This window comes from Callospermophilus lateralis, unplaced genomic scaffold (assembly GCF_048772815.1).
Source record: "Callospermophilus lateralis isolate mCalLat2 unplaced genomic scaffold, mCalLat2.hap1 Scaffold_65, whole genome shotgun sequence".
Lineage (NCBI taxonomy): Eukaryota > Metazoa > Chordata > Mammalia > Rodentia > Sciuridae > Callospermophilus > Callospermophilus lateralis.
Window position 1 is genome coordinate 3,047,589 of NW_027514826.1, and position 69,423 is coordinate 3,117,011.

Here is a 69,423-nt window from a genome sequence, read left to right on the forward strand (position 1 = left end):
CACTTCTGTCTATAAAATGTCTGTAATTTGTAGATTGGTACTCTATGGAAATATGAAAATGGTTTTATCTGTTGTAGTGAGATTTTAACTGAATGTAACAGGAAAAAAAAAAAACCAGTGTCCCCTTCCCAGCTTTTTCAGAGCATAGCAACTGCTGTGTTGAGAGGAGGTTTATACTTTTCAAATTTAACCATGATCTCAAAATATGGCTTGTGTTTTCAAGGCAAGTTTTGTTTAGTTTTGTTTTCAGGCTGTGTTCACCTCATCTAGCATCCTATCTGGTAGGCTGTATAACTTGGGATCTAGTTATTCTGATTTGTGTACTCCCAGAAAGAAGGGGTATTAGAGAAATAATTCAAAGCCATTATTCTGTTTTTTTCTCCTTTATTCATATCTTTTGGCCCACTTAAATATATAGTTGATTTATCGATCATTTCTGACTCTTTGGAGTTGAGTATAAATTAAATGAATGATGACTAGAACTGAAAAGTTACCCTGAGCCTTATTTACTCATTTATCTACTAAGTGAGAGACTTGAACTCTGGTGTATGAAATAACTGGAGAACGTCTTTTGCATTGGAATATATGTTGTGGGCCCAGGTTAGCTTTTTATTCTTCAGATATACATCTAACAGTAATAATTTGATATCTGCATTTGTGGATTGTATAATTTAATAAAAAGGACTGTGAAGATTGACCAGCTCTGTGTCTGATCCTGTTCCTACAAGCCTGTAGAGGCACACTCAAAAACTTCTGGTAGCAATGTAGGAAATCTTGCAGGCTCTGTGGAGGTGAGTGATACATCTAGATCAGACTCTTCTTAATTAGAGGATTAAAAAGCAGCAGGTGACGATTAAAGAGTGATTAAAAACTGGGAAACAAAATTCTGGTGTGGGAGATAGAAAAGTAGGGACTTGTGTGGGCACAAAGATTGGGCAAGAAAATTATATTGTGAAAAGTGTTAGGGATCATGAGTTCAGCTCCTGAAGAGCTTTCAATCTGCTTTGAGAACTTTTAATGTCTTTGGAAATTGGAGGCTACAATTGGGAAAAATGGTGATTTAAGTATTTCTATAGGAAAATAATTTTTGGTGCCCATATGATAGTATTCTGTCTTCCTTATAGATATTCTCAAAATGAAAAGAATTTCTGAAACAAGAAGAGGTATGGGCTTTTGGTTTTTCTCTTTTCTGCCTGCAATCATGAATGTAACTTATAAGTTCTATAGTTATCGTATAAATCCAATGTAGTAATTGGATTTAGGTTGCTTTGATAGTTGTCATAAGTCTCTATTCATGGAGATTCTTGATGACTGCTGTTGACATTAGAACCACAAGGGTGCCAGGTGTGGTGGTATATACCTGTAATCCCATACGCTTGGGAGGTTGAGGCAGGAGGATTGCAAGTACAAAGCCCGCCTTAGCAACTCAGTGGGACTGTGTCTCTAAATAAAATATAAAAAAGAGAGGGCTGGGGATGAGGCTCAGTGGTTAAGTGTTCCTGGGTTCAGTTCCTGTATCAAAACAAAACAAAAGAAATACCCACGAGGGTAAGACAATTTTTAAAGCTTTACCCCACAAATCCCCTAGTAAGTTTCCCTTGGATGTATATGTGCATGAGGCTTTCTTCTTTTTCTCATGATCCTGAGCTTCTCGATTCTTAAACCTATTGCATAACATACGACTCTTTTTTGTGGGTGTCTGGTGCTGGGGATTAAACCCAGGGCATTGTGCACATGATGCAAGCACTCTATCAACTGAGCAATGTTCCCAACTCAACATGTGATTCTTACAAAAATATGGGAGGTAGGGTCCTACTTACTTCTAAGCTTAATGAATGAATTTTTAGAGATGGTTTGAGTGATTTTTTAAAGTGCTCACTTGTAATTCTTTTTTTTTTTTTTTCATTCTCTCTTTGGCTCAAGTGATCCTAGGCAACTAGGACTACAGGTGTGTGCCACTGTACTCAGTCTTACCTGTAATTCTTTCCTACAGGTTTGGCATAGATGATGGTGGGTTGTAGTCCATATGGACATTCATCTAAATAGGATAATGTGCTCAGGATGTTTTGTTTTGGCAAATAGTGATGAGGGAATTGGGAGCATTGGTTCATTTGCCTTTTATTTTGTATTGAAACAATCAGATGCTGAAGCAGAAAGTAAAGGAGCTGTGTATGTGAATTTAGAAGTCTGAGTATGAGCCCACAGTATGTGTCTGTTACTAGGGGAGGGTGTTTAGAGTGTTTGTGTGTGCATGTGTGTGTGTGTTCATGAGGTTTGTGGTATGTCCTACTTCAGTGGTTTGAGGGAAAATCAGGACCTTTGGGTTGTTATGCTTTCATTTAAGATGGAAGCCTCGTGAAGCTGAGAAACATTTTATTCATACATTAAATGTGCATACAATTTAACTCCTCATCTTTCTTTAACCTCCTTATTAGCCTTTCCCAAGTCAGTTGATGAAAAACACTGTTCTTTCAGTTGCTCAGGCTGACATCTAGGAATCGTTATTGGCTCTCCTGTTCTCACACACCCATATCTCTTCCATCAGGAAGCCTATTGTCTCTCACATTTGCTTCTTACCAGGTCAGTGCTATCACCCTTGGCTAAACCATCATCATCTCTGTTAGATTACTTCAACTCTGATCTGAGCTCCTTGCTTTACTCTTGCTTTCCACACTCCCCCATGCCTCATTTCCCTTTATCTTAGCACACCAGCTAGAGAAGTTCCATAGTAATATAAACCAGCAAATGTTGCATCTTCATTCAGAGCTCTCTGGCACCATATTTACTTCAAAGAATAAGACCTAAAACCCTTATCGCAGCCATTCTAGCAAGTCTGGCTCTCCTCCGGTTTGACACAATTTCTTATCTTCTCCTTCTAGCTCAGTTTATTCTAAGATTTCACTGGTCTTCTAGTTCCTTGAATGTACGAGGTCTGCTCCTGTCTTGGGATCTTTGTATTGCCTGTTCACTGTCTTTGTTTACATAAAATTTTGATTTATTTGGCACTTTCCAGAAGGCCTAGCCTAGTCATCATTTTTGAAATGACACTTCTCTGATAGCACATCTATTCTCGTGCTTTAATTTTTTTCTGTAACCGTTTTTAACAAACCTATCACTGTAGTTTGTCTACCTTTCTCCACTGGAATGTAAGCTACATGAGGACAAGGTTTTGTTCCCTTTTATATTACCAACTCCTGAAATGCTACCTTAATTAAATGTTGAATTTATTCTTAGAAATTCTATTATTAATTTTAATAAACTATTTGGTAAATATTGAAAATTGAATGAAGGACTTGAGTAAATTCAATAGGTTATCTAAATGTGCATGTGCTAGTATATCTTAAATATGGCATTCTAGTGAGAGTGGCAAGGCTAGTGAATTAACAGATTATTAGAAATTGATTAATCAAGTGAAGGAGATGAATTAAGTATTAGATTAAAGAGTGAGGAAAACATATTTTCTATAGGGTTATGGGAAGAGCTTGAGATGATAGCTAACACTGAAATCAGAAGAATGATCTGGAAATTGGTAATTGGGACTTGAGCATTGTGTAATGGGCAGAAAATGGCATTTGTAAAATCAGAAGGATAAAAGATACTCCAGTACAGGAAGAGAAGTGCTTTTGAGGAATGAATTTTTTCTGATATTTATTGGGTGCCAGAATATTATTTCCAGAGTTTTCATTGTTTTGAGGAACTACCATCTCATTTGTGATAAGAGGATATATCAATGAAAAGTTTGAATTAGATGCCCCTCCTCTGCCCTTCTTGTGTAGTACTGTGAGTGTATTTTCATTGTACTTAGTATACATGGTATAGTTTGATGTCTGTTGTGCAAGATTACTCTATGAAGGGAGATTCTGTGCCATGTGTGTTTTTGTTATCTCTGCTACTCACTTGTACAGTACTTTTGTATGGGGCTTAGAAAAAAGCATCTTCACTTCCTCTTTTATCCTTGCATAGTGAATAGATTGTATCACCTGACATCATAGTTCTGATAAATCCACAATGTACTACAATGTCTGGAAGACAGTAGGTGCTCAATAAATGCTTAATGATCCAGAACTATTTATGACAGCTATTTCAGGTAATGTACTTTCAGATATAGGTTTGCCATATGATAACCATTTCTGTTTCTCTATTGATTTACCTAGAGAATTTTAGTTATGGAAATATTTGCTACCAGTTTTTGGTTTATTTCACTTTAAATTAATACCAATCTCTAAATTTTAATACCACTAAATATATTAGAGGAAATTTTTTTGAAATATGAATAACTTCTTCTTTTTTTGGTACTGGGAATTAAAACCAGGGGCACTTTACCACTGAACTCCATTCCCTGTTTTTTTTTTTTTTTTTTTTTTTAAATTTGAGACAGAGTCTTGCTAAGTTGCTGAGGCTGGCCTTAAAATTTTGATGGTTCCACCTAAGCTCTCAGGTCACTGGGAGTATAGGGGTTCCCCATATCTGCTATGAATGACTTTTGATAATGTGAATTCTCTTTTCTAGTGAGTATTTTATTTAATATTTATTTTTTAGGCGTAAATGGACACAGCACAATACCTGTATTTCTATGTGGTGCTGAGGATCCAACCAGGGTCCCGCCCATGCTAGGCGAGCGCTCTCCTGCTGAGTCACAATCCCAGCCCTCTATTGAGGGTTTTAATATGGCTGAGGCACAGCTTCCTCTAGTTTTAAAATCTGTTTTTTCCCTCTCTAGGAAATGTTTACTTTTACAGATTCCTTATGTACTTTAACTTTCTCTTATTAAACAGGTATTTTGGAGCATATATATTACTAGCATGCAGTAATGAGTTAAAACTGATATGGCTCTTAGAATTTACATTTTTGTGAGGCAGATTAGGTGGATAAATGTAAAAATAAAGGTATGGCAAGAGCTACAAGTTAGAGGTAATAGATACACATAATGGGGGGATTTCCCCTAAAAAGAATGGTCTGGCAATGCTTCCTTAAGAGAAGTGGTGGGGGGGGGGGGAAGGGAGAGAAGGGGAAGGAAGGGGGAATTGATTTGTATTGTGGTAGAATCTTTTGTAATACATGGTGTCTCTATATTTTACAAGGTTTTCATTTATGGTTGAAGTAGTATTGCATTTCTTAGGGATTTCTATGTGATGTTATTGCTCAGTGTAGGATTACATCGTAAGAAATTTCTAGACGCTAACATTCATAGAGACTTCTAAATGTTATTATCCAGGCTTTCTTTCTAGCACTTAGGTTTTTTTCTCTAAGAAATGAAAAAAATATGTTAATAAACTTATTATCAGGTCAGGTCTTTATAAGTCAGAGACAATTTATAAAAGGCCAAGATAAATGCAAATAATAGGTTCATAGTTACTAACTTTCATCCCCCAATTTCTGACATAAGGAGTAGCAAATATTCCTGTCGGCTCTGCTCAGATACTGATCCTCTGTGCTTCCTGTTCTTTCTCTATTGCTGTATCGCTATTGGCTATCATATTGAAATAAGTCTTGGGTAAATTTAAGTGATGTGCCAAAAGCCATATGAAGTTGTTTATTCTTTCTCTCTTCCCATTACTAAGAATTTAGAGTTTATGGGTAGTATATTTAACTGAAGTTCATAGCATGTAGTATACCTGATATGTAGTAAGAACCCAAAAACTTTTGAAAAAAATCAAGTATCTATTGTCAAAGATTCAGTTCTCATATCTATTCATATGGTCCTTCAAATCAACATATTTATTCTTTCTCACTTGAGCTTTAATTTTATATCTTCATGAATGTATATCAGTGCTTCCTTTTTTGTACCACTCTACTATCACTTTCTTGTCTCTTTTTGGCCATAACTAGAACTTCCCTTTTTTGTAAGTTACATCATTATTCTTTCAGCTTTTAAACCTTTTTCTTTCTTTTTTGCCCTCTTTGATCACTAAGGTACTATCAATTGTTTATTTGTAATCCCTTCATATCTTTTTCTTTTCTGTCTCTACTGGTCTGTGTATTACTGCCCTGGTTTGTGTGTGTTCTTCTTATGGTTGGCTTACTACCACATTTTCAATTTGCCCTCTTTGCCCACCTGGTTATTCTTTTACTTGGTCATGTGTTGTTACCATTTTTGTCTTTTGAAATGTGTCTTTGAACTTATCTTCCTGATGATAAAGAACTGCAATGCCCATAGGATTACTTCTGTCAGTTTGAGGCTTTTGTATTCAGTTTTTCCCTGTTTGGCTTTGTTCTGTGGTGGTGCCCTTCCCTTCGGCTTCATGTCCATTTGGCTGATTGTCTTCTTTTAACTCCTTTTAACTTGATTTCTCTTGCTCTTGCCCTTTCTATGAATTATAGATTGTCATATTTCTATTTGGTATTCACTCTAAAAATTTGTGCTATTATGGTTAATAGTTACCCATGCCTCATCTACAGATCTTATTAAATTCTCTGCAGTGTATTTGTGTTAGGGGGGTAGCAGAGGATGTAGAGTTTATCTGAGGTAGGATTTCTGCTAAGCCTCTGGTTTTTATCTGTTCCTGGCCACTTGCAGCCCAGTTAATGTCTTCTTAAGCAGTCTTATAAGTATATAATATTTTCACTTTTTTCTTTTTCACTTTACAGTACTAATGGTATAATTGCTCTTCCTCCCCATTCAATTTATATATTGGTGGTCCTCCTTGTTTCATGGCTCATAGTTCCTGTAGCCTCTTCCCAAGTGACTAGACAATAAGAGTACCTTTTGTTAAAATACTTGGACTTTTTGTTTCTGCAACATTTGTGGTCTTATTTATGACAAGCTCTTTCAAACATACCTGAGCTTAGGTAACAACTGAATGAAGGGGCTTATTGATAGGGGAACCAGTCATGTGTTCAGAGAATTGGAACTTACAGCCCCATCTCCCAATCTTCCTGGGAGGAAGAGAGGGAACTGAAGGTTAAATCAATTCCAGTGATGTAATAATTTATGCCTAAATAATGGTTCCATGAGTTTACAGATAGCCAAACACATGAAGGCTTCCAGCAAGGTGGACAAGAAAACATCTGCATGCTGGGAGAGTGGTATACCCCAACTACATGAGGATGGAAGCTCTTCTTGCAAGATTCTTCTAGACCTCATCCTGTGAACTCTCATCTGGTTGATAATTTATCTCCTCCTTTACAGCTGGGCTTGGTGGCACATGCCTGTAATCCCTGCTGCTTGGGAGGCTGAGGCAGGAAGATCACAAGTTCAAAGCCTGCTCTAGCGACTTAGCAAGGCCCCAAAGCAGCCTAGCTAGATAGACCCTTCTCTAAATAAAATAAAAAAAATGGGATAGGGATGTGTCTTGGTGGTTAAGTGCCTCTGGGTTCAATCTCTGGTACCAATCCTTTATAAATAAGTACAATTAAGTGTTTCTCTGAGTATTGTGACTCACTCTAGAAAATTTGTGGACCTTCTGAAGCATAGTTAAAAAGAAATCTCTTTCGAGTTTTCAGTTGTCATCAGAAAGAGGTAAGGGAGTCTTGTTGTCATGAGGCCTTCAACCTGTGGAATCTGAAATATATGTGTCTTGGAGTATGGGGAAAACTCTTCCCTACATTTGGTTACTGAAGTGTTCTATGTTATAAGGTATAATAGGAGAAACAATTTGTTTTTCCGCTCGTGCATTGATAGACCTGTCATTTCTACTAATTGACTTAGCTCAAATAAGAGAAGATTGGGTTAAAAGACCATTGATATATTAAATCAATTTGAAAATAAGCACTTTGAACTGTATTATTCTTGGTCTCTTAAACTTTATAAATTTATTTCAGTATATAATGATTTGGATATTTTGGAGAAGTCAAGGGATAGAACATTAGGGAAGATCTTTTTTTTTTTAAAAAAAGAGTTATTTAAATAAAATCAGTTGATGCATAAGAGAATGAGGATGTGAGCCTTGCTGTAATATGAACAATTTAATTTTTTAAGTATAAACAACTTAATTGGGATATAATTCACATATTATACAGTCTGCCCACTTATAGTATACAAGTAAGAATTTTATGTTGTTGAATAATCACCATAATCAATTTTAGAATATTTTCATCTCTGAACAAAGTAACCTCATACCTATTAGTAGTTACTCCCCATTTTCTTCTTCCCCACTCCCTGGCAACAATTAATCTATTTTCTGTGTCTGTGGATTTGTCTATTCTTAACATCACATCTCATAGCAATGGAATCATACAACATGTAGGATTTTATGATTGTCTTTCACATTTTTTAAGTTTTAATCAGGGTGTAGCATATATCAATACCTTCTTCATTTTAATTGCTGAATAACATTTCATAGTGTGGTAGCTGAATGTTTAAGAGAGGCTCTTTAAGGGAAGAATATTCCTTGGCAAGAGACTTTCTTTTAGTAATACAGTGGGTGTACGTGTGGGGTCTAGAGCTGGACTCCCAGGGTTCAATTCCTAGCTGTATTTTTTCCTATCTAAAGAAGTTATCAAGTTATATTTAGTCTCCCTTTCCCTGTTTTCTCATCTGTAAAATGAGAATAATGCAATTTACCACATATGACTGCTTTGAATTTAATAATTTTCAGTTTCTAAATGTTGTAAGATCCTCAATGGTGTTTGGCATATTGAGTGCTCAATAAATGTTAGTATTTTTATAATTACTCTTATTATTATCAAAAGAATATTATGATTCTTTTGCTTAAATAATTGATTTTTTTATGAAAGAAAGCTTTTGAAATCTTTGATATGGCTATATTATTTTTTAAAAGTCAAATGTCCAAAAGTCTACCTCTGTAAGTGATCTTTTAAGGTTTATTGCCCTTTTTTTTCTCTTCATTCAATAGCAGTGCAGTCTATGTTCACTTGCCTGCAAAAGCTCAAGTTATCTCTAAGGTACAGTCAATTTGGCCCTTGTATTAGTCAGATTTTCATTACTATAACAAAATATCTCAGGCAATTAGCTTATAAAGAGAAAAGTTTATTTTGGCTCACAGTTCTGGAGATTGCAATTAAAGATTGAGTAGCCCAGGGCTTTGGTCCTCTGGCAAGGGCAGTACATGGTAATGGGAGCATATAGTAGAGCAAACTACTTACCTCATGAGCCAGGAAATAGAGGAAAGACAGAAAGGGGTTGGAGTCCCTCAGTTTTCTTTTTGGGGGCACACTTCCATTGGCCTATATACCTCCCACAAGGCCTAATCTCCCAAAAGTTTCACCTCCCAATAGCAACATTCTGGGAACCTTTAGCATGTGGGCCTTTGGGGAATATTCAATATTTAAACTATAGCAGCCCTTTTTTAGTTATTATAACAAAATACCTGAGGCTAGGTAACATATAAAACAAAAAGTTTATTTAGCTTCAGTTTTGGAGGCTGAAAGTCCTAACAATATCATACTAGCTTTTTTTTTTTAAATTTTATTTTTTTATTGGTTATTCAAAACATTACAAAGATTGCAGAATCACATCGGTTACACATCCACATTTTTACATAATACCATAATAGTAACTGTTGTATTCTGCTACTTTTCCTATCCTCTACTATCCCCCCTCCCCTCCCCTCCCATCTTCTCTCTCTACCCCATCTACTGTAATTCATTTCTCTCCTTATTTTTTTTCCCATTCCCCTCACAAACTCTTATATGTAATTTTGTATAACAATGAGGGTCTCCTTCCATTTCCAAGCAATTTCCCTTTTCTCTCCCTTTCCCTCCCACTTCATGACTCTGCTTAATGTTAATCTTTTCCTCCTGCTCTTCCTCCCTGCTCTGTTCTTGGTTGCTCTCATTATATCAAAGAAGACATTTGGCATTTGTTTTTTAGGGATTGGCTAGCTTCACTTAGCATAATCTGCTCTAGTGCCATCCATTTCCCTGCAAATTCCATGATTTTGTCATTTCTTAGTGCTGCGTAGTACTCCATTGTGTATAAATGCCACATTTTTTTTATCCATTCATCTATTGAGGGGCATCGGGGTTGGTTCCACAGTCTAGCTATTGTGAATTGTGCTGCTATGAACATCGATGTGGCAGTATCCCTGTAGTACGCTCTTTTGAGGTCTTCAGGGAATAGTCCGAGAAGGGCAATAGCTGGGTCAAATGGTGGTTCCATTCCCAGCTTTCCCAGGAATCTCCATACTGCTTTCCATTTTGGCCTCACCATTTTGCAGTCCCACCAGCAATGTATAAGAGTACCCTTTTCCCCACATCCTCGCCAGCACTTGTTATTGTTCGACTTCATAATGGCTGCCAATCTTACTGGAGTGAGATGGTATCTTAGGGTGGTTTTGATTTGCATTTCTCTGACTGCTAGAGATGGTGAGCACTTTTTCATGTACTTGTTGATTGATTGTATGTCCTCCTCTGAGAAGTGTCTGTTCAGGTCTTTGGCCCATTTGTTGATTGGGTTATTTGTTTTCTTATTGTTTAATTTTTTGAGTTCTTTGTATACTCTGAATATTAGGGCTCTATCTGAAGTGTGAGGAGTAAAAATTTGTTCCCATGATGTAGGCTCCCTATTTACCTCTCTTATTTTTTCTCTTGCTGAGAAAAAACTTTTTAGTTTAAGTAAGTCCCATTTGTTGATTCTTGTTTTTAACTCTTGTGCTATGGGTGTCCTATTAAGGAATTTGGAGCCCGACCCCACAATATGTAGATCGGAGCCAACCTTTTCATCTATCAGACGCATAGTCTCTGATTTGATATCAAAGTCCTTGATCCATTTTGAGTTAACTTTTGTGCATGGCGAGAGGAGGGGATTCAGTTTCATTTTATTGCATATGGATTTCCAGTTTTCCCAGCACCATTTGTTGAAGATGCTATCCTTCCTCCATTGCATGCTTTTAGCCCCTTTATCGAATATAAGATAGTTGTAATTTTGTGGATTGGTTTCTGTGTCCTCTATTCTATACCATTGGTCCACCCGCCTGTTTTGGTACCACTACCATGCTGTTTTTGTTACTATTGCTTTGTAGTACACTTTGAAATCTGGTATCGCTACACCTTCTGATTCACACTTCCTGCTTAGAATTGCTTTTGCTATTCTGGGTCTTTTATTTTTCCATATGAATTTCATGATTGCTTTATCTATTTCTACAAGAAATGCCGTTGGGATTTTGATTGGCATTGCATTGAACCTATAGAGAACTTTTGGTAATATTGCCATTTTGATGATGTTAGTTCTGCCTATCCATGAACAGGGTATATTTTTCCATCTTCTGAGATATTCTTCTATTTCTCTCTTTAGGGTTCTGTAGTTTTCATTGTATAAATCTTTCACCTCTTTTGTTAGGTTGATTCCCAAGTATTTTATTTTTTTTGAGGATATTGTGAATGGGGTAGATGTCCTCATTTCCAGTTCAGAAGATTTGTCGCAGATATACAGGAATGCCTTTGATTTATGCGTGTTGATTTTATATCCAGCCACTTTGCTGAATTCATTTATTAGCTCTAGTAGTTTCTTTGTAGACCCTTTTGTGTCTTCTAGGTATAGGATCATATCATCCACAAATAGTGATAATTTAAATTCTTCTTTTCCTATTTTTATGCCTTTAATTTCTTTCGTCTGTCTAATTGCTCTGGCCAGTGTTTCGAGAACTATATTGAATAGAAGTGGTGAGAGAGGGCATCCCTTTCTTGTTCCAGATTTTAGAGGGAATGCCTTCAGTTTTTTTCCATTTAGAATGATGCTAGCCTGAGGCTTAGCATATATAGCTTTTATAATTTTGAGGTAAGTTCCTGTTATCCCTAGTTTTTCTAATGTTTTGAACATAAAGGGATGCTGTACTTTGTCGAATGCTTTTTCTGCGTCCACCGAGATGATCATATGGTTCTTATCTTTAAGTCTATTGATGTGGTGAATAACGTTTATTGATTTCCATATATTGAACCAGCCTTGCATCCCAGGGATGAATCCTACTTGATCATGGTGCACAATCTTTTTGATATGTTTTTGTATACGATTTGCCAGAATTTTATTGAGGATTTTTGCATCTAAATTCATTAGGGATATTGGTCTGTAGTTTTCTTTCTTTGAGGTGTCCTTCTCTGGTTTGGGAATCAGGGTGATATTGGCCTCATAGAATGAATTTGGGAGTTCTCCCTCTTTTTCTATCTCCTGAAATAGATTAGGGAGTATTGGTATTACTTTGGTAATTCAGTTGTTCATGCTCAGTTCTTGGTTTCACATATGCTGAAGTTGTGGAAGAGAGAGAAGAAAACAGAAAGAGAGGAAAAAAAAAGTCTCTCAGAACACTGTTTTCCTTGCTTCCAGTAGGTGGTGTTTTCTATTCCTAGTTTGAGCCTCTGTATTCAGGGTGGTGGGTATAGCCAGTGTGAAGGGAAATGAGCTTCCACCTGCATCTTCCCTACTCTAGTCTCTGAGGTAGAAACCAGGTGCCTCTACAGTTGTTGTTTTGTGTTGATAGCTACAATCCCCAAAAGCTTGTGGGAAATATTTTGAGTTATCGCAGCTAAGGGTGGGGGAGTTGGAAACCGGGTACCTGGATCAGCTGCAACTGTGCTGGTAGCCACACCCACTTTGATGGGTTTTAAGGGTTGATGGGCTTCCTGGAGACTAGCGCTCGGGGCGGGACCGGACTTCCTCCTCCGGTCTGTCTGAGCGGCTGGCGCCTTCCTGCTCCGGTCTGGCTGGGCGGCTGTCGCGGCTTCCTGCTCTGGTCTGGCTGGGCGGCTGTCGTGGCTTCCCATACTAGCTTTTGCAAGGCTCTCCCTGGATATTTTATATCACAGCAAATGACATCCTGGTGGAAATGCATGTGAGAAGGAATGTTTATGTGGCATGACAGGAAGCCATCATGTTGGTAGGGTCCAGTTTTGCTCTTTTATAACAACTAGCTCTTGGGAGAACTAACTCAGGGTCTCACAGGAACTATCTTAGACCCTCTCAAGGACAATACCCCCAGTGACTCAATTATTTTCTACTATGTCCCACCTTTTAAAGTTTTTTTTTTTTTTTTTACCTTGTACACTACCACATTGAAGACTAAGCTTCCATGGAGACACACTCAAACCATATTCAAACTGTGGTAGCACTTGACAGAAAAATCAATGACTGTCCATTAAAGTACGCAGTTCAGTGCATGGAATAATGCCAGGTACTCCAGACTCTTAGAAGGATTTTGTATTCCATTTGGGGAAGTAGATAAGGTCTTATCAATGTCTTCTTAGCCATAGCCATAGTAACTTCTTTCGGGTAGGGTAGTGCTAAAACTCTTCATAGGAAGGGATGGATTTGAGCTTAATCTAAGATTTCTCTTGGAAGATACATAAGCAGACAAGTTATAGGAATTTGGGCTGATCAGAAGGTGTATACATATACTGGTACAGTGATGAGTGGTTAGATTGTGAATAAATTCATCCAGTCTCTTAAGTCTTGGCTCTTCCTCTTGAATGGTAGTGATCATTATTTGTGTTCTAATAGCACTCTTCAGTTTATAAAGTATGTATAATATATACATTACTACTTTATTGTTTCAACATTTTAGTGACTTTGAAATTACCCTCTCTAGATACCTAGTCCTGCCCTTAGTGAAGGGTAGAATCTGATCTCCTCTATGCTTTCATTATACTATTTTTTAAAATCAAAACTAGTGGGTTTTTAAATTTTGAAATACTTAAATTTATAGAAAAGTAAGAAAAAAACCTTTATCACAATAGATGATTTGCCTATTCAAATCTAGTTTACAAAAACAACTAAAGGTTTTTCTATCTTCATCCTTCTGTCTCTGCTCACTGGAGACAATTAGTATTTAGTATAAGGTTAGTGTGTGTCATTTCTATCCATATTTTATTCTCTCATTATATATGTACATATCTATAATGACAAATTTTATTTTAAATTTTATGTACATTATGTATGGTTGCTCCTTCATATCCACAGGTTTTGTACTGAGAAAGACCACCAATGTAAACAAAATTACAAGAAAAAATTATGCCTGTACTGAATTTGTACAGACTTTTTCATTATTCCCTAAACAATACTTTATAACCACTATTTAATAGCATTTATATGAGGTATTAAGTATTATAGACAATTTGGAGATGAGGAAGTATATATTTGGATATGCATAGGTTATATGCAGATGCTATACCATTTTATATAAGGAATTTGAACATTCTAGGATTTGGGTGTCCCTAGCCCCTTTTATTTTATTTTGAAACAGTGTCTTGCCAAGTTGCCCAGGCTGACCTTGAACTTCAAATTCTTGAACTTCCTGAGTAGCTGGGATTACAGGGATTGACCACTGCCTCTGACTGGTGGTGTCCACATATTTTTGCAAGTTGCTTCTTTTTACTCACTGGTTTATATTTTATAAATAGACACTACTCTAGGTCCAAGAGATCTGGTGGTGGGTAGTGAAGATAAGATTATCTCCCTACTAACATTTCAGTGGTAAATAAATAAAATTGATACTATGGTATCAGGTTTCTTAGGGTAAATGTTATGAGGGATGGACAGGGTTGGGATAGGGTTTTGTAAAGTGGATTGAAATCTATTTTTGATAAAGTGGTCAGGGAATTTCTCTTTCAGGAGTTGTCATGTGCACAAATGAATTAATTGATAAAATGAGCCATGTTAAGATCTGGGAGAAGAGAATTCCACAGGAGGAAATATCAAGTGCAGAGGCCTTGAAGTAGAAATAACCTTAGAGTCCTTGAGAAATGGAAAGAAGTCAAGTGTAGTTAAGTGTAGAGTTAGCTGGAAGAATGGTTATGAAATGAGATTGGAAGAAGAAGCCCGATGCCAGATCATGTAGGTCCTATAAAATAATATAAGGAGTTTAGATTTTGAGTGTCATAAGAAGCCACTAGATGATTCTTTTGAGCAGGGAAATATTGTGCTTTGATCTACTAATTGAATTAATTTTACACTGAATTCTGTGTTGTAGAGAAGAATGTGGAAACTCTAGATAAAGATCTGCATCTAATGTGGAAAGATCTTAAAGATAAATTTCAACACATTTTTTGCACTTTTTTCAGTATGTAACTACTTATGTAAAGAAAAATATACATTCACATTTGCTTGTTTATGTAATATTTCTTTGGAAGAACATTAAAGGCAAATAAAAGGGATTACCTGTGAGATGGGGAACTGATGATGGAGAGAATGGGGATGAGAAATCAGATCAGAGTTCACTTTTTATGTATCAATAGAATATATTAAAATCATGCAGAAAAGTGTTCCTATAATAAGTACCCAACCAGTTGAATTTTCACAAACTGAAATCTTATATATAACCATCTAGAACTATAAGCACAAACTGTATCAGGATAGTAGAAATCCCTCAGATTCTCTAATAGTTGTTACTCTCACCTTTCCCTTTGTACTACCACCACCATCTTAACCTCTACTAATAGGCATTTTTTTAACTTGGTTTTTGTACCAGTGAGCACTCTTAATTTCATTTTGTTGCTATAATTTGATTTTAGATACTGTTTTTATTTTAGCACTATTTAAATAATGCCTTAATAGGCTCTTGTTGTTAAAAGGTTAAAACAGTAGAGAAGTAAATGGAACAAGTTATACAGGACCTCTTTCTTCTGTCTCTTCCCAGAGATAAGTGCAATGAATAATTTAGTACATAGCCTTCAGATCCTTATTCTCTGTTTATATACATAATTATCTTTTTCCCCATATTTTGAATGATGATGATAATGGATGAATAGTTAACATTTATTAGGTACTTTCTATGCACCCTACATAGTTGTAATTTGTGGAAACAAGGAGAAACACCTTCCCTAAAAGTTATAGTATCTATGTTATTCTAATGGTTGTATACCATTCTTATACTATATCTTATTTAAACTTAGTTAATCATATTGTTTCTATAATCACTGCAACATTTAGAATAAGCTGTGTATTCTGAATTGTGGTTTATAAGTTCCTCTCATGTCTCTCCCTCTTTCATACACACACACACACACACACCCTCTGTGTAGACCCCACTGTGATCTTTTATTCCTCAATAAGATCTCAATCATCCAGTTTTTTTTTTCTTCTCTGTGGTCAGGAAATGCTCTGTTTATGTCTGCTGTTTTTTTTTTTTTGTTAGTGTCTCTTTGCCTTTGGAATTTCTTTTCTTATCTGAGACAAACATTGCCTTTACTTTCTGATCCCAGTTGTATTTTGTCCTACATCCTCGATGTAACTATGACTGAGCTCAGCTCTTCTTATAGCTCCTTTATATATTCCTGTTACAGAAAAATATGCTTTTTCTTGTTATATCTCTAGTTTAATGTAGCCAGGTTTGCTTGCCTGGCAAAAACATCCTACACAGGATCCTAACATTAGAAGTATATCTTTAGTTTCTTGCACCCCTCTCCCATGGTTACAGCTTAGCAGGATGGACAGCCACTGCTGTTAGTCACCACCATCAGCATGCAGAACAATGCCTGGCACTTACAGGCTCTCAGCAAGCATATGCTGAATGAATTAATCTGTTGGTTCTTAAGAAGAAACCTATTTGGTGTGACTTTTTCTTTTTTTTTTTAAGCTCCGTAACGTAATGGCTGATCATAGTACATGGTGCATAATAAGCAACCAGCAATTATTCCTGATGTTTAACTCAGTTTTTTTTTTTGTGAGTGTGTGTTTACCTGGTTTTAACTGAGTGCATGTATTCTTTTCTGGGAAGATATGGTCCATCCTAGAACAATCTTGGCCATAGAATTTGCTAGCATTTGTCAAAGGCTACCGCATTGGTTGATAAAATGGCACAAGAAAGGAAGTTTCTTTTGTTACTGACATTCTTTTTTAAAATGTTTCACTAAGTGCATGTTGTCTGTAGTTGGTTGTATAGTGATGTACAGGGATTTTCACCCACTCTTAGCAGTAGAGTGCCACTGTGTATCACTTGCTCTTGTCATCACCAAGAACTTTTAGTGGGTCAGAATCGTAGTTTGCATGGAGCATCTTCAAAACTATATGCATTAAATATCATAAAAGCCAGTAGAAATTATAAAATATAAACTTCTTTGGGTTGAATCATATATTTAATCTCTCTAAATCTCTTTAGCATTCTTAGTTTTAAAAATAGACATTTTTTACTTTCTGGCAGTTATATGTACTATAACTGATTTGAGAGTTTGGTATGTATTATGACAACTTTTAATATAATCTGCATCTGATAATGTGACGTAAATAATCTCAACTTCTCTGGTAGAGTATCACTGGGTTCAATCCTTATTATCACCAAAAACAAACAAACAAACAAACAAAAACTTTAGGGGATTTTGATCACCTCAGCACATGTCATGTTTAGAATTGACAGCATGTAACATATATGAACTTTGGTGAAGGAAAGAACTTCATAAGCAAATATTAGAGGACTCTTTTAGGCCTTAGTAGCTTTACCAAAGGAAAGAGTCTGTTTTTGTTTTTGTTTTTGATAATATATAGAAAGTGAAGTAGCCTGTTTTTACGCTTAGTTATGGTATGTCATTGTCAGTTGATTAATTATTTGTTCATGCTCTGAAGAAGGAAGTAAGAAGTCACAGAACCTTTTGAGAAGATGTCTTCTTCTAGATTTTTGTTTTTTATTTTACTTTGTAATGCTTTTCTGTTCTTAGTGACAAATAACACATTTTTCAGTTATATTGACTTAAATATATGTAAATTGAATTGGTTTAAATTAGGATCCTTTCCTGCTTTCTCTTTTAGGACTTGTACCAATGAAAGAAGCATATGGCACTTGTGAAGATAAATGTCACTCCTCCTTCTTTAATTGGACCTTCTGCTTAGGACCTGTATGTGACTTTTCACCTGTGATCTGTTCTTTCAGTAGCTACTGACTTTAATTACGGGAAGGTCTCTAAAGATTTGTATCAAATGACGTCAATGGCCAGCTTGTTTTCTTTTACTAGTCCAGCAGTGAAGCGATTGTTGGGCTAGAAACAAGGTGATGAGGAGAAAAAATGGGCAGAAAAGGCAGTCAATGTTTTGGTGAAAAAACTGAAAAAGAAAAAAGGTGCCATGGAAGAACTGGAGAAAGCCTTGAGCAGTCCAGGACAACCAAGCAAATATGTCACTATTCCCAGATCTTTAGATGGATGCCTACAGGTTTCTCACAGGAAAGGTTTACCCCATGTTATATATTGTCATGTTTGGCACTGGCCTGATTTGCAGAGTCATCATGAGCTAAAGCCATTGGATATTTGTGAATTTACTTTTGGATCTAAGCAAAAAGAAGTTTGTATCAACCCTTACCATTATAAGAGAGTGGAGAGTCCAGGTAGGTTTTATTGTCCTGAGAATAATTAAAAACAAAACTAAAAGGGAAAACAAAACAAAACAAAACAAAAACATGTCTCTGGCTGATTTGCATATAATTAATTTATTAATTGAAAGGTTCTATTGACTTTGTGTTGCCTTTTTAAAGACTTAATGTGGGAGGGATATTGGCTTGTTCTAATTCTTTTTTCACTGTAAACACCTATATATACAATTAGATGATCTTCCTTTCTGATGATATGTACTAGATCTTGTTCCTTTTTGTCTATTCAAGAAAATTGTTCCAACGATATCATCAGTCTTCCCAGCATCATATTGTCCTCTACCAGACTATTTCTGATAACATATAATCATGTTATGTTACCACCCATCCTAAAATAAGAGTTAAAAAAGAATTCCTGTCCTGACCTCATTCACACACTCCTATTCCTTATCTATTGCATTTTTTTCTGGTCTTTTTATAGAATTCTCCATTTTCATTATCTGTACACTTTTATTTTTTCTTCTTTCTTGTTACTTTTCCAGTTAGTCTTTCTTCCCTACCATTGAATGTTTCACCATCACTAGTGACTGCCTTTTTACAAATTAAGGTTGTTTCTTGGTGTTACTTCCTTCTCATAGTTTGACATAGTTGGTCTTCTGCCCTCCTACTCAAAACTTTTTCTCTTTGACTTTCAAGACAATATTTTCTCCTGATTCTTCTATCTCATTGTCCTTGTTCAGTCTCTTTGATGCCTTATTCTACTGTTTCTTAGGACTTAGTATTTGAATCTTTTCTCTGTCTTTATTCTATCATAAATGCTGTCATGCATTAAGTACCTCAGGTTTGTTAAATCATCTATAAGCTGATGCTTAAATTTTGAACTCCAGCGTCAACTTCTCCCTTGAGTTTTAGACTTATACATCCAGTTATCTACTTGACATCTCCACTTAAATGTCTAATAAACAATGACTTTTGATTTTTCCCCCTACTAAATCATTTTTTCTCCTGTTTCTCTATTGAAGTGCATGGCAGTATTCATGGAATTACTGTTGTCCAAGCCTAAGTTCATTTTTATTCTTAAGTCCTGTATTTGAGCTATGAGCAAATGCTATTTACTGTACCTTCAAAATATATCTTGATATTATCACATCACACCATCTGTAAGCACTACTTTATAATAGATTGTCATCATCTCTCAACTTAGTACTCTCCTAATTGTTCTCTCTCCTTTCCCCTCAACCCATTATATTTTCTATGTGGCAGCCAGAGTGACATTTAAAACAGCATATGTCAAATCATGTCAGTTCCTACTAAAAACTCTTTAAAGGCTTTCTTTCACACTTAGAACAGGTCTCTTTATGACCTGTCCTCAGACTTCTGTTCCTTGGACTTGTCTACTCCTGTTTCCAAGCATTATATATTGCCTTTTCTGCTAAGGGACTCTCCCCTTGTCATATTTTTGTGGCATTCTTTCTCACTCTATTTAGTACTTGCTGCAAAAGCACCAACACTTGTTGACTGTTAGGTATTTATTTTGTTTACTGACTGACATAAGTAGTGCCTTCCTTAGTCTCATTCATTACTGCATCCCCGGTGTCTAGAGTAACATTTCCAGCACTTAGTAGGTGCTACTCTGTATTTTTTTTCTTGGTAAGGAATTAATTACCTAAACTGATGTTTTAGTTCATTTATTGCTGCTACAACAATACCACAGACTGGGTAAATTATAAACAATAGAAAGTTATGGGGGCTGGGATTGTGGCTCAGTGGTAGAGTGCTTGTCTCGCATATGTGAAGCACTGGGTTCAATCCTCAGCACCACATTAAAAAATAATAAAATAAAGTTATACACACACACACACACACACACACATAAATTTTTTTAAAAAAGTTATTCAGCTCATGGTTCTGGAAACTGGAAAGTCCCATGGTAAGGGGCTGTCTCTGGTGAGGGTCTTCTGATAGCATCATATGATGGCAGAATAGCAAGCTAGCATAAGTGAGGCAGGGGAGAAGACAGAGGGGGCTGTACTTAAAACAGAATCAATTCTCATGATAAATAACTTACTCCTGAATTACCTCTTATCAGCCTTCACCTCCCAACACTGTTAGGGATTAAGTTTCCAACATGTGAATTTTGGGGACATATTAAAACCACAGTAGCTAAGATAGTAGCTGAGTGCATTAGTTATCAATTGCTATACAACAAATTACTGCAGATGTAGTATCTTGACACACTTATTACCTCACAGTTTGTGAATGAGCATCTAGTCATAGTTTAGCTGGCTTTTTGCAAGCCTCTAATGAAAGTATTGGTCAGGCCTGAGGTCTTATCAAAAGTTCAGATGGGGAAGGCTCTGCTTCCATGGTCACTGTAATTGTTAACAGAATTCAGTAGTCCTTGCAAGCTGTTGGGCCCTTGCTGATCATCAACAAGAGATTGCCTTCAGTTGCTTACCACATGTCCATCTGCATAAGTAGTTTCCATTTATGGCAGCTTCTTCCTGAAAGAATGGCATTATGTTTTTATGGAATGTAATCACATACCTCCTGTCACTTTGCCATATTCTTTTGGTTAGAAGCAAATCACAGCATTCCTTACATTCAAGATTTACCCAAGGACATGAATAATCAAAGGCAGGAATCATGGTGGCCATCTCAGAGTCTGTTCACCACACTACAGATAACATAAACCCAGTGTAGTAAAAAGACTGAAAGTAACATTGAACATGGAAACTAGCAAAAAGAATAGAAGTGATTATCCTGTCAGGGAAATTTCAACTTGAGAGCTTTAGAGCTGTTATTTAATATTTGAGATGATCTTCAATTTCTCATGGAGTCCCAGGAATGCTGCAGCCTGAAGTAATTGATGAAGAAAGGAAAATGGGAAGATTTCATAGAGATGTCTGCAAAACACTCAAGTCTACATATTTGCTAATAGTAAGTCTAGTAAGTGTGTTACTTCCATAGCCAGGGTGTGACTGCAACCAGAAGAAGTTTTTGTTTATCTATAAATCCATTTTTCTCAGCTACAATCATTCTATAGAAAGAGCAAACATATACCTCTGATACTTTTAAAAACACTATAGATCACCTATCTTGCTAGATGGAATGTTAAGAAATCTAATTTTTGGAATACATGCCTGTAATCCTAGCCACTCAGAAGGCTGAGGCAGGAAGATTTCAAGTTTGAGGCTAGCTCAGATGAATTTGTGAGATCCTGTCTGGGGAACAAAAAAGATTGGTGATATAGTGTAAAGGCCGAACTGGGTTTAATCCCCAGTATCACCAACAAACAAAAACAACAAAAAAGAAAAACAACAACAACAAAACTTGATTTGGACCCAAGTTCATCCAAACATCTTGGGGGGGTGGGGAGGAAGTGGCACATTGGCCCAGTTTCAAGCACAAGATGATCACTTCATATAACTGTCTTACTAAATTAGTATTAAGTGTTTATGGACTAGGTGGTTTTCAAACCCAATGAGGTTATTTCTTCATAGAATTAGAAAAGGGCACTAACATTTTAGACTCCTGTGAGTGTATAAATTTATAGATAAGGAAACTTAAACTTGAAAGTAAAGTAACATAGAGGATCACCCACTAGCTGGTATGCAGTATATTGCACAAAGGTAAAAAATATGGAAGATAGTTGGGAGGTGTTGCATACTAGTTAAGATTGTGGGTTATGGAGCTAGACTTTCTGGATTTGAATTCTGGTTTTACTCCATACTACCAATATAAATTCAAGCAATTTACATAAATCTTCTGTGAAATTAATCTAGTTAATTATAAAATAGGAATACTACTACTCACCACCCAGAATTATTATGAGGATTAGATGATTGAATGCATGAACAGGTATTTAAATTAAAACATCATGTGATTCAGAATGGATTTCAAATTAAATAGTAATTCTAGAATAATACATTCTGAAAATAGAACATGGGGGAAATGGCAGAGAAAAAATTTCAAAGGAATACTACTGCTCAAGCAATTGTAGTGGCTCATTGACCATGTAATCAGAACAAGTGATTGAAAAAGATTTACACATGAAATCTTAGGAAACCATGGATATAAAAAAAAAAGATTCTGAAAGCTTCCAGAGAGAAAAATTTAGGGCATCTACAAAGGATTGGAAATCAGAACATTGGATGTCTCAGTGCAATTTGGAATTCTAAAGAAAATGAAGCAGTGCCCTCAAAATTCAGAGGGATAAAAGTTATCTGGAATTCTGTCTGCAAACAGAGAAAACTTTTTTTCCAGATATTTTTCTTATATAAAAATTTTTTATCCTTTCTCAGGAAACTAATAAGATGAGGCCCAGGAAATGGGAACAAATCCTACAGGAGGGAAGGTTTATGGGAATCTTGAGTAGCAACCAATCCAGGTTGGAGCAAAAGCGAAGAAAGACTCAAAGGAAAACATGAAATTAATAAATTATTTGATGATTGTGCTGTATGAAAAATAATATTGATAGGCATTTGGCAGACCTGGTGGAATACTGAAATTAGTGATACACACTTAAAATTAAGCAAATAAAGGAGCAAGGCAATACTTAACATTAATAAAAGCACTGTTTGAGTTGAAATCACAGTACACTTGACTCAACAATGTTTAATATGTATCCATATATATATGCATACATATATACTAAATATAAACACTGGATATTTATCACAATTTTTTATGACAGTTGTGGGGAAGGGAAATTGGGAATGGAATAAAACAAGAAAGCTGCCTCATTTGCTACAAGAGCATGTCTACAAATAATGTCTTGACAAATCAGTAATAGCAATATAAGTATGTTATTTAGCAGTGCACAAAATAAATATCAGAAGAAATGGTTTAATATTTAAATTTGTTATTTATGGAAACAGTATGGGAGATGGCTAGAAATTGCTGTTTTGTTAAAATCTGATCGTTTTTATATGTTTATGCTGTAGTCTTTATAAACTCCACATATTATTTGGGAATAATAAAATAGTTTTAAAAATTTATGTATGCACATAATATAAAAGTAGGGGAAGTCAGTGATTTTAGTTATGCCTTTAGTTAAAAAAAAAAAAACACAGCAAATGAACCTTTAGTAGACTGAATTCTTTAGCTTACGAAGTCTTTTTAATTAGATAAGAAAATTTCTTGCTATCATTTAATGCCCTTCTTTCCAATGGTCGTTGCCCCATCATTCTGAAAGGAGAACAACAGTAGAAAAAAAATGTTGTAGTCAATGTTGACTGTATATTTATAGCACAAATTCAGTAAAATGAAAAACCAGTACAAATAGTGAGCATTTGATTTGTTGTATGTATCTCAACTTCAGGGAGGGGGAAGTATGAAGCTAAAAAACAAACCAGTTTTGTTTGTACAAAATGATATCAAAATCAGTGAGATTTTTCTGAATGAAAAATTACATTGACAAATATAGGAAAGTTATTAAAAGAGATGAATTGTCATTTAAGAATATGAAGAATCAGATTTTAGTTTCCTATAAGAAAAAGTAAGTAATCAGGTGTTTGAATGTTGTTTTGATCACATGGGTCTTTAGAGAAAATGAACATTTGAATAAGGTTAAAGTTTTATTTAAAAAAAATCTATTTAAATGTTATATATTTTCCATATGAGAAATTTCACTATTATCATATATACAAGACAGACTTTGAATAGAAGACTTCTACTAGGGGAACATTAATATTTTTAGTAAAGAAAACTTTACCGAAGAACACAAAATTTGAATTTTTTTCAAATTAAGAATGATGAAAATATTCAGATTGGAAACGTGAAGGTTTTTAGGGCATCTCCATAACTTACCTCATCTTTATTCTCTATTCTTACCTCCCATAGGGTTCAGTTCCTAGGCCAAGTGACTTGTGTTTTCCCATCTCCCTCCTCTATGGTTCTCTTCCCCTAGCACTCACATGTGAAATCCTCCTGATTTTTTAAAGATCTGAACAGGTGTTGTCTTTTCTATAATATTCTGATTCCCTGTTAGATGGGAGTGTTCATTTATTGAACTTCTTTTGCATTAATATTCTGTATTATGGATTTTTTAAAACAAGTCTGTGTATCAAAGAATATCAGTGGTATCTTTTCTGGATTTTCTGTCTTCCAGAGTCTCTTATACAGGCTAAATGCAATAGTTATTAAATAGTTATTATGTTAATATAGTTTCAGGTTTCTACAAAACAGTCTTTCCTAAAAGTAAATTGTTTTAAATGGTTTGTAGTTTTACATGAATCCTTTCTGCTAATCCTTTAAGGTGGGTGGGACATTTGCTTTAGTAATTTCTAAATAATGACTTCATTTTTGTCTTTCAGTCTTACCTCCAGTGTTAGTGTCACGTCATAATGAATTCAATTCACAACACAGCCTTCTGGTTGAGTTTAGGAACCTGAGCCACAATGAACCGCATATGCCACAAAATGCCACATTTCCAGATTCTTTCCATCAGCCCAGCAACACTCCTTTTCCCTTATCTCCAAATAGCCCCTATCCCCCTTCCCCTGCTAGCAGTACATATCCTAACTCCCCAGCAAGTTCTGGACCAGGAAGTCCATTTCAACTCCCAGGAAAGACTTTATTGAGAGGAAAAAAGAAAAGTAATAATACTAACAACCCCTGAGTATCAGCATTTGTTCTTACTGCTGATCCTTCTGGTGAACTATGTTATAAAAGAGCTAGTTACATCTGACTGTATATTCTTCAGATAATTGTTTGATTTCAAAAATAGTTTGCCAGGCAGACCTCGTGACCCAGAGAAGGGGCCCACCGGCCTGCCTGCGTGGTAGACAGACCACCCCAACTGGAGGAGGAGCCCAGCCTCCTGCCTGCACAGTAGGCAGACCACGTGGCCTGGAATGGTGGGTACAGCCACCCACCAGCATGGTAGACAGACCACCCCAACTGGAGGAGGGGCCGAGCCACCCACCCATGCAGTCACCTGACAGAGCTCTGGACAAACAAAAGGTCTCCCCAACACCCCCCACCTCATCAAACACCTTATGAGAAAAACTGATGGAACTCATCTTGGAAAATCCCACCAACACTTAAAACCACCAACTGGTGGGCGTGGCTACAAGCTCAGTTCTGCAGCAGATCAGGCACCTTGTTTACATCTCAGAGAATAAGAGTAGAGAGGCCACAGGTGGAAGCTCAAGTCCTCTCACACTGACTACCACCACCACCTTGAACCCAGAGACTCAACCTAGGAATAGAAAATGCCACCAACTGGAAGAAAAGAAAACAGAGTTCTGAGAGACATTTTTTTTTCTTTCTCTTTACTCTTCTCTTTCTCTCTTCATCCATTCATTCAGTCTCCTCTACCCTCCCCCCTCTGGTCCTCGCAACCTCAACAGATGTGAAACCAAGAATTGTGCATGAAAAGGGTCTTTAACAACTGAATCACCAGAATAATATAATATAGAGAAATTGCATATGCCCCACCTCCCTCCCCCCCTTTTCTTTCTTTCTTTTTTCTCTTTTTTCTTTTTCCCGCTCTCTTTTTTCTCTTTTTTTCCTTTTTATTTGTTTTTCTCCTTCTTACTCCCTCTATCCCACTTGCAACCCCCTAAATTTTACTAATTATAAGTAGGGTAATCTTATAAATATAGATAGGAATTTGAATCTACACATTCTTCCATAAGTTACCCATCTATTGGTTAGAGCTTCCCAAAGTTACTAAGTTAGATTAACCCCATACCCTCACTCCTTTACCCCTGAACATAACATCCTACACCTGAAATTCAGTTTTCTTCAAGCTACCTCAAACAGTATGCCTTTCATGTAACTAATGACTATATTTGTAAATGATAATTGAAACCAATATTTGTAGACATAGAGTCTAGCTATAAATGTAGTAATAAGGAAAACGTGTGCTTAGATGATGTAATATTGATATTGGGAACTGTTAACATTGTCTTTCTCCACAAAAGGGAGACTTTGCAACTAGACAAGAGCAGTATAAATATATAGAGGGAAAATCAATAACACAACAGTTTCAGAAAGAAGAAAGAAAGGTGAGCAGTATGAAAAGACAAAGAAAGAAAAGACCACAAGCAATGCAGGTCAACTCAACTTTAGAAGAGGTAATATCTGCAGCAGATGGAATGTCAGATAAAGAATTCAGGATATACATGCTTCAGATGATCTTGAGTCTCAAGGAAGACATTAGACAGCAAAATCAGACAATGAGAGTACTACCAGCAGAGCTGAAAACTTAGAAGATAGAACATCAGACAATGAAGACAAAATATTTCAACTTGAAAAGAACATAGACAGCTCAGCGAGACTGTTTAAGAAACCATGAGCAGAACATCCTAGAAATATGGTATAACATAAAGAGACCAAACTTAAGAGTTATTGGGATAGAGGAAGGTATAGAGGTATAAACCAATGGAATGAGCAATCTGTTCAATGACATAATACGAGAAAACTTCCCAGACTTCAAGAATAAAACAGAATTCCAAATCCTAGAAGCCTATAGGACACCGAATGTGCAAAATCATAAGAGATCTAAACCAAGACACATTATAATGAAGATGTCCAACATACAGAATAAGAAGAAAATCTTAAAAGCCACAAGAGAGAGGAAGCAGACTACATTTAGGGGTAAACCAATCAGGATAACAGCTGACCTTTCAACACAGATTCTGAAAGCAAGAAGATCCTGGAACAACATATTTCAAACGCTGAAAGAAAATGGGTTCCAACCAAGAATCGTGTATCCAGTGAAATTAAGCTTCAGGGTGGAAGATGAAATTAAAACCTTCCACGATAAACAAAAGTTAAAAGAATTTGTAGCTAGAAAACCAGCTCTTCAAAACATCCTTGGCAAAACATTACAGGAAGAGGAAATGAAAAATAACAATGTAAACCAGCAGTGGGAGGTAGTACAGTAAAGGGAAAAAATAACCAAAGAGGAAAAACAAATCATGTTAAGTAACATAAATAACCAAATATGGCAGGAAGTACAAACCATATCTCAATAGTAACCCTAAATGTTAATTGCTTAAACTCACCAATCAAGAGACACAGTCTAGTAGAATGAATCCAAAAAAAAAAAAAAAGATCCAACAATATGCTGCCTATAGGAGACACATTTGATAGGAAAATACATACATAGACTGAGGGTGAAAGGTTGGGAAAAATTATATCAGTCATATGGACCTCAGAAACAAGCAGGAGTGTCCATACTTGTATCAAATAAAATAGACTTCAAGCCAATGTTAATCAGAAGGGATAAAGAAGAACACTACATACTGCTCAAGGGAACCATACACTAACAAGTAATAACAATCATAAATATATATGCCCCAAACAATGGTTCAGCTATGTTCATCAAACAAACTCTTCTCAAGTTCAAGAGTCAAATACACCACAATTCAATAATTATGGGAGACTTCAACACACCTCTCTCACCACTGGACAGATCTTCCAAACAAAAGTTGAATAAAGAAACTATAGAACTTAATAATACAATTAATAACCTAGACTTAATTGGCATATATAGAATATACCACCCAACATCAAGCAGTTACACTTTTTTCTCAGCAGCACATGGATCCTTCGCAAAAATAGACCATATATTATGTCACAGGGCAACTCTTAGGAATCATAAAGGAGTAGAGATAATACCATGCATCCTATGTGATCATAATGGAATGAAACTGGAAATCAATGATAAAAAAAGGAAGGAAAAATCCTGCATCACTTGGAGAATGAATAATATGTTACTGAATGATCAATGGATTACAGAAGACATCAAGGAGGAAATTAAAAAATTCTTAGAGATAAATGAAAACACTGACATAACATATCGGAATCTATGGAACACAATGAAAGCAGTTCTAAGAGGAAAATTCATTGCTTGGATTTCATTCCTTAAAAAAAGAAAAAACCAACAAATAAATGATTTCACACTTCATCTCAAAACCCTAGAAAAAGAAGAGCAAAACAACAGCAAAAGTAGTAGAAGGCAAGAAATAATTAAAAGCAGAGCTGAAATCAATGAAATTGAAACAAAAAAAACAACTGAAAAATTTGACAAAACTAAAAGTTGTTCTTTAAAAATAAATAAGATCAACAGACCTTAGCCATGCTAATGAAGAGAAGAAGAGCGAGAACTCAAATTACTAGCATACAGGATGAAAAAGGCAATATCACAACAGACACTTCAGAAATACAGAAGATAATTAGAAAGTATTTTGAATCCTTATACTCCAATAAAATAGAAGATAGTGAAGGCATTGATAAATTTCTTAAGTCATATGATCTGCTCAGATTTAGTCAGGGGGATATACACAACCTGAACAGACCAATATCAATTGAGGAAATAGAAGAAGCCATCAAAAGACTACCAACTAAGAAAAGCCCAGGACCAGATGGGTATACAGCAGAGTTTTACAAAACCTCCAAAGAAGAACTAATACCAATACTTTTCAAGCTATTCCAGGAAATAGAAATAGAGGGAGAACTTCCAAATTCATTCTACGAGGCAAACATCACCCTGATTCCTAAACCAGACAAAGATACTTCAAAGAAAGAAAACTACAGACCGGCATCTCTAATGAACATAGATGCAAAAATCCTCAATAAAATTCTGGCAAATCGGATACAGAAACATTATCAAAAAGATTGTGCATCATGATCAAGTAAGATTCATTCCTGGGATGCAAGGCTGGTTCAATAAATGTTATTTACCACATCAATAGACTTAAAGATAAGAACCATATGATCATCTTGACAGATGCAGAAAAAGCATTCGACAAAGTACAGCATCCCTTTATGTTCAAAACACTAGAAAAACTAGGGATAACAGGAATGTACCTCAATATTGTAAAAGCTATCTATGCTAAGCCTCAGGCTAACATCATTCTGAACGGAGAAAAATTGATGGCATTCCCTCTAAAATCTGGAACAAGACAAGGATGCCCTCTCTCACCAATTCTGTTCAACATAGTTCTTGAAACACTGGCCAGAGCAATTAGATGAAAGAAATTAAAGGCATAAAAAAAGAAAAAGAAGAACTTAAATTATCACTATTTGTGGATGACATGATTCTATACATAGCAGACCCAAAAGGGTCTACAAAGAAACTACTAGAGCTAATAAATGAATTCAGCAAAGTGGCAGGTTATGAAATCAACATGCATAAATCAAAGGCATTCCTGTATATCTGCGACAAATCTGAAATGGAAATGAGGACAACCACCCCATTCACAATATCCTCAAAATAAATAAATAAATAAAATACTTGGGAATCAACCTAACAAAAGAGGTGAAATATTTATACAATGAAAACTACAGAACCCTAAAGAGAGAAATAGAAGAAGATCTTAGAAGATGGAAATATATACCCTGTTCATGGATAGACAGAACTAACATCATCAAAATGGCGATATTACCAAAAGTTCTCTATAGGTTTAAAACAATGACAATCAAAATCCCAATGTCACTTCTTGTAAAAATAGATAAAGCAATCATGACATTCATATGGAAAAATAAAATACCCAGAATAGCAAAAACAATTCTAAGCAGGAAGAGTGAATCAGGTGGTATAGCGATACTAGACTTGAAACTATACTACAGAGCAATAGTAACAAAAACAGCATGGTACTGGTACCAAAACAGGCAGGTGGACCAATGATACAGAATAGAGGACACAGAGACCAATCCACAAAATTACAACTATCTTATATTTGATAAAGGGGCTAAAAGCATGCAATGGAGGAAGGATAGCATCTTCAACAAATGGTGCTGGGAAAACTGGAAATTTGTATGCAACAAAATGAAACTGAATTCCTTTCTCTCGCCATGCACAAAAGTTAACTCAAAATGGATCAAGGAGCTTGATATCAGATCAGAGACTCTGTGTCTCATAGGAGAAAAACTTGGCTCTGATTTACATATTGTGGGGTCGGGCTGCAAATTCCCTAATAGGACACCCATAGCACAAGAGTTTAAAACAAGAATCAACAAATGGGACTTACTTAAACTAAAAAGTTTTTTCTCAGCAAGAGAAACAATAAGAGAGGTAAATAGGGAGCCTACATCATGGGAACAAATTTTTACTCCTCACACTTCAGATAGAGCCCTAATATCCAGAGTATACAAAGAACTCAAAAAATTAGACAATAAGATAACAAATAACCCAATCAACAAATGGGCCAAGGACCTGAACAGACACTTCTTAGAGGAGAACATACAATCAATCCACAAGTACATGAAAAAATGCTCACCATCTCTAGCAGTCAGAGAATTGAAAATCCAAACCACCCTAAGATACCATCTCACTCCGGTAAGAATGGCAGCCATTATGAAGCCAAACAACAACAAGTGCTGGCGAGGATGTGGGGAAAAGGGTACACTTGTACATTGCTGGTGGGACTGCAAATTGGTGTGGCCAATTTGGGAAGCAGTATGGAGCTTCCTTGGAAAGCTGGGAATGGAACCACCATTTGACCCAGCTATTCCCCTCTTCGGACTATTCCCTAAAGACCTTAAAAGAGCATACTATAGGGATATTGCTATATCGATGTTCATAGCATTGCAATTCACAATATCAAGACTGTGGAACCAACCTAGATGTCCTTCAATAGATGAATGGATAAAAACAACTGTGGCATTTATACACAATGGAGTATTTCTCTGCACTAAAAAATGACAAAATCATGGCATTTGCAGGGAAATGGATAGCATTAGACCAGATTATGCTAAGTGAAGCTAGCCAATCCCTAAAAAATAAGTGCAAAATGTCTTCTTTGATATAAGGAGAGCAACTAAGAACAGAGCAGGGAGGAAGAGCATGAGAAGAAGATTAACATGAAACAGGGATGAGAGGTGGGAGGGAAAGGGAGAGAGAAGGGAAATTGCATGGAAATGCAATTTAAAATAGACATTTCATCAAAGAAAAATTGTTATACAAAATTATTGTACACAATTTTTATACAAAATTACACATAAGAGGAAGTGAGGGGAAAGGGAAAAAACAAGGGAGAGAAATGAATTACAGTAGATGGGGTAGAGAGAGAAGATGGGAGGGGAGGGGAGGGGAGAGGGGATAGTAGAGGTTAGGAAAGGCAACAGAATACAACAGACACTAGTATGGCAATATTTAAAAATGTGGATGTGTAACCGATGTGATTCTGCAATCTGTATATGGGGTAAAAATGGGAGTTCATAACCCACTTGAATCAAATGTATGAAATATGATATGTCAAGAACTATGTAATGTTTTGAAAAACTAATAATAATAAAAACAATAGTTTGGATTTTATTTTGTCAAATACCATGTTTAAAATATGGAAGTAGTAGAGGAATTAAATACCAACTGTTTAACCTGCTGTTAAGAATCTGCTCAAAAACAAACTTTCATACTTTATTTTGCATAGATGTACTACATTTTATGTCTTCACCAGTTAATAGTGTTGATTCAGTGCTGGTTTTAACACTTTCTTAAGATATATCTCTGAGTATTTGATTCTGTGCAAAGAAAGGCAGTTTTTGACCTTTAATTCTATTTTAATATCTTGGATTACCATATTCTGTTGTACATACATGTGGGTTTGTAATAGGTTTACAATTACTAGTATATGTGCTGTCTAATGCCTGCATTTTTGTGCATCTAATGTTCAGTAATGGACCCTACTGGTAATCTTGAAATTTTTTTAATGCTGTAAAGTAATAACTTTGAGCAGGATGAAGATTTTAACTGTTCTTTGGGATTTTAGCTTGTCTCATTTTCTTCCTCTTAGCTGATACACCTCCTCCTGACTATATGCCACCTGATGAACAGATGGGCCAAGATAATTCCCAGCCTATGGATACAAGCAATAATATGCTTCCTCAGATTATGCCCAGTATATCCAGCAGAGGTAAGAGAAGTATATTTTATCTTTTATCAGAAAGTTATGTTCAACCATGTTGATTTTATTGTAGCTGTGTTTTTTCTTTGTTTAATTTTCTTTTTTTAATCAGTAGATCTTTTATTTATTATTATTTATACCAGGTGCTGAGGATTGAACCCAGGGCCTCACACATGCCAGGCAAGTGCTCTATCACTGAGCTACAAATCCAGCCCCTGTAGCTGTTTTATTTTATTTTTGTTTATTGATTTGCAGTGTCAGAGGCCCAGTGAAGGGCCTACCACATGCTAGGTGAGCACTCACCACTGATCTACACCCCCAGTCTTGGCCACTTTGGAAAAAAAAAAAAAAACGGAAGATGTATATTTTTTATACTATAAATTCACCTTAAGTATATGATTGAATGATTTTGGAAAATATATAAATTTTGTACCTCAATGTAGTTTGAGAGCATTTGAAGGGATCCTCACTCATATGAACAGCTCTACATACCATTCCAATCTGTTTTCTGTATGTATAGATTTATCTTTTCTAACCATTTTATATAAATGGTCATGTAATATATAGTCTTTCATCTGGCTTCTTTCACGCAACATAGTATTGTCAAGATACATTCATGTTGTAACATAATAATAGTTTGTTCCTTTTTATGGCTGAACAGTGGGGTTTTTTGTATATATATACCACATTTTACCTATTTCCCAGTCAGTAGGCATTTTATCTGTTTCTTGTTTTTGTTTTGTTTAGTATGCATAATACTCTTAGAAACTTTTGTATAAAAGTCTTTGTGTGGACACCTTTTTTATGTTTCTTGGGAAGATACCCAGGAGTAGAATCACTGTGTCATATAGTAAGTTTAACCATTGAAGGAAAACTGCCAACCTTCTCCAATGTAGCTGTATCATTTTACACCTGCAGCGTTTCAGGGTATCAGTTCTTCGTAATCTGTTAACACTTACTATTATATCTGTCTTTTTGATTATAGTCATTTTAGTGAGTATGAAGTGCACATTGTGGTTTTAATTTTATACTCCTAATGAGTAATGATGTTGAGCATTTTAAAAATTTTTCTTTGATGAAATGTTTATTTTAAATTTTTTGCCCATTGGGTTGTTTATCTTTTTATTAAGTTGTACAAGTTCTTTATATATTCTGGATTTGAATCCTTTATCAGAAAGTGATTTACAAATATTTTATCTCAGTAGATTTTGTTTTCTTAATAATGTTTTCTGAAGCATAGTGTCTTTAAATTTTGATGAAGTCCAGTTTATCAATTTTTTTTCTGGATCATGTTTTTTTTTTGGGGGGGGGATGAATTTTTATTTGGGCTTCTCACAGTGGTTAGAGCCACTCTGTCTTCAGAACAATCACAGCACAGGAAATGCGTCACTGAGACTGCCCAGAAAAATCTGACCAGCTGAATCTTATTGCTTAAAATACACATATTCACAATAACTGACAAATGGTGATGTGCCTCACACAGGAATGTGTTAGCATTTGCAAATCTTCCGACTGTAGCACCAAACCCTCCACCAATCCTTTCCTTCTCATTCATCTGAAAAACCAGACTCAACCTAGTCTCTCTGACCCCCTGACTATTCCTTCAGTTCCCTGTCTCCTTCTCTAAGCAGGAAGCCTCCAGCAGCCGTGGCCAATTGCGGCTTACTAGTTAAGTCCAGCTTGGCCACTGTGCTTCTTCTCAGGCCTTCAGGGTAAGATGCTTCAGTGAAGCCAACAGTCAACACTCAGACCAGCTCCCCGCTGGGGAAAGAAACCTAGAGGGTCAGATTCATCCATTTGATCAGTTAAATGCAGAAGGATTCATTTTGGTAAAACTTGTTCTCCTTGGAGACACTTCAGTGAGTTGTCTGTGATATCGAAAGGAAGGTGGAAGGTAGGCATCTGAGGGCTGCTGTGCTGTGGCACCCCTCTGGCCACACGCCAGTCCGCCTGTGTCCACTGAACTCAGCAAAGGAAGGACTGTGCTGTGGCACCGTGAGTCTGCCAAAGCCTCCTGGCAATTCTGGGCAGGCTGATGTCTGGGCCACGGCAAGGCCAAGCTTGTCACTGAAGAGCCAATCAAGCTTCTGTCTGAATTCCACTTTTGCCTTCTGTCCCAAGTGGTTGTGGACACCCTCTGGGGACTGAGACCGAAGGCAAGGAGTAGCGGAAGGAGGCAGACAGGTTCAGAGCACACTTCCATTAACAGGGACAGAACACAGGCCTCTGAGCGTCCACGGAGCAATGTGCAAATTGCAGTGATGAGCAGAGTGGAACCTCTACCTTGAGCGCAGTATCTCAGGCAAACACAGGGGGGCGCCGTCGACAATGCTGCCAAATACACTAGCGTACACAGTCAGACGTTTTGTTCGGTAAACAGTAAATGCATAAAATAAATTACCTTGAGAGGGCCATGTTTGCTTCAGACGTGTGGTTAACGTGAGCAGGTTGGCTGCCATTCAAAGTATCTTCACAGGAACACGGGGTGTGGGGCTCACACACAAGAGAGACACACACACACTACAGATCATTCAAAGTCATCGTCTACAGACTTCACTTTGTTCGACATGAATTTTGGTTCTGTGGAATCCAAACAGACACTCATTCACCTCACAGCCTTGGATTTGTCTGTGTGTATATATATATATATATATGTATTTTTTTTTTCCTTTTTTACTGTAACATCAATGCCTAGCCTGAATATCATCATTCAAAAGTGGGAGAAGAACCAAACTTTTCATATGAACAGGGATGGATGGGGAATGTTAGTTTCAGCTGATTGCTCTCTCCTGTCAGAGTTTTCCTATCAAAGCTCAACTGGTTGTCCAAAACCAGACGACAGTAATAAGGATCCTGTGGTCCTTCTGGAGGCTGCCTCCACCCTCCCACCTGGGCCACCAAAACTCCTTACATAGGTTACAGAAAAGTGAGTCACCCGACCCCAATGGGCTAGGGACAGGACAGAGCATGAGAACCACAGATAACCAAGGGATTTCTTCCAAGTGGTCAGTTTAAAACAAACAAACACACAACAACAAGAGACTTATTCAGAATCAAAGAAGAAATACTGTGTGAGAACCAGACTACGGGGCTGCCTTTCCCAGGACCCACAGCTTCCTCAGACCCTCTGTTCATATGAGTACAAGGAGATACAAAGTCCTGCAGACCATGTGCTAGGGATGGACAAGGACACTGGTCACCTGTGGGCACAGACCAAAGGGCAGAGATGCAGGAAGCTGCACTTCTCTCCACTCCCAGATTTAGGGCCTACTGCTCAGAGCTAACCTACTCCAAGCCCACACACAAACATCTTCCTCTGGCTCAACTGCAGCCACGTTCGTGGTAGGCCAACCTGGGAAAGCACAAACTTCCCTTGTCCAGAAGAGAATTCCTGCAAGTCCACTGGTAAGGTTATTGTTTCTAGCTGGCTTTTGTTGTTTGTGAAAAAAAAAACAAACAAAGAAAAGGCAGTCTACTCTTCCACACCTGAGCCTGCTGGGAAGGAAGGGGCCCCTCCAGGATGCACAGTGGTACATTTTCTTGTCACCTGGAATTTGAGAGATCAACAAGCCTCCTACCAACCTGTCCACCAGCTCTCATCCTCCCACAGAATCAGCTCAACTCTGGCTGTGCAGACATTGGCAGCCACAGTTGACAATCCCTAGACCTCTGTGGCTTCCTTCTTCAACCAGGGCTAAGAAGGGTTGCTTCTGCTGAACTGAGATACAACAAAGTTCTCTTAAACTAAAACCAGAGCATAAATCCACTACATCATCAAGAATCATCACAGGACACAGTCCCAGTCCCCTTCTTTGGGGGCTTTAAAACATATCTCTCTGACCAAAGCAGGTAGGTGAGATATGACTTGAAAGTGGGGGAAGAAGGGGATGAGGTGGGGATGAGGAATGAGTCATGGAACCAACTTCTCAGCCCTCCACAATACTGTGCTTTTGTGAGGGAGAGGCACCCACACCCCAAACTGTACTTGGAGATGTAGGAAAAAGCAGGAGAGGAGAAGGGAGAAAAAAAGTGGCTGTTCCACTTCCTCTGAAAGTCACTTAATGCTTCTCCCGTGAGTCTCCCTTACCCTGGTTGCTTTGCCAAGTTTCTGGGCACAGGCAGGGCCTACTCTAGCTGGGGGAGCTGCTGCTCTGGGAGTTTGGCGAGTCCTGCTCATTGATGGTGTTGAGCAGCAGGCACGCAGGCGACCGAGGCAGGTGGAAATGTCCAGGCTCTCGAGCCTGCTCCTCAGAGGGCTGGCAGAGCCCTTCCTCCTCATCACCAGGAGGCCTCACGTGGCAACTGTCACAGAAGTCCAGGGGCCCATCCAGAGCATCATCAATGAGTGTGGTGAACTCTTTGAGGTCATCGTCATGATGGCCCCGGTTGCACACACACACCTCAATGCCTGAGTCACCTGTGAAGCGGCGATGTCTGCCAGGTGTCTTGTCTTTGCTATCGGGGAGCACACTGCCATGCTCAGAGCTGGAATCTTTCAGTAGCTCCTCCTTACATTCTGAATCCTTGTCCAGGAAGGCCGCTGGGTCCAGCTCCCCAAGGCCGGCCACTGAGCCACTGGGCTCCATTCCGGGGGCTTTGGTGGCTGCTCGGTCAGCTGGCACGTCAGAGGGCTCAGGATCAGCAATGCTTGGGGGTCTTGTGCTGCTTCTGCTGGGCACAGACAAGGGGCTGCTCTGTGCCCCCTGGGAGCCCCTGGTAGGATCAGCACCCAGAGGGCTGCCACCTCCAGGGCCACACTGAGGAGGCAGCTGCTGCTGCTGCTGTAGTTGGAAGGCACTGTACGGCGGAGGAGGAGTTGGAGGTCGGTTCACCACTTCCTCATAAGGAGGTAGTAAATAGTTTGGCAAAAACCTGAAATAAAATGGCAGCGCTGAGTAATTGTGGGCTTCCCGGTAGGCAATCAGGTTGATTTCATGTTGCCGCTGCTGGGGCTGAAGGCGGTGCTTGGCTCGGCGGTGGTGGCAGACACAGCAGCAGCTCAGGATGATGATGATGGTCCACACTAGCCAGAACCACCAGAGTTCATAGTAGTAGTTGCAGCACTGAGACTGTCCACAGCAGTGTCCTGTGTCACAGATGTAGCTTTGATTGTTGGTACCCACACAGGCTTCCTTATCCTGCTCCCAGGAGTGATGCACCAAGACTAGTGCCACCAGATGTAGCACACGTTGGAACTCCTGGATCATGTTTTTTGATATTGTATCTAAGAAATCATTATCTGTTCTAGGTATATATAGATTTATCTTTATAAAAATTTTTTTGTGTTTATTCTATGTGTTCTATAGTTTTAGCTCTTATATTTAGGTCTTTGATTCATTTGAGTTATGTTTGTGTATGCCATATGGTAAATATCTATATTTTTTGTTCTCTATTGCACTGACATCTTTATTAAAAATAACTTTATAATAAAAATTTACAAATGTAAAGATTTGTTTAGGGCCTCTCAGTTTTGTTCATTGATTGTATATCTGCACCTCTTTGTCTTGATTACTAAAGGTTGATATTGAGGATTTTTCCACATAATTTTTTATTGCAGTAAAATACACATAAAATTTATCATCTTAACCATTTTAAAGTCATATAGTTTGTTGCCATTAATTACATTCATAATGTGCAGTGGTTACTATCTTACATCTTTGTAACTGTTTTCACCTTATGAAACCAAACAAAATTTCTGTACCAATTAAACAATAACTCTACATATCTTCCTTCCCTAGCTCCTGGAAACCACCATTCTATTTTCTTCCTTCTTTCTTCTCTTTTTCTCTCCCTCCCATGAACCCAGGACCTCACTCAAGTTCTCTATCACCCAGCTCCACCATTATATGTTTTGTCTATTTGTCTTTTTATGACTGACTTATTTTACTTAGCATAATATCCTCAGCTTCATCTGTTGTGGTAAGATGAGTAATATTTCACTGTATGTGCACACCACATTTTGTTTATCCAGCATGCACTGATGAACACTTGGGTTGCTTTTAGGTTTTGGATATTAAAGATAACTCTTTGAAACCCACCTTTCAATTCTGCTATTGTGGGGTTTCATAGGTTCTGTGCATTTCAACTAGGTGAAGTTGGTTGACAGTATTGTTCAAGTTTTCCATATCCTTATTTTCTTTCCAGTTATTCAATCATTTATTGAGAATGCGGTATTGAAGTTCCCAACTATTGTTGAATTGTATATTTCTACATTCAATTCTGTTGAGATTAACCTTATGTGTTTTGGGATTCTGTGGTTTGTATAATTCAGCATACAATTCAGTGGTGTTCAGTACATCCACAGTGTTGCTACCACTGTCACTGTCCATTTCCAGAACATTCTCATCATGCCAAGCAGAACTCTGTACCTATTATAAAGCTCCCTATTCTCTCTTCTCTGGCCCCTGATCAATACTCTTTTACTTTTTGTCTCTGTAATGCCTACTTGAGGTATTTAAGTGGAATGATGTATTTAGGAACTTTATGTCTAGCTTATTTCACTTAGTATGGATGGCATTTTCAAGATTTATCTATGTCATAGCATGTATTAGAAATTCATTCCTGCTGGGTGCAGTGGTGCATACCTGTGATCACAGTGGCTTGGGAGGCTGAGGCAGAAGGATTGCTAGTTCAAAGCCAGCCTCAGCAACTTACCCAGGCTCTAGCAACTTAGCAACACCTGGTCATTAAATAAAATATAGAAAGGGAGGGGGATATGGCTCAGTGATTGAGTGTGCGTGGGTTTTAATCCCCAGTAACAAAAAAAAAGAAAAAGAGAGAGAGAGAGAGAGAGAGAGAGAGAGAGAGAGAGAGAAAGAAGAAAGAAAGAAAGAGGGAGGGAGGAATTCCTTCTTAAGGCCAAATTATACTCCACTGTATGTGTGTACACTTTTTGTTTCTATTTTATCTATTGTTCTTTTGGAGTTTTTCTACTTTTTTGGTTGTTGTCAATCATGCTGTTATGTTTGAGTGTCTGCTTATAATCCTCTTGAATATTATATTCTTGAAAATAGAATTGCTGTGTCATATGCTAATTATGTTTAACTTTTCAAAACCACCAAACTGTTTTGTACAGCAGCTGCATCATTTGACATTCCTACCATCTATATATAAAGGTTCCACTTTTTCCATGTACATGCTAATGCTTGTTTTCTATGTTTTTTCTTTTTTTAATAATTACCATCCAATGAATATGAAGTGATTCTCATTGTGGGTTTTATATTTGTCACCTTTTTAAATTGAGAATGAAAAATGGTATATTTTTTATGGTGTCATTGTGGTTTTAAAGCCACTTTGTTTTGAGACTTTAAGTTCTGTATAGTATCCTGAGTTTCGAAATAAGATATTGCTTTTTAACATATTTCTTTAGTGTTTTGTATTTTACACATTTGTGATAATAAAGCCTAGCTACAGAAAACCCACAGCTAACATCATGGTTAATGGTGAGAAACTGGAAGATTTCCTGCTAACATTAGTAACAAGGAAAGGATGACTCTTCTCATGCTTTTATTTCCAGTTTGCAGAGAGAATCACTTAAGTGTTTGAGTTTAATTTTTTGTTTAGAATAGTATTACAGATAGTGATATAGTTAATCCTTTCCAGTTGTTAAAAAATTACATTTATCTCAAATTTAAGTCTGAAGTAGATTCCCCTAGAAAAATAATTTAAGATATGATATTGCCACTATGTTCTGAATTGTTTCCTCCCAAAATTCCTATATTGAAACCCTAATCCCCAATGTGGTGGTATTTGGAAATGAGTCTTTGGGAGGTAATTAGATTTAGCTGAGATCATGAGGGTGGGGTCCTCATTGTGGTATTAGTTAATTTATAAGAGAAACAGATCCCTTTCTGTCTATATCTTTCTCTACTCTTGAACACAAACCAAGGAAAGGTCATGTGAGCACAAAGCAAGAAGGTGGCTGTCTACAAGCCAGGAAGCGGGCCCCTCACCAAATCCTGAATCTACTGGCACCTTGATCTTGGACTTTCCAGCCTCCACAACTGTGAGAAATAAATTTCTATTATTTAAGCTACTCCATCTATGGTATTTGGTTATAGCAGCCTGAACCAACTGAGATAGCAACTGGTACCTAGAAATGGGTGCTGCTATAACAAATACCTAAAAATATGGAAGTAGCTTTGGAGCTAGATAATGTAGAGGCTGGAAAAGTTTTGAGATACATGCTAGAACAATATGATGTTGCTGTGAAAGGACTATTAAAGGTGATTCTGGTGAGGCCTGAGAAGTAAAAGAGAGCTTTAAATAAACCTTCCATTTTCTTAGGGAATACGTAAATCATGTTTAGAATGTTAGTACAGATATAGATGTTATACCAGGCTGATTCTTGTGAGGGTATAGACCTAAAAGAGAAATGTATTATTAGAAAACAGAAAAAAACGCCATCCGTATTGTAAAGTGGCAAAGAATTTGGCTGAATGGTGTTAATGTTCTAGTGTATTATAGAAGGTAGAACTTTTGAGTTATGAAATTGGATATTTAGCTGAGGAAATTCCTAAGTGTTGAAGGAGTATTGTAGTTCCTAATTGCTTCTCAAAAAAAAAAATGAATTTGAGAAGGAATTGTTAAGCAACAAGGAATCAGAACTTAAATGATTTGGAAAATTCTTATCCTATCCATATTTCAAAAAATAACTCAGTTTTGCTCACCTGCCATTTGATAATGAGATTAGTATGGGTGTGAACCATGAACCTAAACAGCCACTTCAGCAGGAACACAGTTTGACCTGAAGAGAACAGAGATGGACTGGATTTTAGTAAGGCTATCAGGTTCCTTAAATTCTGTGGCAGACCAGATAAGCTATTTGACTATAAACTTTTATAAATCTTCAAAAAAGAAGAATTTCTCTGAAGCTGATTCAGAAATCATCAGGATGACTGGTCTGGTTTCAGTAGACTGAATGATGTCATGAGGGTACCTGGAGACTGGAGGGTGCAACTCCCTACAACACAGAACTTGGTGTAGTTTCACATGTTACAGTTGAAGGGGAATTCTGCTTTGGGATTTTGTCTCCTATCTCACCTTTTTCTGATTTTCATAAGACTAGACTTTAGACTTTATAGTTTTTGCTGGAATAAGGAGTTTGAGTCCTTTGAGATGTAATATGTGTATTTTTGCATGCTAAAAGACCAAATTGTGCCCTAACCCCCAATGTAATGGTGTTTGGAGATGGGGCCTTTGAGACATAATTTAGGTTTAGATGAGTTCATGAGAGCAGGGTCCTCAGTATGGAATTAGTTACCCTTATAAGAAGAGAAACAGAAGTGAATCTTTGGATCTTTATGAGCACACACTGAGGAAAGGCCATATGAGCACCCAGCCACAGGGCAGCTATCTACAACCCAGGAAGGGAGCCCTTTCTACATATCAGACCAGCTGACACCTTGATGTACTTCCCAGCATCCAGAACTGTGAAGGGGAAAATTAATCCACTTAGAATATGATATTTTGTTAAGGGAGTCTGAGCAGGTTAAGTAAGACAGATAGTTGCTTATCTTTTTTTTCTCAAATTGCTTAAATTGTCATATTTATGTCTATTTCTAGTATTTTTGGATATAGGTTCAATCCCAGGAAGGACAGTGATACTTAAGTGAAATGTCTTGTTTTCTTTCTCATGTAGCTCTTTGGGTTTGGTTGAACATTAAACACATAGTGAATCTGGAGTTTTGGATAATCACTTATTAAGTTTCTTTTCTGTCTGGTTTGTTCATAGATGTTCAGCCTGTTGCTTATGAAGAACCAAAACATTGGTGTTCAATTGTTTACTATGAATTAAACAACCACATTGGGGAAGCTTTTCATGCATCTTCTACTAATGTGTTAGTAGATGGATTCACAAACCCTTCAAATAACAAAAGTAGATTCTGCTTGGGATTGTTGTCAAATGTTAATCGTAATTCAACAATTGAAAATACTAGGTGTCATATTGGAAAAGGTAATCATACATTCAGTTGAATTCAGCCCTTTTTTGTATTGGCCATGAGCCACAGTTTGTTTAAGGAAGGTGCTGTAAACTTACAAAGAATCTAAAGGCCTCTGCCTCATGTTGCATATACAAAAGAATGTAATAATCAAATAAAGATATCATGAGTCCTCAATTCCTTATCTTGTTTAGTTTTTCTGCTTAAGTACTAGAGATCTGAAATAATTATTTCTTTGTTTTTTGAGTGTTACCCTAAATGGAATATAAACTGCACAGAAATTTATCATGTTCATAACAGTAGCTAGGACAGTGCTTGGCTCATGAAATATACAACAAATATATTTGTGGAACACATGACTGCTAGTGAAGAATGAGGATTTCATAATTATGGTATTTGTGGAGCATCTTCAATTGAGCTATAATGTGTAGGAATTACCATGATGTTGGGGGAGTGGAGTTAGAGGTGGAGAATCCAAGTGAGAATGACGAAGTTCTTTGGTGGCTTTATTACCACCCCTCACCTTTTAAATTCAGGAAGGTTTTTTTGTATAATTCATCCTGAAATATAGCTGCCACAACAACTATCTCACACTGCAATGAGATGCCAGAGTCTCATGCATGCATCAAGAAGTTTTGTTTTCACCTCTTGCTGCTTTTTGCTTTAACTTAAGAGGGTCTTACTACAAGTGGAAACAAAGGCAAATAAATATAATTATGATGGCATTTTTTATAGAAGAGGTTTCATAAAATATTATGGTCAAAAATAGGTTGAATACAAAGTTCCCATTCTCTGTTGAGTTCATTGCCTACTTGCCATGATAGTGTTTTTGTTTGTTTGTGGTAAAATGTCTTCCTTGTATGCATTGATTTCCCACCCCATCCCAGTAAAAATAATTTTAAGTGAAATCTATTTGGTAAATTTTGAATTTCTAAAATTAGTTGTCTTTTTTTCAGCATACTGTTCTAGGATCCTTTTGTTCATGGGTCATTTTTATTTACTTAGAAACAAAGCTGAATTTTTATTATTATAGACTGATATAATTTTATGACTTACTTGTGTGCAGAGAGATATGTGTATTCAGGGATGGTGCTACAAAGCACTTTGGTAAAGAAAAGTTGTTCATAAGTAGATAGTAGACAAACCTAGAATTATAAGTGGCATTTAGAGGATATATACAGTGGCAAATTTATATTTTGAAGCATACTAGAATCCTCAAGATTGCTTAAGGTGAAAGAACAAGTTTTTGATTAATAGAATGTGGTATATTCACATAAAAAACAAAGAAGAACACCCAACCTTCCACACAAACACACACACAAAAATTACATAGGAACATTTATATAAAACTAAATGCATTTAAAAAGGTTCAAAAGATATCCACCATTTTGATATCAGTTTCTACGCTTAATGAAGAGAAATTTGAGGTTATAGATATGTTGGGAAAATACCAGCTTTAGTTACACAATTTAAATTTTTGTATTTAAACTTTTCATGCATTATTTTTATACACACACACATACACACACACTATTCATATATTTTAAATATATTAAAAATAATTCAAAATTACAAAATGTCTGCAATTTAAAAACTCTTGTGGTGACCTGAAAGTACATATGCACCTTTGGGGGTTTTGTTTGTATTTTTGTTTAATATTGTTGTCCTCTGTTAACAAAAAGAAAATGCAAAACTATGCCAATGACTGATTATTTAAAGAATTCATGAAAAGACAATTTTATTTTCTTAACCATCTCTTTCTCTCATAGAGATAATAGAAGATTTTGGAAAAGGAAAACAACTTAAAAGTAGATAACCAAATCAGCTGTCAGCTTCAGGCTTAACTTAGTTATTTGAGGACCATGTTAGACTTAGGCAGACATTAACCTCTTCATTATCTTTGGCAGCAGTAGGCCATCTAGTGGTTGCTTTTATCTGAAGACAGTAGAGAGTTTGCTATGAACATCTCCATATTTTGGTTATACCATATAATCTCTTTTGCTTTGTTAAACTGACTCATGCTACTCATCTTTTTAAGGTGTTCATCTGTACTATGTTGTCGGGGAGGTGTATTCGGAGTGTCTCAGTGACAACAGAATATTTGTACAGAGTAGGAACAGCAACTTTCATCGTGGTTTTCATCCCACCACTGTCTGTAAGATTCCCAGCAGCTGCAGCCTCAAAATTTTTAATAATCAGGAATTTGCTCAGCATCTGGCTCAGTCTGTCAATCATGGGTTTGAGGCAGTCTATGAGCTCATAAAAATGTACACCATTCGAATAAGTTTTGTTAAGGTAAGTATGTGTGATCTGTATTGAAAATATGTATGGGTCACTATAAATATGTATGTCTATAGGTTGTAATAGAAAAATCATTAAATGTGGGTATTACTTTCAACTTGGTTTACTAGGTTCTTAGATGAAATCCTTGAGTTTATGATTGTAAACATATGGTAAGTCTAAGATAATGACATAAAATGCATGATTGATATTGAACGGGGGTTGAGCTTACAAAGAATGTCAGTTAAATGATTAAAGTATTTGAAAACATTTAATATTAAAATTGCTTATTGAGTCCCTCAGCATCAATAGTTTTGATTATTATTAGATTCTATTAGACTGACTTGACAATTATTTGGAGTTCTAAAATTATTTTCCTTGAACTGAGCTTTGTTATTAAAAATTTGCAAAGTTCAAGTTCATCATTTACCCTCTTGGCCTGATTTTATTGAATATTCCGAACATGGTTCTTGAACAGAATTTTAAAAGAATTTGTGATATATTTAAGAAACATATACTATATTCACATAAAGATTTTTAGCCCAAGAACAACAACTATCATATGCCATGTGTGAATTTTTTTTCTTTTTGGCATTCACTCCCTATCTAGTGTTTCTTTCGTTCCTTCCTTCCATTCTTCCATCCATCCATCCATTCATCCAGTGTTTTCTTGATACTTTACTGTAGATCTGATGTGTACATTGAATTATCAATCACCCTAAAGTTATTTCCCCTCCATCTATAGAAATGAGACTTTTGTATATTTAGTTTATCTGCATTCCCCATTTTCTCCATTCTTTTTCCTCTTTCCTCCCATAATTTTCCTGGACCAGGGCTAGAATAAGCAGTAACACAGAGAGCTTGATAAATTCAGATGGAAGAAAAGTGAAAAATTTCCTTTTTGTTTTTGTTTGTAGTTTTAATCTAGCATTTTAGTTCATTTCATCTCATTATTTTCCCAGCTTTAAGGATAATGGCTATGTAATCACTACATTAAATTATTTATAAATGTGTTTATCAGTATCTACAGTGCCTTATGTGACAGGAAAAAAATAAAAACAAAGCAAAATTTTAAAAATATCAAAACACATCAGACACAGTGGCACATGCTTGTAAATCCCAGTGACTGAAGAGGATTGAAATTTCCAGGACAGTCTCCACAACTTATCGAGGCCCTATCTTGACAAATAAAGAGGACTGGGGGTATAGCTTAGTGATAGAGCACTCTGGGTTCAATCCCTAGTAACAAAAACAAAACCTGAAAACAAAGTTTTTTGGTCATATAATCTGACATGAAGTTATGTGAGGCTATTTATGGGTTTTATTTATCCTAATAAGTGAGAAAATATCTCATACAAGAAATAAATAATATTTTAATTATGAGATAGTGTACTTTATAATGTTTCTAAAATTAAAAGAATATGCTGGAACACCTGGTGTCATGCGTTTCTATTAGGAGAAGTATATGTTATTCAAAAATTCATATATCTCTGAAGATTGTACATCTTTTCTTATAATTCCATGGTGAATATCAAGATTGGTTTTGTGATAGTTATTTAAGTATTCTTTATATCTTTACTGTTAAACTATCTGTTTGTTATTATAATTGCTTTTGACTTGTTGACAACTTAAAGAGAGATTGACTATGATATCTGTTCATTTTCATAGGGCTGGGGAGCAGAATATCACCGACAGAATGTTACCAGCACCCCATGTTGGATTGAGATGCATCTCCAGGGGCCTCTTCAGTGACTGGATAAAGTCTTTACTCTGATGGGATCTTTTTTAAATCCCATATCTTCCGTTTCATAGTGCAGAAATATTCTTTTCAATTTTTATTACTGGACTTATTTTAATTTTAGAGAAACTTCCAGTACAAATACTGTGAGCCGACATGGAAAAACAGATTTTATAGCTTTTTTTTCCTACATAATTGTGACCAACACATTTGTATTTTGTGATGAATCTGCATTTGTTTGTATTCATGTTCATGTGATTAACTCTCAAAGGTATTGTAAAAGATGTGGACTAAGTATTATGCCCATGTTCTGAATTTTGGTATTGATTTTAAACTGAAACATGCTTTAGATTATCATCCCAACAGGTTTTTTATTTGTTAATTTTTTTAAAGTATGCATCACATGATATAGAGGTTATAAATAAGGAAAAATAGTCTTCCTTTTGTGGATTTTCCAGAAACTATACTTCCAACAATTTCTTTGTCCCACCAACTTTAAAAAAGCTTAACACATAGTTTTTAAAAAGCCTATGGTCGGGGCTTAAAAGGAACTCTAAAATAATCTTTTTATATGATGGAACACTATGCACTGCTCTAACAATTAGTGTTCAGTAAAAGCAATGTGAGTTTTCTAGATGACATAAAATTTACATTTATATAGCTAAATGTTTGTCAGTATAATGTGACTTCATGCTCAATATCTTTTGTAAAGCATTTCCTTTTTTTAAAAAAAATGCCAAGTAATTGATCTCTAGTATATGTCATTTACTCAAAATCTTGTCATAAATACTACTTTTTAGCTAGTGACAGTGCATGCATGGCCTTGTTCAGCTATGTTTACTGCTTTTGGCCAATGTTGCAAGGATTGTAATTTTGACATGTATTAATCTTTTATTTTTCACTTTTATGGGTGACAGTTTTTAGTGTAATCTTTGGTAAAACACTCAAGTGACTTGGACTTAGATGCTTAACTTCAATTCCTTGTTACCCTTTTTGTATTAACAAACTACAATTTATAGTTTACAGTTTTAGGAAGTTATGCCTTTTTCTAGTATTTTATTTTCAATCTAGGTTATAAGATTGTTCTTCTATAGCTCCGACTAAGGTGCCTTTTTAATTTCTACAGGCTTGTGGGTCTTATTAATGTTGGACAATCATGTACTTAATGTCATTGTTCTCACTTGTATTGGTCTCCCCATGCAAGGTCCTATGCACTGTAGCCAGAGGAGTCTCTTTGATTGGGCCTCAAGGGTGAGGCTACTGGTCTGATATTAAATGAATTGGCAGTAGGTGTTGGGATAGCTGATTTCAAAACATTTACGTATCAAAGACTGTTCTATAACTTATCATCAATGCTCTTTTTCTACTTTTTTAGTATCTACATGGCTGCTAATCTCCCAGAACACAGTCTTCTAAAGGAAAGATGACAACTTTGAAATATCCATTTAATCAGTCATGTTTTTACTTTGAAAGTATTAACCAACTTTTCTAGGGAATAGTCAGATGGACATTTAGTTATGGCACAAGAAACCAGAAATTAATTTGAAAAGAAAAATGACCTAATGTACCTAATCAGAATGAGAAGCTTTGTTTTCTAGTGCCTTTGTAAGTATCTGGAGCCATGCTATTCAGCTGTTAAAAACGTTATTTTTGATTTGACTTTCTGCTTTGCCCTTTCTGCTTTTATGAGGAAAAAAACACAAAAATATTTTTTAGGAAAGCATTTTGCTATTCCTTTAGCTTTTTGTGTCATTATCTATTGCTTTTTCAAAGTGCAGCCATTGGATGATTTTAGTGCCTTCAGGTGAAGTGTCATTTGTGTTTCAGCTTAGAATTCTTTGTTGGGTAAGAAGAATAATTTCAGACAGTCACCTGAGCCTTCAACGTAAGTATTATGTAACATGTATTCTAAGTTGTATGAGCCACATGAAAGAGAATTATTTGTTTAGTGATAGAACGTAGGTATTTTTATCATTCTTTTACTTAACAGGCTCATGGCACAAATTTATGAAAAAGAATTTGCTCAAGTTGAATGACAGATACATATAGTCAACTTTAGTGATTATGTTAGTCATCAAATAGGTTTATAGATGTTTTTAGCTGCAAGTTAAAAAATGTTTTGTTTGCAGACACCCTGTTCCAGCTTTTAGATACTTAGCAGGTATTATGTGATTGGCTTTTTCTCTGTTTATTTTTTTAAGAAGTATTATCTTTTGAATGACAGTACTGAAGCTGTTAACTGTTAAGAATTTCATGAAGTAGAAACCTGTTATATTTCCTAAAGATTGTCAATTTTTCACCTGTGGCCTTTAAATAAAAATTTTATTCAGTTCTACTATTCTTATAAACCCTAAGGATATATGTATATGTATGTGTAATATATATATTATACATACATGAGATAAAAATTATTAATAAGATGAAAACATAAAAAGCAAAGTAAAATTCTGGCTAACAATAAGAAAGTATCTCTAAAAGAAACTATTTCAAAAAGGTACAATATTAAGATTTTATTTAATATTAGACTGGTTTATAGTCAAATTTGCAAGAATATCAGTACTACTACAATAATCACATTTTATAGCAGATAGACTATATTAATACATGCCAGTTAAAAGACAGAATCTGGGAATACTGAAATTGCAGCCAGTTTGGTAAATGCAAAAAGCAGAACAGAATCAAATTAATCTCATAATGAATTGAAGTAACAAGATCTTGATTGCCAAAAAAGCAGGTTATAAAAAGTGCATTTGACTAACATCTTATTGATTTCATGGCTAATATATGGAATATAAACTAGTAGGCATGTTACTGATATACTGAATTTGACACTTTTCTCTAGAGAAAATTTAAGGAAGACATCAAAAATGTCAAATACAGGGCCTGGGAGCATAGCTCAATGGAAGAGAGCTTTCCTGGTGTTCTTGAGACTCTGGGTTCAATCCCTGCAGCATCACCAAAATAAAGATATCTTCATTAGAATATGAAAATATATATATATATATGTCAACATTTCATGGTTGCTGTATAACCCAGCAGTTGAACTGGCTGTGTTGCTGAGGTTAAACCCAGAATAAGATTCCATTCAACAAGCTACACCTAGAATTACAAATTTATGCTTTTCATAACTTTGAGAGTAAGATGTCCTTTAGGGGATGTAAAACAATTACTAAGTCTTCAAATCTGAAGGCTATTTACAAGATAAGAACTAGGGTTCACCTTATAAAACCTTCCCTGTTATTACCTGAGGGTACCTGTGAGAAACCTTTCCTTCCCTTGTAATAGTGTCCTTTTGGAGGAAAAAGTTTACAAAATAACAGAATTCTACTGATAGCAGAGGAACTCTAAAAAGTTTGGTAGTATGTATTAAAGTGCTGCACTTGTGTTCTAGAGAGCATCTCATACTCCACTCTGGGTCCATTTTTTAATAATTTTTCTACTTATTTGCTTAATGGTACTTTGAGTTACTGTCATCTTTCTCATTTAAATATATTATCCTTTTTACTTCCTGAAGAAGGAAGAATCCTTTGATAATTATTGAATTCAGCCTTCATTGATGAGTTGCAGTTTGGGACCTATTTTAAGAACTCTTGATGTCTGGAGTATGAATATAAGTGTTCATTCTGATTTTTTTCATCAGCAAGATAAGCAAGTATCTTTTAAGGTGAGATAGTGTGGTGGTCTTAGAATTGTTTAATGGTTTATATGGGAGTGAGTTTTCCTAAGTGATTTTCTCAGATATTAACTAAGACAGCTATTTTGAGGGTAATTTTTCTTTTGCTGCCTGTTCTCCCCAACAGCATTATTTGAACAATATTATTTTCTTCATTGATAGAGGTGATATTCTTGAATGTACTTGCAAGGCATTTTTTTCCTCCCCTGCATAAACAAATCTTGCTGGAGAGAAATTTGGATAGTTCTTTAGAATTCACTGGATTGCAGTTTAGTATGTCCTGATTACAGGAGGTAAAAGTATTATAAAGCCTTTGTTAAACTGGATTATTGATAAAAGAAATTTGCTTTCCTGGCTGTGAATGGTGGTCAGTGGTAGACATTTGCTAGCATGTGGGAGACCCTGGATTAGATCAACCCATGGGTGGGTGGGGAGAAAAATACGATGAAACTCATCTCCAAAACAAAATACAACTGCATTATAATTGAAGCGACACTCTAAACTAAGGTGGTATATGCAAACTAATAATCAAGATTTCATATATTCTGGTTTTGTTTATTGTTATTTTGTAAGAGTACATGCTGTAATATTTTTGGTAGCATTTGCTGTAAAATAAGTAATGAGTTATTTTGTTGAAAATAGCAGGATCTTTGATCATGTCAGTGTTAAAAGGGTTTTATGGTTCTTGTCCATATACTCAGTTCTTAAAATTTCTAAAATAATCATGAACCATTATCATTTAAGGATTTATTTGAAGTTGCTGTAATTTTTAAAAGTTCAGAATTTTGTATAAATAAATCCCCACCCGCTATTGGTAGATATTGCCTGTCTTAAAACTAACTGGTGTTAGCTATAAGAGAACTCCAGTTAAGCCAAAGAATCCCAAGTGTTTTGTAAAAGAAAAAATCTTATAGTGTCAGATTCTTCTGTATAATACTATTGGAAATGATGTTGCTTTGACTTTACTAGAGGAACTCTTGAGGATGATGATTGGGCTAGAGATATTCTTTTTAACCTGGTTGTTTAAAGTTGAAATTCAAAATTCACTTATTTTAAATTCGGTTAAGATCATTGAAACTGAATGTATGTACTTACCTACACTCTGTTTAAAAAAGATCTTTCATATGTAAATGATAAAGACCAAACCAATGGCTGCACTGTAGGACTGTTTTTTATTTGTTCTTGTTCTGCTTCTGTTCATGTTATAGAAAACGAAATTATAGCATGATGCTTCAATTCTGCTATCCTTTTGATACTTATAAAAATATATTATGTTTTACTATACTGTGCGTTTCAAAGCCATAACTCTTAAATTTGTTTTTGCATTTTGTTTGCTAATACTTTATTTTAATAAACCTCAAAATCTGCTTAATGTGTCTTTTTTTCTTTTTGGTAATTTTTTCTGATTTATGTTCATTGAATGGAGTTATAGAAGAGGGATGGGATTATCGGTTGATACAACCTGCTGAATTATCTGTGTGCTAGTGATAGAAAATATGATATACCATGCCTTTTCACTAAGCGTGAGGGTTGCTCAGTATAATTGATTGTTTTTCTTTCTCTTTGTAAGGGAATTGATGTGTTTTTCTTTGTTATGTTTTGATAGAGGATTTGAACCTAGACTCTGGTTTTGTTTTGTTTTTTTTTTTTTTTTTTAGTTTAATCACTAAATTTTCCTTCTCTAGATGTCATTGTAAATGAGGGGGTTTGGCTGGGTGATTGGGAGGCAGAATAGGAAGACAGATTTTACAGAGCTGACTCTAGAATCTGCATTTGAGTCCTGGGCTGCATACTTCTGTGTCCTTTTGCAGGTTGCTTTACGACTCTGCCTCAGTTTTCCTCATCTGTAAAACAAAAGTTCGCTTTATAGAAAAATGAAGTAATAACAATAAAAGTACTTAGAACAACCTGGCATAAAAGAACTCATTTAGAAATTAATATCTTTTACATTTCTATTATTTCTTTGATTTAGAGTAATTATTTCTGAGGCTGCTTGTCCTTGGTAGATCAACACTTGATTTTCCACTTTGTGAATTAGCTGTGCTTTTAGTTTCTGATTATCCTGTTTTGAAAAAAAAATGTAAATCATAGACTAGCTTTTTTATCTCCCTCACTGTGATGCATACTTTTACCACCCTCTGGATTACATACACAACAGGTACAAACTCATTCCAAGTGGCTGGGGGCAGGGAGTGGCATGCACCCTGACTAGAAAAGTAGAGAAAGCTAAACTAAATATTTTGACTCAAAAGAATAAATATGAAAGCTCTTATTCTTGTCTTTAGAGAAAAGACTTCATTACAAGAATCAATTATTGCAAATCAGTTCATTCTGTCATTTCCTTTGAAAGGCATTTAGTGAGGTACTTGGTAGCAACTTCATTGGCTATTTTAGAGGCATTCCTTTAAAAAAAATCACTTTTCCTAGCAAAAGATTTCAGATTTAAGGTAATTAGTTTTCAAACTGCTGAAGCCCAAACATTCAGATGATGAGTACAGATGGTGAGACTCAATGACTATTACTATTCCCTATTAAAATCCAGAATGCAATTTTGGTGCACGTCTCTATTTTATAAACACTTATAAGAAGTCTGTCAGATTGGACAATGCCTATAAGAAAGTAATTATTTAAAGGTTATCATAGTCTATATATGGTTAGAGGGAGGAAGTATTTTTTAAAAACCTTCCCACAATTAACATTATAAAATATTACTGTGATTTTTGTTGTCAAATTTATAATTCTTCAATAAAGTTTAAAAAAATTCAGCCTCAATCATTTTTATCACCATATTTTGAAGCTTAGGGTAGTGGGGCTATTGGGAAATTTTAAAGAAGAGCTTTTGGCCAGCTTGCTGAACCAGCTCCATCTTACAGTATGTCAGATGGGAGGTGGGAAAGGGGTGATTTTAATCTGGTGGTTAAGACTCTTAGAATCCATATTGTACCAAATTATGTGAATGTAATTCCTGGTGAGGCAGTTTATTCATGTTTGGGCATGGATTTTTGAAAACTCCTTAAACTTTCTTAATCTCTTATACCTTCTCCATACAATAAATCTCACCCATTAGCTCATTTTAAAAAAATACTTTTATCTGAGATAAATGGTGAGGATTTAACAGAACAGAAAAGCATAAACTAAAACCTTTCTTCCAATAGCTAACCACTAGACATTTACAAATTTTGTTTGTTTTGTCAATACTGGGAATTGAACTAGGGATATTTTACCACTGAACTACATCCTCGCCCTTTTTATTTTGAGTTGTGTTATCACTCACTAAGTATCTGAGAATCTTGCTAAGTGGCTGAGGCTAACCTTGAACTTGCAGTCTTCCTGCCTCAGCCTCCTGAGTCACTAAGTGACTGGTCACTGGTGTGTGCCATCATGCCTGACTATGCACATTCCTTTCAAACCAGATCTGGTAGTCTGCATTTGTTTGTTTGTTTTGCATTTGTTTTAATGTTCTTTAACAAATATATAGCCGATCATGGGTGGGGCTATTGCTCCTTAATTTGAAAGGATTCTCAGAGAAATTGACTTGGTTTCCAAGTTTTTCCTCCAATATAACCAAGAGATCATTCTGCATAGCTTTTCTCACTATTTCACACATAAAATATATCTCTTTACCCTTTTGTCACCTCATGAGAACATAAGATCTAAGGACAGATCTTTGTCTCTGCTAGAGCAATTCCTGACACGTAGTAAGTCAGTACACCAGGACTTGTTGACTGAGCAGAGTGGGTTTTCCTTTTTAATAATATAATTCACTTTTTTAAATGTAATATGACAACTGCTAGTTTAATTGATTCTGGCTCAGTAATTTATTAGTTATTACCATAACTCATGAGAAAGCTGGAAATTCAACTAAAAAATTATAACACTCTTAAATTCTTTGTTTTTGAACTTTTGGGTCAGGTAATCAAGTTCCTGAATTTTTTGCTCAGATAACATATAAAATTGCCAGTCGAGTTGGAGCTTTAACCTGTTGCCATTTAATATTAATCCAGAAAAAAGGAGAAAGGACAGTTTCTTCGATGTAGAAGACAACAGAAAATAACCCAAATGGTGTACTGTATTTCAGAGCTTACAGAGGTGAGGGTTTTAAAAAACAAACTTTTAGTTTGATTTTGTTGTCCTGGCCTAGGCCCCATAATGTTCTTCCCTGACTATTATATGTGATGGACAGGCCTGTTGCACTCAGGTGGGCCACTTTGGGGAATGCCTTTGAGAGAGAGAACATATGACAGACCAAATATGTGACTCATATTTTGCACTTGAGAATAAAAGATTATTTTTGCTGAAGAGTGTGTGTGGGTGATACAGGGGAAGAAAATTGGCAAGAAGAAAAGCACTGGGGTCTGGAGGGCTTTGACATATTTTTATCCCCATCTACAGTTATGTCAATATTAATTAAAAACATAATTAATGGTAAACAGTCCCTTATTGCCTTTTCTTTTTACATAAACTGTGAAATGTGGTTTTCATTAACCTAGAGTTGTTTAGGCCAAGATAGTGATGTCAGTGGATATGAAGATGATGAATGCAAGCAGAGATTTAGAATATATAAATAGTTCAGAAATGATGTTTATATGAAAAGGCCCTTTATTGTGTGATAAACTGCTAGAAGTTTTACAAATCCCTGTTCACCCCTTCTTTAATTGTAGACCACCTACATTCATCTGGAAAACACATTTTTTCAGTCCTTGGGGCTTCGAGTTAGGTTAAGTCATATGCCTGAATTCTGACCACATGTGAATGAATTCTAGCCAATAGAATATAAGCAGAAATGATATGTGCCACTTCTGCTTGGAAGAGGAATGTTCTTTCTCCTTTACAATGGCTAGAAAGCAGATATGACTTTGGGAAGTAAAAGTGGATATGGAAGCCAAAGGATGAATATTTCAGAGTTTTGCTGCCCCTGGGAGGTTACTGTAAGAAAGGACCCCACAACCCTGCACCACAGTGATATTGTTTCAACTACTTAGACTATGAGCTAGTTGAAACTACTTACTCTTTCAGTTACTCTCATCGAACTGTCAAGTGATTTGTTCAAATCAAGCCTCATGCTAGATGGTAGAGCTGGAGTTGAAGTTCCTGCCTCATTGAAAGCAAAGCTATAACATGGAGTATTTAATTCTTGGCTAGTTAGGGATTAATCTGATCAGTTTGGGAGGGTGCCACCAAAGGAGCACCCTCCTTTGTTGTGGAATATCTGTGGGTTTTGTTTTGTTTAACCCTGAGCAGTATCAGGTTGTTTATTCATTCAGTTAATATTTGAGAGCTGTTAGATGTCAAGTTGAGGATAAATAGGATAAAACAAAAGCAATTTTCCTGATAGTTTTTTATTTTGGTTGATGGATATACCAAAAAAGGTAAATAACATGCATAGTAAATTTACTGGTGAATTCTAAGGAAAAGGAGATGTCAGGGTGAGAGAGGAGAGTAATTGCAATTTTAGGCAAAGCACCCAGGGAAGATCTAATTAGAATCTAGTTTAAGTGCAGAAAAAGGTAAGATGATATGTGAAGTAGATTAAACAGATTTTTTATTCAAGGCAATTGACAAGCATGTGAATGATATTGCTAAGGTCTGTGCTTTGCAATGGGAAAAAGTATTTCATGCAGAAATAGCTAAAGGTACAAACTTTAAAAAATTGCATGTTCTTTAGTCTCTTCAGGAGATAACAGTAATACCTGAGTTGTTGCACAGATGGAGACAGGAAATGTTACTTGCTGACAACTTTTTGGATTACTGCCCCAGGAATCTGGCTACTTGGAAGACCAATAAGTAAGGAAGAGTTCAAGTCAATATTTCATCTGATAAAGTTTTTGTTTAAGGTGGAAAATCAAAGGAGATATGTTCAGATGAAGAATATACAGATAAAGCTCTAGCACTGTTTTCCCACCATGTTGCTTTCAACAAATACCAAGTACCTGTTTTGTGGTTAAAACATAGTTTCTCAATAAACAGTGAAAAGAAGATGTTGTCCCTGACTTCATATAATTTACATATTAGTAGGAAGAAAGTATACTTATATAAGTATGCTTATAATTGCATTGTCATTTAATAGCTATGAATACAGAGATGATTTGGGGCTATTAGAGATTTCAGGAAAGTCCTTTATGAGGAAGAAAAATTTAAGTAGAGTTCTAAAGGATGAAAAGGCATTAACCAAAGGAAGGTGAAAGAAAATAACTTAGGCAAGGTAACTTAAGGACCAAAAAGGCCACTGTCACTGTAGCCTGGAGTACAAGAGGGATGTGAGGAGATGTGGGTGGGGCCAGATGATTCTAGGCCTCATAGGCTAAGATTAGGGTTTTGTATTTAATCACAAGTACTAGGAAAAACCATTAGAGTGGAGGCTGCTGGAGGCAGATACCATGATCAGATGTGTGTTTTGATTAGAGACGTAAAAGTGAATGTAGGGCTTTGAGGTAGGGTCGTGATGGTGGAGACGGTATGGATTTGATGGGGTAGAATGGAGTGCAGGTGATGATTGCATATGGGAGGATGCAGAAGAGGTTGGTGTTAAGAATGACCCCCATGCTTTTTTTTTTTTTTAAATCTCCTTTGGGCAGTCATATGTTGCAATTTATTGAAATTGAGAAGACTGAAGGAGCATCTAATTAAGAAAGATGAAGAGTTTTAGACTTGTTGAGTCTGAGGTTTCCTGTGAGATAGCCAATAGAGATATTGAGTGGGCTTGTGTAGCAAAAGTCATCTGAAAAGCAACTGAAGCCATGAGAATGGATGAGATCCAGAAGAGATCTCCAACTCTGGGTACAGTGGCTGTGCAGTGGCAGACCTCTGTACTGTCTTGTGATAGCACATTCCTGAAAAAGGACTGCAAGTCACTGATAGAAAGCAGTTACTGTTTGTACTGCTGCAAGCGCTTATAAATGATCATCCTATTTAATGATGATTGCTCACATTCAGAGCACTTCCTGTATATAAAACATGAGTTAACACTTCACCTACAATGTCTCACTCAGTGTTGAAAATCCTATGAGGCAGTTAGTATTATTATCTCCATTTTACAGCTGAAGAAACAGGTTAGCAGAAATTCAGAAACATGATGGAGACCTAGAGTAGATGGTCAAGCTCAGGTCACCTAGTTCCAGGAATCAGCCTTTTGCCTCTCTCAAGTCTGCAGCTCAATTATAACGATAGCTTACACAAGTATCTACAATCACTTTGCTGTTCCAATTTCGAACCTCTCACCCACCCATCACTTATCAAAAGTGTCTTCTCCTTAACCCCCCTGCCTGCTTGTAGTGGCTGGTTTTACCAGAGGACCCCAGATACCTATGGCAATTCTATTCCTATTCTTAACTTGCCATCCCCAACTGCATAAAGATGGTTCCAAGGCATCCTGGAATTATTAGGGTAGCAAAAGGCAGGAAAGTGTGTGTTCAGATCAATGTCCCAGATAGCCATCTATCTTAACTTGAGTTGCCAGAAAAAAACACCATACACTGGGTGACTTAAACAACAGAAATTTAATTTTTACAGTTCTAGAAGAAAGTCTAAGATTACAATTCTAGATGATTCAGTTTCTGAGGGCCATTTTCCTGGTTTATGAATGGCCAACATCTCACTATGTTCTGTCCCACTATGTCCCCGGTTTCATAAGGACACTAATCCTATAGGATCATGGCCCCATCCTATGACAATATGTGACCTTAATTAATATAGTTGTTTTGGGAGTTGGGGTTTTAACATAGGAATTTTGGAAGAACATTTGTATACTTTTGGTCTATAACATGGTCTGAATGTGTCATCACTATATTGTATTTAGTGGCAGACATGAACTTGCCATGTCACTTGTTTAGGGGAGAATCTAAGGCTGGATCCAATATGAGGAAAAACCCACTGCCACTCAGCTAGTCCAACACTATCCTAGAAAAGGAAATGAAGTTACTCAGGTTCATAGTGCTGGCAAACAGCACTCTTACAAAATCGGCTTGCTTTCTAGATTCAAGTTCTATGCAAGTTCAATTACCCAGGAATTTATTTCAGAAGAGTCTGTTTATTTGAAGTGGCCAAGCCTTTGCTTAGGTGTTGGGGTCACTGTAACCCAACAGAGATATCAGATACCTTCCAAATTGTATACATCTTAGCACTTTTTGGCTTACTTTAAGGAATCCCAAGAGTCTCCTGGATCACTCTGATTCTAGAGGATAATGGTCTAGGAACTACAAGGGATTTCTAAGCCATTGAAACCTTTCTCCCATGAAAGGACCAGCTCTTGCATTTGTTTGTGGTCACAAAAGGCAGTGGGCTTTTGTGAGACTGTATCATGTTTGGGGTTCAGCTTTTCCCATCAGTAGTGCTGCCTCAAGTCTGCAGCTCAATTATAACGATAGCTTACACTTGGGTGGTCGCTTTGTACAAGCATTGTGCTAGCATGTCACATTGGTCATACTACTTAATATTCAACCCTGTAGAAGTAGACAGTATAATATCCATTTCACAGCTGAGGAAACAAGCTCAGGTTAAATAATTTGCTCAAGGTCACATAGCTATTGAGAGGTGAAGCTGGAATCTAAAGCTAGACGGTTAGACTCTAGAGCTTGTCTTCTGAGCCATCTTTCATACTACCTTCAAGTCTGTGATATGGTGGAAGAACATCCTGTTCATACATTAGTCTCCTACCTCTCATAATCCCACATCAATGCTGAAGGATCCCCCAGATCAACAGCATGTGCTTTTGGTACACCAGCCAGGGGATTGTATTTTGTACCTTTTTTCCCATCTAATCCTCTCTGCAACCAAAGTTGGTGCAAATGAACTGGGTCACCCTTACTGTAGACTGGAGAAATTTGGATATGGTTCCAAAGACTAAGTTATGATGCTCTGTAAGATGTCCGCAGAATTGGGGTTCTTGGTTTCTATTACACTTCTCCATTGCTTCCCAGAATAGGAACCCAGGGTCAATTTTATGCTGAGAAGTGGTGATGGGAGCCCTGGCTAGTCTTTTCTGCACCCCAAGCTTGGCCTTCAGAATGTTTCAATGTCTGTCAACCCTTATAAATGTTGCAGAATTGCATGGCTATATGCATCTTGCCAGGGACAAGAGTCCTAATCTTGTTCCAATTCTCAAAGCCCAGTGACCCTAAATGTTTTTGAATTACTGAATTAGATAATCTGTCATTTTTTTTCAGTCCAAACTTCTCTAAGTTCTAGTGTCACATTGAGCCAGATGACTCCCAAAAATATTTAATAAAAAGAAAGACACCTTAGAATAAGGCTAACTTTGAAACTGGTCAAGGTTATCACAAAGTTCTATATTCCCTTTAGATTCTTTGAAATTCTTTCTCCTGGAGGGGTTTAGTCATCATTTCTTTCCTGTGGGGTTCTCCAGGGCAAGTTCCTGTCTATACGGGAGGAAGTGCCAGAGCGCTGCCCTCTCTACCTGACCTTTAACCCTTTCTGGCTCAGGATGGCACTTGGGAGACTTCAGGTCAAGGGACACTCTTTGGGAGGCTTCAGGTCCTGGGAGAAAAGGGGAGGATGGCGGGTGGAAGGAACTGTCCGCAGAGAGTCTCCAGGGAGTCCTGTTAACAAGAATTTATTCAGCAGGTCAGGCAGCAAGTTTCCCTAGAGACCATCTGAAAAAACTCCCCAGAGCAAGTAACTGGGGAAACCTAGAGAGGAGGAGGAGGTTATCATTAAACTGACCTGTGCCACAGCGCCTGAAGGCAGATCAAATTTGGGTCTCTTCCTGCTCGGATGGACCAGCCTTTATTCCCTTTTCCACAGCGGCGCAACCAATAAGCAGAGTGTTCTCAGTGCTTGGATCTAATTCCGTGAGTTTTTATTGTAGAAATGTGGCTCATGGAGATGTGAGATACTGATCCCCACAGCCGTGCCCTGCAAGTGAGACTGCACCTCTCCATCGAACCCCTCTCCATCTCTGCCCACAGAAGGAATTGGCTATTTGGACTTAGGCGGGATCCACTGAAACTCGGGCGTCGTGTCATTTCCCTAAGGGGACAAGGTCCTCTATGAACATCATTCCAAGGTCCGGCAGAGTTCGTGCTAGGATCCTAGTGGGATCCTCAGTGCCAAGGAGCAAGAAAGGTGGTAGCATCTTTGGGGAGAAAGCCACAGGGCCAGGGATTCGGGACTGGAAGTTCCTGGCTAGTTGTGCCCTGGTGGTTCCTGCCCCTTCTGTGGCAAAGTAAGGAATTCAACCCGTGGCAGACAAGGCTTCTGAGCCCAGGTGGCACACTGTCTTTCAGGATGGTTCCCCGACTGGACCCTCTGTTTAGGGGAAGAAAGACACCCTTTCAGGTACTGGGCTAGGGATCCTGTGCAGCCTCCTAACGTCTCCAACCCTTTTTACTTTCCGGTTACCTATCTTCGTGGGAAAAGGTCTGAGCAAAGTGTTTCCAGGGACCAGCAACCTCCAATGTCAATCCCGCTCTGCCCAGTTCATGTTGGAGTGTCTTGGGGAGGCCAGGACGGTGCTGGCGGCCTTGGCTTAGTTCAATGCTACATCTGCCACGTCTTCCAGGGAGCACAGGCGTCGCGCACTGACCTGGGGCAGTGTGGCAAAGGCCCAGTGGCCAGCTGGCAGCCGATGAAGAGGACGACAAGCGCCACAGAAAGCAGCAGCAGGAAGAAGAGCAGCAGGTAGGTGGGCAGGTCAGCCTTTGTGGCCTTGCCATCCCACATACTGTGTGGTGGCCAGCTCTAGAGGCAAAGCGTCCTCTGCCTTGAAGGTGGCTCCTGGAGCCAGAGCACCACCGACCGCCTGGGGGTGGGGGCCGCCCATGCCCATGGCATTGAACTCATCTCCATACATGGCCCGCGGGTCCCAGCGATCCCAGTAGGACCTCCTCACTTGGTTCGCGCTGACCTGAGCTAGCCAGCGCTTCCGTGGAGCTCTCCTCCTGCCCTGCGCTCATCTGGAGAGTCGGTGCCTTCGAACAGAGGGGAAGCACAGATCCCGGGACCCTCCGCTCACTCTTCTAGGTGCTCATCTGCCTTTGCCACGCCGCGGTGGACCTCTGCCCTCGGAGCTGCACAGCTCCGTGCCTGCGCCCTTCAAGCTTTCCTTGTTTATCAGTGTTGCCAGCAAGAGAGAGATCCCAAGACTCTGATTGTCTCACGGTTTCACAGCCGCTCTCTCGGCTCTGACCCTCAGCTTGAGGGAGCTCTGGGTTTCAGGCGCACATCTGGGCTGCAGCGACAGTGAGAGGTGCTGAGTGAGTGCTGCCGCAGCTCCGCACTGGACACAGAGTGCACCGAGGGAGGGTGGCACAGAGTCCTCAGGCTCTGGCGCCACCGCCTTGGCAGCTATCAAGGCAGTCCTGCAATCCCGCGTCCTTGTCAAGACATCCCGGTGTGTGTGGCCAGCTTGTCCTCACTCCCTCTGGCTACTTGGCTCCTGTTTGAGCTGGAGATAGCTCTGAGGCATCTCTGGGCGCTCTTTGGTGTGTGTGGGGGACGGGATTGGTGGTGGCTGCTCCCTGGGAGAAGCTGCAAACCAATGAGGGCGAGGGAGGACACGGCTGTGACTGCCCACTGCCCGCCTCACATCACTCAGGAACACAGAATACGGAAGAGCAAGAAAGCTGATCTGGGGCATGGGGGGGGGGGAAGGGTGTAGGGGGAGGGTTGGTACGGAGGGGGGGCTGGTATGGGGGGCAGGGGGATCCAGAGCAAGCTAGCAAGCACGCACATAGGGTCGCAGAAAGAGGGAGGGTCAAAGACATAGCTATAGACTTAGGAACAGAGCCACAGGGAAAACAGACAGTTGAGGGATGCAAACTCAGAAACAAGGTTTAGCAGAGCATGGACACCTGCTTTGTTCACTTGATGTCTTCTTTCCAGGCAGAGCCGGTTTGGGTGAAGCCCCCACTGGCTGCTGGATAGCTTAGGCAGGGCACACCTGAGTAAAGGCACAGACTTTTGTTCAAACTGGAGCCTGTGGGTACGTGTGCTTCTCCACCAGGAGCTCACTTGCTCAACAGCCTTTGCAGCCCTGCTAAAAAATAGAGGGTTAAGAGGAGGACATGGTGCTGGCCATGACCCACCCACTTTGGGAACCCCTGGAAAGGACTGGTGGCCAGGACAGAGGTGAGCAGTCAGTTGAACTGGGAGTGGCTAAGTCCCCTTTTCCAGGACTCCAAACTCCTCACTTCCTGCTAGAAATCTTCCAACCCCCAAGCCAGAAGGTGAACCCTGCCCTGGTCCACCATGGATCCCGTGCTTCTTCTTTGTAAGCGCTGGAGATCATTGTCCAGCAAGATCAAAACTGGAGGCAGCAGGTAAGAAGCCTAAGGAACCAATCTAAAGGAGACTTGCTCTCAGGTTCCTGCAAGGTCAGGGTCAGGAGCAGGCATCTCCTTCAGGTTTGCACCGTAGATGTCCCATGCCTCACTGTAATCATAGCCCTGTTGCCTGGTCACTAGTCTGAGACTCTCACTGAATCAGCCAAGTTCATATCTGTGTCTCTCTGCCCCTTTCTTCTTCCTCTAGGGAAAGTACCTGGGGAGAGCTTGGTGACATTCGCTGAATGATGAAGAGATGAATTACTTATTCCCCTCTCCCCTCTGCATTTTGTGCCTGGTCACCAGTACAGTAAGAACCACCAAGTTGTTCCAGGCCACAGCTCATCCTCACAAATCCCTGTGATACCCAGAAGATACCTCTGTCAACTCTTCATCTGTCTTTAAAACTGTGGTCCCAAGTACTGACTTCAAAATGTTTGGCTGCTGAACAAGATGCAAAAAATTTGCTCTAAGAGGTTCTGTGTAGTGTTTTCCATTTAATTCCATGGGTAGGTCCCTGAGGGCCTCCCCAGCCAGGGGGGCATTGCAAGGAGGGCAGGACCCAGCAGAACTCAGCATGGTCCCATCTGCTCAGTCACCAACCCAGACAGAGCCTACCTTGGTCCTGAAAAGCTGCTGGCCCTACTCTTGGCTACTGCTTAGGTTAATATACCTCATTTTTGTGATGGGAAAACTGGCTCTGAGAGGGGACAGGTCATATTCTTATTATCACAGGACAGTTACCATATAACACTGATGTGGTAGCAGCAATAGCTGTGAGAAGGAGTCCCTTTCTCTAAAGATCTGACCTATTTGGACACTCAAACACCAGGATCCTACAGGAAATTTTGTAAAACCAGAGCAGGCCTCATTGGCTCTTTCAACTATGGGGAGCGACAGCATATGGGCCATATATGGACAAGGATTACAAACTGTCAGTAACTTCTGGGTCCTAGTTTGAATGCAGAGCTTGAGTAGCTCAGTTTGGGGGTTGGCCTGGAATTTTTTCCTGGAGTCTATATGGGTAGTAACAAGGCCCTTTTCCCTACTTCTTTTCAACTCCATCCATGATACAAGATAAGAGATGGGTGGCTCAGTTGAAAGGTCCATATGGAATCTGTGCAGGCCTCAACTCACTGGACTGTTGAACAAGGAGTGAAGGTAGTTGGCTTCCAGTCCTGCTCTGGAAACAAGCTGTGATCATCCAGGAAATGATTGTGGAACAGGGAGTCTGCAGAGGGTTTGGTATAGATGTGGTTGAAAGTTCCACTGGTGGCAGGACAATTTCTGAACCTGGGGGTTCCTAACACTGCTTATTTCTTCCCCAAAGCTGCTTTTAATCCCCACGCTGCATCTAGGAATGGAGGAGCTGAGGCTTGAACCTGGGCTTCCCCAGTTCTGGAGTCCATGCACTTGACCACTATGACAAAGCTTCCCATGAAGGAGCAGTTCTGGTAGATGCTATTCATTGCCCTTTTACCATAAGCAGAGCACCAGGCTTCAGAATTCATCTTTTCCCCTATAGCAGCCTGTGAAGGCACTGCTATCATTCCCACTTTCCCCAGGAGGAAGCTCGAACCCCAAGAAGTGGTGTTACTTGGCAAGCTCTTGGAGTTGGGTGGTGGAGCAAGCAAGCCACAAACTTGCATCCTGTGCTCAGTCACTCAGTCTTAGCTGCTTTTTCTCCTGAGGAAGAATGTGTGGTCAAAATGCCTTTCCTTTTGGCAAAGTTGGAGGAATTATATCGCCCCTTTGTGTGTGTGGGGTGTCTTTTGGTCCTGAAGTAGAAAGGGCACAATTTCTTTTTTGAAAGATGTACAGAGCCATGAGAGGGCAGTCACATTCCCTGCACATCCCTGGCAGGAAATTAAACAAGGCCAGTACTGAGTAAATGCAGAGATGAAGTTTACACAACTTTTTATACAAACCAAGTGACCTTCCATTAAGGAAGCATTGTGTACTCATACATTTAAATCTTTGGAAAGATTATAAAAGGGGCTCAGAGGTCAGCTTTGACAGGTAGAGGTTACAGTACTGGGACCTTAGAGCCACCTCTTTCCCATTATGTAGTTGTTGAGTGACACACACGTGCCTTCCTGTTCTGCCTGTCTGAGAGAAGCCCAGGGAAGCAAGGCAAGGGCACTTTCCTGTCACATGAGAGCCATTTGGCAGCTGTTGAGTGGAAACTTTGGAGACAGACAGGGAGCATTGGAGCCCCAGGATTTTGTAAACTGTGCTTCACAGGCCTGTGGTATTCAGTACAGCCATTTCAGTTTCTTCCCCATGCTCTGGGAGTTAAACCACTAATTGTCACATAGAGGCTGGGACTGAAGGTCAAGCTTAAGAGTGACTATCTCAAGGCTGGAGTTGGATGCTGATGCATTTGGTGTCCCTGTGTATGGAGAGAGGGTGGGGTTAGACTGCTCTAAAATGGAATGACCCCTCCCTCTCTGTGAATGTTGCCAGTGCTCTTGTTTTCTGAAACTTTTTTTTTAAAACCATCATCCCTGGCAATGGCTTTTCTCTTCCTCCTCCTCCTCCTCCTCCTCCTCCTCCTCCTCCTCCTCCTTCTGTTTTTACAGGTTACTTTGGCAATTGCCGTGGTTGGTGATTTAAGGTTATATTTTCGAATGGCCAATTTAAGAACTAAATAGCAAGTAGCCCAAGGCTAGATTCCAAAATGAAACTTTTCCCGATGAGAGTAGGCAATAAAGGATTTGAGAAATGGTCATGCTAGGTGTTCAAGGTGGCTGTAGTTTGGATAGTGAAGTGGGGCAATTGGAGAAAAGATGGGGTGTGAGGGAGAGATGGTACTATGAGGAGAGAAACCACAAAATGATGTAGTCTCCTATGTCAGAAACAGCATCTCTGGCTCTGTCATCCAGTCCATCAGTCTGTGGGTCTCTGGCTGATCAGATAGTGGGATGGAGAGTCAGTCTTGATATGAGTGACAGGGGCACTAGAAGAGGGCACAAAATTGGACTTGCAGGCCAAAGGTTTGGCTCTAACTCTTGTGATGGCTGTTACTGGGTGTGCAACTTTTGGACTAAATCTCCCCACCTACTGGATATTTCCTCAACATTTTTCTTATTGGTTTGAATGACATGTGACCTTGCCTGCCGCTCTGGATCCCTTCAGATGTGTGGCTTCAAGCCAAATGGGTCCCAGTGATACAAGGCTTCCAGGTCACTGAGACTGAGAGTTGACTGATCATCACCAGCCAGAACCCCATCACCTCCCTTCTCAGGAATGGGTGGGGGTTTTGAAGGGTAGTGAAACTATACTTTCCCTCCAGCAGCCTGGGCCCAATCAGGGATGCTTGGGTGGAATCATGAATGGGATCACTGCACACTAAGAGACAGGCCACCACTCTGACCACTAATTAGGCAGTTGGCTGGAGCTGGGATAGAGCTAGCATGTGACAAAAGAAACGGGGGGACTTGGTAACAGGAGGGTTGTTTGGGATTAGTAGCTTGTCTCAGGGGCACCTAGTAGTCTAGTTTAAGTTCCCTGTCCCTATGCTCCTATGTGCCTGACTTGGGAGGTTCTGCTTGGAGGAGGCTGGGAGCCAGAGGAAGTTTTCCAACACAGAGACAGGTAGCAAGGAAGGGGAGAGTGGAGCTTAGTGGAGGAAGAGGCTCCTCCTCTCCGTGGCACTGAGGGAGAATGGCTTCAAGGACAGCTCTGAGGTCAAGTAGCAAGGCTGGGGCCAAAGAACTCATTGAGGAAATACCTGAAGCACCAGGCAACAGGGAGGCTTCAGACCACGGTGCTGATGGGAGGCTTTAGGAGAGGAGGGGAGGGGAGGACTTGGTAGGAAGAGCCTCAAGTTAAAAGTTTCTCTTCCTGGCCTACAGATGCTTTTAGTAATCCCCTGTCAGGCAGGATGTATGAAGCTGGTGGCAGCACTGGGCTCACTAATTCAGGGCAGGATCCTCTTTCCTCTGCTGAGGCTTGGGCTGGTGACTCTTTGCAGAAGGCTGTCCAGTCCTGGAGGAAGAGGCAAGTGCCAGGGGTTGAAGACTCAGCAAGACTCACCTCTCCTCAGAATTCCCCTCTCCCAGGCTCTGGCCCCAGCTTACCCTTCCTTCCTGCACTCTCCTGGGCTGATTACACCTTGAGACAGTCCCAGCTGCCCTCTGCTGGATCTGACCATGTTCCTCAGATTCTGCATTCCTAGGCTTCCAGTCATAGGTTTGACCTCTAAGTCTGGGCTGAGGTCAGAGTCCAGGAGGTTTGCCAGCTCCCCCTTGAAGCCAGTGACTCACTGCTCTCTTAGGTGATGTGAAGCCCAGATATGTTGCAGGCTTCAGGTCCTTGCTGGCCTTATTTCTCTTCCTGCCATAAGTATTTCTACTGGTGCAGCTATTGCCAGGCCCAAAGTCCTGATACTGGATACTGAAAAGACAACAGTCTCCTGCCCTTTGCTCACTCCATGGTCCAACCTCAAGGGGATATCTGGGTTGTCTGTAGATTATTCTCAAAAGACCTCTAAGTTGTACAAGCTCATAAGACTGTAGAATATGACTACAGAGAATAGACATAGAATGAGATTCCTGAATAAGGTTTTAAATTGAATACTTATTTAGTACAAGAAACAGAATCAAAATAAATTGAAAACATAAAAAATTGACAAAGATTCCAAATATAAAAGCCAACAAAACCACCATATCTGGATTGGCTTCCAGCCACCAAGGGAGGACTGGGAAAGGACATCTGACTCAACCTTCTTTAGGTTCCGAAACAACCCCCTGACTAGAAAGAGGATAAACATCCAAGTTTCCAAAACTCAGAAGCACATTCCCCCAGGATTTGAAAATATATATCTGTTTTTTTCTCCCCAAAGTTATAAAACAACAACAACTGAGTTTCTCTCCCACAGAACTCCAGTCGGCCTTCTGTAGCTGCAGGTTCTGCATCAGGAGAGTCAACCAACTGCAGGTGGAAAACATCCCAAACCAAAAAACGGGGCCTGTATTGAGCATGTTCAGGCATTTTTGTCCTTGTTATTCTATAAGAAATGTAGTCCTAACAATGATGTCCATAGCATTTATAACAAATTAGGTATTTTAATTCATCTAGAGATGATTTCAAGCACATGAGAGGAGGCACATGGAGAGGTTATACACCTGTTTATATTAGAGACTTGAGCATGCAAGGATTTTGCTATGGGCGGGATAGGGGGGTGGGGGGTCCTGGAACCTATCACTTGGAGATATTGGGGGAATGACCAAAGATGGACTTCATCCTCCTGTGTTTGGATAAGACTACCTACTAACAGTCCCCTGCTGCAAACCTTCCCTTTGGCCACCATCTAAAGGAGCTCTCCTTTCTATCCTTGTTCTTCTTGTGCAGGGCTTATTTCTCCCTCTGGGAGTGGCAGGGCCATAACTGGTGGCCCTGAGGCCTGGGCAGAAGGGACTGTAGATGTGGGGAGGGGCAGAAAAAGTCCCCTGACAAAGAAGCAGCTCATGGTAAGCAAGAATCCAGAAACATGATCCCTTTTGCTTTGTTACTCCTTCATAGGGAGAGGGGGGGGGAGGAACCCAGAGGCCCATGGCGTGATTCATGAGGAAATGTGAAAAAGTTTTGAGTGAGAGAACCAGAGCTGTCCTTTAAGTGGCATTTTAAAATCTAAATTGGAAACTCCATTAGCATTGCCATTTTATGCAGAGGCTGTAGGAATCTATGGTCCTCCTCCTCTCAGGTCTAGAAGGGACCTTAGGTTGTCTCTTCCTCTGGTGAGGTACATGTGGTATTCTGTACCCTAGCTTTATTGGGGAAGGAGCCTCTCCCTCCCCTGCGGGCCCATGTCTGGGGGATGGAAGAAGTGGTCTGAATGACTTGGAGTCATCTGGCCCCTTCTTGGAAAAAGCCTTTAAGATCAAACTCCCCCAGGAATGGTACTGGGCCGCACCAGTGAGCGGGTGGAACCAAAGAAGACACTCGGGGGTTTTAAGGGCATTTCAAGATATGACAGGCTGCCATCCAGTCTCGCTATACTGTTCTTGAATTCACCTACCTAGGCGAGAAAGGCAGTGTCCTGCAGATCCCCCAATGGGTGCTGAAAGGCTGGGGCTAGCATTCTCCAGGGACTATCCCTAGTTTCTCCTCATGGGGCTTTCTGTACACTAGCTCCTTCAGATTATCTGTCATACTTTTTGAAACTCAGGTTTTTGTTCTGAACCTTAAGATCCAAACTCAGCATTTGGAGCTGTGAATGTGCTGTGCATTTGCAGTATGAACATATCCACCTGTGTGGGTGAGTATGAGACCGTCATAAACCAGGGTGTTCCTCCTGCATTTGCTGATACCTGTGATTCTTTCTTGCAGTCAGTCAGCAACAGCCAGACTGTTCAACAGTAATTGCCTCAGGGAAGGCACAATGATGACTTGGAGTCATCCGGCCCCTTCTTGGAAAAAGCCTTTAAGATCACACTCCCCCAGGAATGGCACTGGGCTGCACCAGTGAGCGGGTGGAACCAAAGACCACACTCAGGGGTGTTAAGGGCATTTGAAGATATTGCAACATTCAGCTAACAAATGAATCAAATTATTGGCATTTCAGAAGTCCAGGCTGAGGATTAGAACAACACATGATGAGAAAAGGCAGGGCTGTGTCTAGTGCATATGACACCCATGGGTGAATTATAATTGGCTTCCTGTTGCATCCAGTTTAGTCAGACATCTTTGCATGATGCACACACTGCTCAACCTTATGTGGCAGCCTGAGTAGGGGCAAATATTTTCATCGCCAAAGTTATAAACTATCTCCTGCCTCTTGGGACAGGTTAGAGTGGGAGGTAAGGAGAATTGATAGGGAGATAAGGAAACCTTAGCTCTAGGTGGATCTCTGGGAGGAGGCCAAGAGGTTCTCTGGCTGACCATGTACAGCCATGCTGAGAGGTCACATACTGGTCCACGTAGCAGCAGCCTGCAGGCCCAACCCTTAGGAAGCAGATTGGAAGAGGGGTATGATGATGCCGGTGTAGACATAGAGGCCAGTGGGTGGGAGGCAGTGACCATAGCCACGGAGGTTACAGCTGTGCTAGATATGCTGGGTGGGCTCTCCAGCCCTGCTGAGATTTTTCCCGTCTTGGAGGAATGGTGGGGGTGGGGGTGTGGGAGCTCTTGACAGAGATTAAAACCAAACCAAACCTTACACTTCTCCCTCACTTGTGTTTGCAGATTTTTATATAAATATGCAAAGGAAGCCTCAAGCAAATATCCACTAATTGTTATCCCTGGATGATTGGATTAAGAGGTGATTTTCATTTTTTTTTAGTTGCTGAGGCTTTTAGAAAATTACTCCAGTGACCATGGTTTATTTTTGTAATGAGAATAATATTTTAAGAAAACAGTATAAAACAAAACAGTAAAAGCAATTTGCTTTTTTCTTCTTTTCCCTCTCTTGTGGCCTTCCTCATTCCTCAAGGGCCTCATCCACCTGCCACCTCCAGCCCCTCTGC

General features: G+C 38.3%; 3 pseudogenes; 1 reads left to right on the forward strand and 2 right to left on the reverse strand.

Moving 5' to 3' along the window:
* The first annotated feature begins 17,794 nt into the window (after positions 1-17,794).
* On the forward strand, positions 17,795-46,077 carry LOC143640815 (mothers against decapentaplegic homolog 5-like; annotated as a pseudogene).
* LOC143640827 (WW domain binding protein 1-like pseudogene) lies at positions 36,175-37,251 on the reverse strand (annotated as a pseudogene).
* Positions 46,078-60,170: 14,093 nt separating the features above from the next.
* LOC143640817 (small integral membrane protein 32 pseudogene) lies at positions 60,171-60,483 on the reverse strand (annotated as a pseudogene).
* Between the last annotated feature and the right edge of the window lie 8,940 nt (positions 60,484-69,423).